Here is a 72,089-nt window from a genome sequence, read left to right as displayed (position 1 = left end):
TTGCGGATAGCAGCTAAGTCGATGATTCACCTTTAGGTTTAGCACATTACTAAACCGGAAAGGAAAGTTTCCAACAAACAAACCGGTATGCGGAAAAAATAAACACGTTGCATACGATTTCGGTAGAGGCAGTTCCCGAGATACATTCGAGGTGCCGGTATTTCATTGATAGCAAATAAGGTACAAAAAGGAACTCCTTACAGCACATCTTCAGGAATAGAAAGGGCGAAGTAAAGCTATGTTCCACAGGCGCTTGGTTTCCTCACCTGACCTGTCCTTCTTTCCGTTCTTCGGTTCCTGTGCGTCAATCAAGTAGTAGGCATCATTGTGTAGAGACTTGCTCACAATGAAAGACCCTTCCCACGGAGGTGAGAGTTTGTGCCGTCCCTCAGTGCGCTGCACTAGACGTAGCACCAGGTTTCCTTCCCGTAACACCCTCGGGTTTACATTCCGGCTATGATAGCGCCTGAGGTTTTGTTGGTATATGGCCGATCTTGCCAAAGCCAGCTCTCTTTGTTCCTCGAGCAAATCAACATCATTTTCTCGAGCCTCTTTTACCTGTTCTTCGGTATAAAGTTGAACTCGTGGTGAGTCATGGATGATGTCGGTTGGTATGACCGCTTCTGCTCCATATACCATAAAAATGGTGTGTATCCGGTTGACCGATTTGGTGAGGTTCTTATGCTCCACAACACTGATGGTAATTCATCAAGCCAACATCCTAGCGTTTTTTCGAGTGCCTAAATAAGCCTCGATTTGATACCGGAAAGCACAAGCGCATTTGTTCTTTCCACTTGCCCATTTGCTTGCGGGTGTGCCACTGAGGCTATATCCAACCGGATATTGTTATCGTCACAGAACCACTTGAACTCTCCTTGAGCAAAATTTGTTCCGTTGTCAGTAATGATGTTGTGCGGGTAACTATACCGCAAGATGACATCCTTCAAGAATTTCACGGTTGTGTGCCCATCGCACTTCCCGATTGGCTTTACCTCGAGCCACTTGGTAAACTTTTTGACAAGGGATTAACTTGTCAATGCCTACGGATTGTAGACTAGAGTTTAGTTGGAAGTAGAGGGCAAGTAGATCTCGAGGGTTTCAGCCGAAAAGTACTCAACGACTAGAAAATTAGGGTTGTGTTGACAATGAATCAATGCTTTCTTCGTCCCTCGACTCCCCCTTATATAGGAGGCGGAGCCGAGGGTTTTGTATTACACACGGTTACATATTCCGGGAGACTCTCTGAGTTCCACCCGTAGATTTTACAAGTCATTATTCCTATTACAACTCCATGTTTCCAAACTATTTCTTAACTGGGCTTCCGGGCTTCATAAATCTTCGGGTTGTGGGCCTTCGGTAAACCCCGGGTACCTTCTCTGGCAGGCCCATTGGGGATGCCTATGTTAGTAGCCCCCAAGATTTTACTTGAATCAGAGAATCAGGGAAAATCTCCAACTTTATAATTTCAATATAACTTCTTCGAATTGACACAACTTCTTCGAGTAGATCATATATTTTTAAACATCCAATCATATATTGTACAGGGATAACGGTAATTGGGGCTAGTTCATCTGACGGATCAGGTACTAGTTAACTGCTCTTGTGGCAATCCACCAACACATACTTCAAGATCACGTCCCTGGACATGATCTCGGGATACTGGTGTAATTCGACATGAGCCGCTTAAGGTCTTACCAAATGTCAAATTCCAGTCATAGTTTTATCGGGTACCTAACGCGTCCGTTAGGATTTTTTTCGCATCTATTGACACGGAAAAAAGTAGCTAAGAGCCGTCAGAGGCGGTGCCACGCCGCACAGGACGGATCCAGGGGTCTTACCTTCGCAAAGTATTGCGGCATTCAGAAATTGATTTGCGACTAAGGCACTCTGAGAATATATTGTCGAGTGCTTTTTCGGCTGTTGGAATAGCACATTTACTCGAGTCAACGGATGACTTGTACATTTTTATCGTGTCCTCCCAATGGGAGTATATGAAGAGTTATTTGTATAACTCGAAATATGCTCACCATAAATTTTATAATTTCATCGGGCACGCGAACAGCGTTCTCGATGGGAGTAGCCCCCGAGGCTACAACCAAGTGCTTGTGCTTGGTTGTAGGCTCACCGTTTTAACATCTTCTTTGTCGCTATATTAACAACCTTTCAAAATCTTTCATATTTATCGGGTGCGCGACCAGCGCTCCCGATGGGAGTAGCCCCCGAGCCTATGGACAAATGCTTGCATTTGATCATAGGCTCTCGCCTTTTCTTTCTTGCCAAACTCGAGGTTTTCCTTTTTTCCAAAGTAGCCCCCGAGCATGTGATCAAAAACTTGTATTTGATCAAAGGCTCTCGAAATTATCATCACTTCTATTTTGTCACCAGTTTTCATATCACCGTCGTCGAGATTTTCCTTTGTCAAAGTGACATCAGTGCTGACGATAGCCACGACCCCTGTATCGGGAAAACACGAGTTTTGTCTTGTCACTGACTGGTGGACCCAAAATCTGCGGCAGTTTGACACGTTACGCAAGTGGGGGCACACGTCCTCCACTTTTTCTGGCACACGCGTTGTAGCGCCTGTCCAGTTCCATCCCAGTGAAAATACGTTTTTACCCTTGTGAGCCACGTGTAGAACATCTAGTCCATTACTTTTGTATCCAATGGTGCGTCGATTCGCAAGCGTTCTATAAAGGATCGTCTTCCTCCTCCGTTCTCCCCTTCGCTGCGCCGCATCTCTGCTCTCTCTCCAAAAATCGTCCATTGCAAACAAAATCTCCTGAGCTCAACCACACTTCCACTCTCGCCTACGCCATTGTTGATACCACCACGGTCGAAGCTCACCAAGCACACCTCCCCCGAAGCTAGCATGGCGTCGCAAGATCTGGTAGCTGCGGAGTGGGAGAGGTCCAAGATCTCCAACCAGGACATCAACTTGATGAAGAAGCTGGGCCTGATGAAGAAGAATGACGCGCTGATCTTCCCCAGCGAGGAGAGCTTTCCATCGCCTCCTATCCAATACCGGGTCAGTTTCGTCGACCACCGCATCCGCGGTCTTTCTACTCCAATCCACGAATTCCTTCGTGGATTGCTCTTTGTTTATGGGCTGCAGCTGCACCAGCTGACACCCAATTCCATTCTCCACATCTCCATCTTTATCACCCTTTGCGAGTGCTTTCTCGGGACCCAACCAAATTGGGTCCTGTGGAAACGCATCTTCTGCCTTCGCTGCAATGGCTCCCACAACATCGCCTATAACATAGGTGGTGTTGTTATCTGTGTTTGTCCTGACATCGAGTATTTCGATGTTAAATTCCCCGACTCCGTTCAAGGATGGCGCAGAAAATGGCTCTACGTCCGCGAGGAGTGTGCCGACTCGCAGGAATACAACATCGCTCCTTTTGACGGCAGTGCCGAAATTCTTCGCCGCCGCTCCTGGGATGCATAAGTGACCGAAGAAGAAAAAATGGCGACAGAGGCGCTGATGAAGCGCATCCATGAACTACAAAATACCCGAGGCAAGGAATTGTCGGGTATCCAAATAACTGCCTATTTTCTGAGGATTAGGGTGCAGCCATTACAGGCTCGCAAGAACCCTATGTGGATGTATGCTGGTGAGAAAGATGTCGACCGCCTCTCCAAAGATCTTTCTGTGAAGGATTTGGAAAAGCTTGTTCGGCTTGTTTCATCGCTTAGCAAGAAGGACATCATTCCATCCTCTTGGCGTGTGGAGTCGTATAGCGGCACCAACGCCCTCCCCAAGGTAAACTTTTTGTCCTTCCGAATTTTTAGCATTTGTCGAATGTTATTTTGCTGACTTCTTTTGCCTTCATTTCTTACTGGTGAATTGCTGACTTATTTGTCGATATATCTTTGCTCCTTGTAGAAACATCAAGTTCTATCTTCTCTTCCTCCCCTTCCTGAAGGCGGGGAAATCGAAGAACGAACCGTCGTCACCGACGAGAACCAGGGCACTTCTCGCCCTGAGAGTGAAGTTGTGGGTTCTCACAAATCCGCGGCTTCCTCTGAAAGAGAAGTTGAATTTGAAGCTTCCGAGTCGACGCATTCTCTCCCTTCGTCTGTTGCTTCCCCGAAAAACAAGAGGAAGAGGGATGAGGTCGCGGACTCTGGCACCTCTAAAGCGGGGAAATCCCCTGTCAAGGAGACTGCACCCAAAGAAGAGGGGATAGCCTTCAACCCGTACGACGATGCACTCGTTAGCTCGTAAGTCCCTGTCTTTATTTTGCACCCGATATATTGCTTGTTGATCGTTTCTTATACTATTTCTTGATGCATAGTGGCGACGAGGAAGAAGATCCTCCTGTTAATGTGGCTGCTCTAACGAGCACGTCTCGTACTTTAGTTCTTTCCGAGACTCGCCCTATTACGGACGAAACCTCGCCTCCTCAACAAGATATACGGCATCCGACTCCTGTCGCGAGCCCCCGTGCCCTGTCACCAAAGTGAGCAAGGATTGAGCCGGGCAAAGAGTCGAGTATTTTGACTGGTAGCTCTGCGACTCCTCCTACGGACGATGTAAGTGCTCTGCTCATTCTCCCTTTTTGTCCCTGTCAAATTTTTTCCCTATGTTGGTTTTCTCATCCCTGTTACTTTCCAGCCTTTGATGAAAGAATTTATTCGTCTTGGTACCCAATTTATCAGGTACCGTGATCATGTTGACAAATTGAAAGGTATTCCTCTCTTGCCTCTTTTCATCGAGTAGATTTTCCCCTGCTTTTTTGCCCTAACATTGTCACCTTTTTTTTTGATAGAGGCCCTTTCTGAGACTAACAAGCGCGCCGATGACCTTGCCCTCAAGCTGGAGCGAAGCGAAAAAGCTCGCGAGAAGGCTGAGGCAAACGCTTCCGTTGTCGAGGATCTTCGAAAAAGACTCCATGACACGGAAAATGCCTTGAGCGAGAATATAACTCGACAATCTGCTTGCGAGGAAGACATCATCGCCCGCTTGGAGTCGCAAAATCGGCGCTTCGTGAGTAAGTGCCCTAACCACTTTACTTCTATCGTGAACCTTTTGCTCTTTCGTACACTTGTTGACAACCCGATGTTCTGTTTCAGCAGGGAGGATGCACCAGGACTTTGAACTCGAAAAGCCCGAAGATGATTGCCTTCTTGATGCCCTTTCTCTTCTTGAAATTCATGGAGATGAAGTGCGCCAGAGCATCTGTGATGCTAAGTTGGCGTTTTCTCAGCTTTTTCCTTACTTCTTCGCGAAGAAAGAGCAGCCCAAGACCTTTGTTGCCTTGGCCAGGAAATTCATTCCCGAAGAGGATCTTGGGCTGGGCCTCCAGCAAGAGGGCTTGAAGATAGGCGTTGAAGGCACCATTGCTTTGGTTGCCGAAAGCCAACAAAGCGTTGACTGGGCGAAGGTTGGTAACGTCAAGAAGATGGAGACGAAGAGGTGGCAATCTTTGATTAAGGCAGCTAAGCCGAACTCGAAGAAGATCCTCTCCTTACTCAGATGCAAACCAACTCCTTCCCCTAGTTCGACAAAGCCGGAGGTCAAGTAGACCGTCTTGTCTCTGTCTTTTGTTTTGTTCTTTCTCTTTTGTTGCTGTCGCCGTAGTAGCTTTGACGACAGCTGACCATTGGTTCACTAGGGACCCCCTTTTGTAATACTCATGTAAATATCGAAATGAATCAATGGAAAGCTATTTTGCCAAGTTATTGATATCGGGATTTTTCCTCTCCAGTTGGTTTTTGACAACTATACCGTGGTGCCTCGTCCTTCGGATGCGTTACCGGCCACATCCTATTCGAGAAAAACTTCCGTTGACGAGTTTATCGAAAGTTCTTCGAGTGCTGGTCAGATGGAAGATTTGAACGAACTTCGACAACAACTCCAGTCAATGAAAAAACGGGCTCTCGTGATAATGGAGCAATCTCGAAGATCTTCCGAGAAGGAAAAACTTGCTCTTCAACAGGCTCAGGAGGCCCTGGCGTTGAAGGAAGCCGCGGTTACTAAGGCTGCAAAAGCTACTTCGTGGGAAGAATATATGCTTCAACTGATGAACGACTCTAGCTTGGATATGGCAGGTATACTTCCTGAGTTTGATCTCTTTCAATTTTTCGTCCTGCTTGTTTTCCACCTGTAGCTGATGCTTCCATTGGGTAGGTTCTTTTCTGGATACGGCTTCCGAAGATCAACGCGTTGAAGCTAGGTCCAATGTGCTTATCAAACTTGCCTTGGAACATGGTTCAAATTTCTGGGCTACGCCTGATCGTACCCGACAAATCGTCAGATTCCAAGATAGCGCTGGTCAGGTCCGTGATTTTCTTGATTTATGCGCCAAGACGCTGGCCTTGGTTTTCAATGCCATGTTTCCTCGTAACTCCCCGCAAAGACTCTTCCTGATCTGATTAACAAATTTCGGGATGCTCCTCGAATCCATGAGTTCGTGAGGGCTCAACTGACTGCCGGAGCAAGGTTTGCCATGATTATGTTACAGATCTGCTACCCGAAGTTAGACATGACCAAGATTGTCGCAAAATGCCAAGCCAAACTGACTAGGAGGAGGAGGAATATCGACAAGATCAACAACGCTGTAACTCCAATAGTCGAAGAAATGATGGATGAATTGCTTCGGCTAGACGCTGAATTCTTCGTGAGAGGTAGCTATGATGAACATAGGAGCGGTACGGCAGATAATGAGAGGATAAATATAGACGATATAAAGGGTGATAACTGAAGAATTTCTTGTCGATTTTTCCTGTCAATGAAGATCTGTATATTGTAGATACTATGTATATTGTAAAGTATCTTAAATTATTTTTCTTTCAACAAGCCCACGAGCTTTTTTGTTGACCGTTGTTTTGTATCTTTATTGGTTTGCGAGGTGTTTTGCACCAGGGCAAATATCTTTGCAGATTGTATTTTTCGGCAGTGTATATATATATACTGTTACTGCGGGGCGCGAGCCCCTGAGCCTGTCGATAAAGAAGATGTATATCACCAATATCTTTATTATATTGCAGCACCGCGAGTCCGCCTCATTAAAAACCTTCCAGCCCCACTCGGTGCTCTGAAAGGAAAAGAGTGCGTCTGAAAACTCGCGGGCGTTTCAGTACATTGTATGTTTACAAAGAGGACTATATTTCGAGTTTAAGCGTAGAAACGCCTAAGTTGCGCCACGTTCCAAGGATTTGGCTCGGCAATCCCTGTCTTCTTGTCCTTTATCATGTACACTCCTCCTTCGATTACTTCCGTGACGATGTAAGGGCCAATCCATGGCGATTCGAGTTTCTCATGGCTAGTTTGTGTGAGCCGAAGAACCAAATCGCCTACTTGGAAAGATCTTGGTCGCAAACTGATAGGTCTCCGACGTATCGATAATTTCTTATGTTCCATGCCACATTATTGATGATATCTACATGTTTTATGCATACTTTATGTCATATTTATGCATTTTCCGGCACTAACCTATTAACGAGATGCCGAAGAGCCGATTCTTTGTTTTCTGCTGTTTTTGGTTTCAGAAATCCTAGTAAGGAAATATTCTCGGAATTGGACGAAATCAACGCCCAGGGGCCTATTTTGCCACAAAGCTTCCAGAAGACCGAAGGGAAGACGAAGTGGGGCCACGGGGCGCCGCCACACTAGGGCGGCGCGGCCCAGGGGGGCCCGCGCGGCCCTAGCGTGTGGGGCCCCCGTGTGGCCCCCTGACCTGCCCTTCCGCCTACATATAGTCTTCGTCGCGAAACCCCCAGTACCGAGAGCCACGATACGGAAAACCTTCCAGAGACGCCGCCGCCGCCAATCCCATCTCGGGGGATTCAGGAGATCGCCTCTGGCACCCTGCCGGAGAGGGGAATCATCTCCCAGAGGACTCTTCACCGCCATGGTCGCCTCCGGAGTGATGAGTGAGTAGTTCACCCCTGGACTATGGGTCCATTGCAGTAGCTAGATGGTTGTCTTCTCCTCATTATGCTTCATTGTCGGGTCTTGTGAGCTGCCTAACATGATCAAGATCATCTATCTGTTATGCTATATGTTGTGTTTGTTGGGATCCGATGGATAGAGAATACTATGTTATGTTGATTATCAATCTATTATCTATGTGTTGTTTATGATCTTGCATGCTCTCCGTTATTAGTAGAGGCTCTGGCCAAGTTTTTACTCTTAACTCCAAGAGGGAGTATTTATGCTCGATAGTGGGTTCATGCCTCCATTAAATCTGGGACAGTGACAGAAAGTTCTAAGGTTGTGGATGTGCTGTTGCCACTAGGGATAAAACATTGATGCTATGTCCGAGGATGTAGTTATTGATTACATTATGCACCATACTTAATGCAATTTTCTGTTGTTTTCAACTTAATACTGGAAGGGGTTCGGATGATAACCTGAAGGTGGACTTTTTAGGCATAGATGCATGCTGGATAGCGGTCTATGTACTTTGTCGTAATGCCCAATTAAATCTCACAATATTCATCATATCATGTATGTGCATTGTCATGCCCTCTCTATTTGTCAATTGCCCAACTGTAATTTGTTCACCCAACATGCTATTTATCTTATGGGAGAGACACCTCTAGTGAACTGTGGACCCCGGTCCCATTCTTTTACATCGATACAATCTACTGCAATACTTGTTCTACTGTTCTCTGCAAACAATCATCATCCACACTATACATCTAATCCTTTGTTACAGCAAGCCGGTGAGATTGACAACCTCACTGTTTCGTTGGGGCAAAGTACTTTGGTTGTGTTGTGCAGGTTCCACGTTGGCGCCGGAATCCCTGGTGTTGCACCGCACTACATCTCGCAGCCATCAACCTTCAACGTGCTTCTTGGCTCCTACTGGTTCGATAAACCTTGGTTTCTTACTGAGGGAAAACTTACTGCTGTACGCATCACACCTTCCTCTTGGGGTTCCCAACGGTCGCGTGCTGTACGCGTATCACAAACGTCGACTGTGTTAGTTTTTCATATCTTGCTGGTACTTGGTAACCCTTGATAGTGCCTCGTCTCGAGCTTCGTCGAGTGCATCGACGTCATCTTCCAATGCTTTTCTCGAAGTTTCTTCATTGAATTCCACCACTCTCGGGGAGTTGTGTTCTATCTCTATCGGCAACACTGCCTCGGCTCCATGGACTAGAAAGAACGGGGTTTCCTGTGTCGTTGTATTTGGTGTTGTTCGAATACTCCATAATACACTGGGCAATTCTTCTGGCCACGTGTGTCGGGCTTTTTCCAATGGTGTCAACAGGAGCTTCTTGATGCCATTGCAGATGATGCCGTTTGCTTTCTCGACTTGACCGTTGGTTTGCGGATGCGCCACTCAGGAAAATTGTAGTTTGATGCCTACTTCTTCGCAATATGCCTTGAACTCCTTGGATGTGAAATTACTGCCATTGTCTGTGACGATGCTATGAGGGAGTCCAAATCGAAAAATGATACTCTTGACAAACTTGACTGCAGATGCTCCATCTGGTGAATTTATCGGCTTCGCTTCTATCCACTTTGTGAACTTGTCAATAGCTACGAGCATATACTCGTATCCTCCTGGCCAAGCCTTGTGCAACTTTCCCACCATATCAAGACCCCATTGAGCAAAGGGCCATGACAGTGGTATTGGCATCAACTCCGCTGCCGAAGAATGAGGTTTCGCGACAAATCTTTGGCACGCATCACAAGTACGCACTATGTCCTTTGCATCCTCGATTGCTGTCAACCAATAGAATCCTGCTCTAAAAACTTTGGCTGCTATTGCTCGACTACTTGCGTGATGTCCACACACTCCTTCGTGTACATCCTTCAGAATAAGCCTTCCTTCTTCGGGTGTGACTGATACGTCTCCGACGTATCGATAATTTCTTATGTTCCATGCCACATTATTGATGATATCTACATGTTTTATGCATACTTTATGTCATATTTATGCATTTTCCGGCACTAACCTATTAACGAGATGCCGAAGAGCCAGTTGCTGTTTTCTGCTGTTTTTGGTTTCAGAAATCCTAGTAAGGAAATATTTTCGGAATTGGACGAAATCAACGCCCAGGGGCCTATTTTGCCACGAAGCTTCCAAAAGACCGAAGGGAAGACGAAGTGGGGCCATGGGGCGCCGCCACACTAGGGCGGCGCGGCCCAGGGGGGGCCCGCGCGGCCCTAGCGTGTAGGGCCCCCCGTGTGGCCCCCTGACCTGCCCTTCCGCCTACATATAGTCTTCGTCGCGAAACCCCCAGTACCGAGAGCCATGATACGGAAAACCTTCCAGAGACGCCGCCGCCGCCAATCCCATCTCGGGGGATTCAGGAGATCGCCTCCGGCACCCTGCCGGAGAGGGGAATCATCTCCCGGAGGACTCTTCACCGCCATGGTCGCCTCCGGAGTGATGAGTAAGTAGTTCACCCCTGGACTATGGGTCCATAGCAGTAGATAGATGGTCGTCTTCTCCTTATGTGCTTCATTGTCGGGTCTTGTGAGCTGCCTAACATGATCAAGATCATCTATCTGTAATGCTATATGTTGTGTTTGTTGGGATCCGATGGATAGAGAATACTATGTTATGTTGATTATCAATCTATTACCTATGTGTTGTTTATGATCTTGCATGCTCTCCGTTATTAGTAGAGGTGATACGTCTCCGACGTATCGATAATTTCTTATGTTCCATGCCACATTATTGATGTTATCTACATGTTTTATGCACACTTTATGTCACATTCGTGCATTTTCTGGAACTAACCTATTAACAAGATGCCGAAGTGCCAGTTCCTGTTTTCTGCTGTTTTTGGTTTCAGAAATCCTAGTAACGAAATATTCTCGGAATCGGACGAAATCAACGCCCAAGTTCCTATTTTCACCGGAAGCATCCAGAACACCCGGGAAGGACCAGAGGGGGGGCACTGGGCCCCCAGACCATAGGCCGGCGCGGCCCAGGCCCTGGCCGCGCCGCCCTATGGTGTCGTCGCCCCTTCGACCCTCCTGCGCCGCCTCTTCGCCTATATAATGCCCCTGGATCGAAAACCCTGAGACGTTCGACGAAAACCACAGAAACCTTCCAGAGCCGCCGCCATCGCGAGGCCAAGATCTGGGGGACAGGAGTCTCTGTTCCGGCACGCTGCCGGAGCGGGGAAGTGCCCCCGGAAGGCTTCTCCATCGACACCGCTGCCATCTCCACCGCCATCTTCATCACCGCTGCTGCTCCCATGAGGAGGGAGTAGTTCTCCATCGAGGCTCGGGGCTGTACCGGTAGCTATGTGGTTCATCTCTCCCATGTACCTCAATACAATAATCTCATGAGCTGCTTTACATGATTGAGATTCATATGAGTTTTGTATCACTATTCATCTATGTGCTACTCTAGCAATGTTATTAAAGTAGTTTTATTCCTCCTGCACGTGTGTAAAGGTGACAGTGTGTGCACCGTGTTAGTACTTGGTTTATGCTATGATCATGATCTCTTGTAGATTGCGAAGTTAACTATTGCTATGATAATATTGATGTGATCTATTCCTCCTACATATGCATGAAGGTGACAGTGTGCATGCTATGTTAGTACTTGGTTTAGTTGTATTGATCTATCTTACACTATAAGGTTACTTAAATATGAACAAATTGTGGAGCTTGTTAACTCCGGCATTGAGGGTTCGTGTAATCCTACGCAATGCGTTCATCATCCAACAAGAGTGTAGAGTATGCATTTATCTGTTCTGTTATGTGATCAATGTTGAGAGTGTCCACTAGTGAAAGTGTAATCCCTAGGCCTTGTTCCTAAATACTGCTGCGTTACTACTTTGCTTGTTTCTTTGTTTCAGCTGCGTTACTACTACTGCAATACTACCACCATCAACTACACGCCAGCAAGCTATTTTCTGGCACCGTTGCTACTGCTCATATATATTCATACCACCTGTATTTCACTATCTCTTCGCCGAACTAGTGCACCTATTAGGTGTGTTGGGGACACAAGAGACTTCTTGCTTTGTGGTTGCAGGGTTGCATGAGAGGGATATCTTTGACCTCTTCCTCCCTGAGTTCAATAAACCTTGGGTGATCCACTTAAGGGAAAACTTGCTGCTGTTCTACAAACCTCTGCTTTTGGAGGCCCAACACTGTCTACAGGAAAGGAGGGGGAACGTAGACATCAAGCTATTTTCTGGCGCCGTTGCCGGGGAGGAAAGGTAAAAGGTACTCACACTCCGGACCTCGGCTACTAAGCTATTTTCCGGCACTGTAAGTACTCGAAGCTATTTCCTTTAGATCCTGCAATTGCATCTTTTTGTTTCTTGTTTACACTAGTTTGGCATAATGGACAACAATGAGCTTTTTACTCTATTTCCTGATTTAAGACATGGATGGTTTGATCCGAAAATTAAAAAACCCATGGAACATGTTAGTATGAACACTTTGAATACCATTGTTGCTAATGATATGGAAAATTCTAAGCTTGGGGAAGCTGGTTTTGATGAGCATGATCTTTTTAGTCCACCAAGCATTGAGGAGAAAATTTTCTTTGATGATACTTTGCCTCCCATATATGATGATTATAATGATAGTGGTCTTTTGGTGCCACCTACTATGGAGAGTAAATTTTGTTGTGATTATACTATGCCTCCAACACTTGATGAGAATAATAATGATAGCTACTTTGATGAATTTGCTCCCACTATTACTAATAAAATTGATTATGCTTATGTGGAGAGTAATAATTTTATGCATGAGACTCATGATAAGAATGCTTTGTGTGATAGTTACATTGTTGAGTTTGCTCATGATGCTACTGAAAGTTATTATGAGAGAGGAAAATATGGTTGTAGAAATTTTCATGTTACTAAAATGCCTCTCTATGTGCTGAAATTTTTCAAGCTATACTTGTTTTATCTTCCTATGCTTGTTACTTTGCTCTTCATGAACTTGTTTATTTACAAGATTCCTATGCATAGGAAGCATGTTAGACTTAAATGTGTTTTGAATTTGCCTCTTAATGCTCTCTTTTGCTTCAAATACTATTTCTTGCGAGTGCATCATTAAAACTGCTGAGCCCATCTTAATGGCTATAAAGAAAGAACTTCTTGGAAGATAACCCATGTGTTATTTTGCTACAGTACTTTATTTTATTTTGTGTCTTGGAAGTTGTTTACTACTGTAGCAACCTCTCCTTATCTTAGTTTAGTGTTTTATTGTGCCAAGTTAAGCCGTTGATAGAAAAGTAAGTACTAGATTTGGATTACTGCGCAGTTCCAGATTTCTTTGCTGTCACGAATCTGGGTCCACCTCCCTGTAGATAGCTCAGAAAATTAAGCCAATTTACGTGCATGATCCTCAGATATGTACGCAACTTTCATTCAATTTGAGAATTTTCATTTGAGCAAGTCTGGTGCCATTTTAAAATTCGTCAATACGAACTGTTCTGTTTTGACAGATTCTGCCTTTTATTTCGCATTGCCTCTTTTGCTATGTTGGATGAATTTCTTTGATCCACTAATGTCCAGTAGCATTATGCAATGTCCAGAAGTGTTAAGAATGATTGTGTCACCTCTGAATATGTTAATTTTTATTGTGCACTAACCCTCTAATGAGTTGTTTCGAGTTTGGTGTGGAGGAAGTTTTCAAGGATCAAGAGAGGAGGATGATATACTATGATCAAGAAGAGTGAAAGCTCTAAGCTTGGGGATGCCCCGGTGGTTCACCCCTGCATATATCAAGAAGACTCAAGCGTCTAAGCTTGGGGATGCCCAAGGCATCCCCTTCTTCATCGACAACATTATCAGGTTCCTCCCCTGAAACTATATTTTTATTCCGTCACATCTTATGCACTTTACTTGGAGCGTCTGTATGTTTCTTGTTTTTGTTTTTGTTTGAATAAATGCTTGTGTGGGAGAGAGACACGCTCCGCTGGTTCGTATGAACACATGTGTTCTTAGCTTTTAATTTTCATGGCGAAGGTTGAAACTGCTTCGTTAATTATTATGGTTGGAAACGGAAAATGCTACATGTAGTAATTGGTATGATGTCTTGAATAACTTGATATTTGGCAATTGTTGTGCTCTTGTTTAAGCTCTTGCATCATATACCTTGCACCTATTAGTGAAGAAATACATAGAGCTTGTTAAAATTTGGTTTGCATGAGTGGTTTCTCTAGAGTCTAGATATTTTCTAGTAAGATGTTTGAACAACAAGGAAGACGATGTATAGTTTTATAATGCTTGTAATATGTCTTTTATGTGAGTTTTGCTGTACTAGTTCGTGCTTGTGTTTGCTTCAAACAACCTTGCTAGCCTAAACCTTGTATCGAGAGGGAATACTTCTCATGCATCCAAATCCTTGAGCCAAACAACACTATGCCATTTGTGTCCACCATACCTACCTACTACATGGTATTTCTCCGCCATTCCAAAGTAAATTGCTTGAGTGCTACCTTTAAAATTCCATCATTCACCTTTGCAATATATAGCTCATGGGACAAATAGCTTAAAAACTATTGTGGTATTGAATATGTAATTATGTACTTTATCTCTTATTAAGTTGCTTGTTGCGCGATAACCATGTTTACTGGGGACGCCATTAACTACTCTTTGTTGAATTTCATGTGAGTTGCTATGCATGTCCGTCTTGTCTGAAGTAAGAGAGATCTACCACCTTATGGTTAAGCATGCATATTGTTAGAGAAGAACATTGGGCCGCTAACTAAAGCCATGATCCATGGTGGAAGTTTCAGTTTTGGACATACATCCTCAATCTCATATGAGAAAATTATTAATTGTTGTTACATGCTTATGCATAAAAGAGGAGTCCACTATCTGTTGTCTATGTTGTCCCGGTATGGATGTCTAAGTTGAGAATAATCAATAGCGAGAAATCCAATGCGAGCTTTCTCCTTAGACCTTTGTACAGGCAGCATAGAGGTACCCTTTGTGACACTTGGTTAAAACATGTGCATTGTGATGATCCGGTAGTCCAAGCTAATTAGGACAAGGTGCGGGCACTATTAGTATACTATGCATGAGGCTTGCAACTTGTAAGATATAATTTACATGATACATATGCTTTATTACTACCGTTGACAAAATTGTTTCATGTTTTCAAAATCAAAGCTCTAGCACAAATATAGCAATCGATGCTTTTCCTCTATGAAAGACCATTCTTTTACTTTCATTGTTGAGTCAGTTCACCTATTTCTCTCCATCTCAAGAAGCAAACACTTGTGTGAACTGTGCATTGATTCCTACATATTTGCATATTGCACTTGTTATATTACTCTATGTTGACAATATCCATGAGATACACATGTTATAAGATGAAAGCAACCGCTGAAACTTCATCTTCCTTTGTGTTGCTTCAATACCTCTACTTTGAATTATTGCTTTATGAGTTAACTCTTATGCAAGACTTATTGATGCCTGTCTTGAAGTGCTATTCATGAAAAGTCTTTGCTATATGATTCACTTGTTTACTCATGTCATATACATTGTTTTGATCGCTGCATTCACTACATATGCTTTACAAATAGTATGATCAAGGTTATGATGGCATGTTACTCCAGAAATTATCCGTGTTATCGTTTTACCTGCTCGGGACGAGCAGAACTAAGCTTGGGGATGCTGATACGTCTCCGACGTATCGATAATTTCTTATGTTCCATGCCACATTATTGATGTTATCTACATGTTTTATGCACACTTTATGTCACATTCGTGCATTTTCTGGAACTAACCTATTAACAAGATGCCGAAGTGCCAGTTCCTGTTTTCTGCTGTTTTTGGTTTCAGAAATCCTAGTAACGAAATATTCTCGGAATCGGACGAAATCAACGCCCAAGTTCCTATTTTCACCGGAAGCATCCAGAACACCCGGGAAGGACCAGAGGGGGGGCACTGGGCCCCCAGACCATAGGCCGGCGCGGCCCAGGCCCTGGCCGCGCCGCCCTATGGTGTCGTCGCCCCTTCGACCCTCCTGCGCCGCCTCTTCGCCTATATAATGCCCCTGGATCGAAAACCCTGAGACGTTCGACGAAAACCACAGAAACCTTCCAGAGCCGCCGCCATCGCGAGGCCAAGATCTGGGGGACAGGAGTCTCTGTTCCGGCACGCTGCCGGAGCGGGGAAGTGCCCCCGGAAGGCTTCTCCATCGACACCGCTGCCATCTCCACCGCCATCTTCATCACCGCTGCTGCTCCCATGAGGAGGGAGTAGTTCTCCATCGAGGCTCGGGGCTGTACCGGTAGCTATGTGGTTCATCTCTCCCATGTACCTCAATACAATAATCTCATGAGCTGCTTTACATGATTGAGATTCATATGAGTTTTGTATCACTATTCATCTATGTGCTACTCTAGCAATGTTATTAAAGTAGTTTTATTCCTCCTGCACGTGTGTAAAGGTGACAGTGTGTGCACCGTGTTAGTACTTGGTTTATGCTATGATCATGATCTCTTGTAGATTGCGAAGTTAACTATTGCTATGATAATATTGATGTGATCTATTCCTCCTACATATGCATGAAGGTGACAGTGTGCATGCTATGTTAGTACTTGGTTTAGTTGTATTGATCTATCTTACACTATAAGGTTACTTAAATATGAACAAATTGTGGAGCTTGTTAACTCCGGCATTGAGGGTTCGTGTAATCCTACGCAATGCGTTCATCATCCAACAAGAGTGTAGAGTATGCATTTATCTGTTCTGTTATGTGATCAATGTTGAGAGTGTCCACTAGTGAAAGTGTAATCCCTAGGCCTTGTTCCTAAATACTGCTGCGTTACTACTGCTTGTTTACTGTTTCACTGCGTTACTACTACTGCAATACTACCACCATCAACTACACGCCAGCAAGCTATTTTCTGGCACCGTTGCTACTGCTCATATATATTCATACCACCTGTATTTCACTATCTCTTCGCCGAACTAGTGCACCTATTAGGTGTGTTGGGGACACAAGAGACTTCTTGCTTTGTGGTTGCAGGGTTGCATGAGAGGGATATCTTTGACCTCTTCCTCCCTGAGTTCGATAAACCTTGGGTGATCCACTTAAGGGAAAACTTGCTGCTGTTCTACAAACCTCTGCTCTTGGAGGCCCAACACTGTCTACAGGAAAGGAGGGGGAACGTAGACATCAAGAGGCTCTGGCCAAGTTTTTACTCTTAACTCCAAGAGGGAGTATTTATGCTCGATAGTGGGTTCATGCCTCCATTAAATCTGGGACAGTGACAGAAAGTTCTAAGGTTGTGGATGTGCTGTTGCCACTAGGGATAAAACATCGATGCTATGTCCGAGGATGTAGTTATTGATTACATTACGCACCATACTTAATGCAATTGTCTGTTGTTTGCAACTTAATACTGGAAGGGGTTCGGATGATAACCTGAAGGTGGACTTTTTAGGCATAGATGCATGCTGGATAGCGGTCTATGTACTTTGTCGTAATGCCCAATTAAATCTCACAATATTCATCATATCATGTATGTGCATTGTCATGCCCTCTCTATTTGTCAATTGCCCAACTGTAATTTGTTCACCCAACATGCTATTTATCTTATGGGAGAGACACCACTAGTGAACTGTGGACCCCGGTCCATTCTTTTACATCGATACAATCTACTGCAATACTTGTTCTACCGTTTTCTGCAAACAATCATCATCCACACTATACATCTAATCCTTTGTTACAGCAAGCCGGTGAGATTGACAACCTCACTGTTTCGTTGGGGCAAAGTACTTTGGTTGTGTTGTGCAGGTTCCACGTTGGCGCCGGAATCCCTGGTGTTGCGCCGCACTACATCTCGCCGCCTTCAACCTTCGACGTGCTTCTTGGCTCCTACTGGTTCGATAAACCTTGGTTTCATACTGAGGGAAAACTTGCCGCTGTACGCATCACACCTTCCTCTTGGGGTTCCCAACGGCCGCGTGCTGTACGCGTATCAAGACTATTTTCTGGCGCCGTTGCCGGGGATCGAAGAAAAGTTACACCACAGAGATCTCTAATTCCCACGTCAACTGTACGCCAGCAACTGTTTTCTGGCGCCGTTACCGGGGAGATCAAGACACGCTGCAAGGGGAGTCTCCATAACCCAATCTCTTTACTTTGTTTTTGTCTTGCTTTATTTTATTTACTACTTTGTTTGCTGCACTATATCAAAATACAAAAAAATTAGTTGCTAGTTTTACTTTATTTTACTATCTTGTTTGCTATATTAAAAACACAAAAAAATTAGATACTTGCATTTACTTTATCTAGTTTACTTTATTTACTATTGCTAAAATGGGTACTCCTGAAAATACTAAGTTGTGTGACTTCACAACCACAAATAATAATGATTTCTTATGCACACCTATTGCTCCACCTGCTACTACAGCAGAATTCTTTGAAATTAAACCTGCTTTACTGAATCTTGTTATGCGAGAGCAATTTTCTGGTGTTAGTTCTGATGATGCTGCTGCCCATCTCAATAATTTTGTTGAATTGTGTGAAATGCAAAAATATAAGGATGTAGATGGTGACATTATAAAATTAAAATTGTTTCCTTTCTCATTAAGAGGAAGAGCTAAAGATTGGTTGCTATCTCTCCCTAAGAATAGTATTGATTCATGGACTAAATGCAAGGATGCTTTTATTGGTAGATATTATCCCCCTGCTAAAATTATATCTTTGAGGAGTAGCATAATGAATTTTAAACAATTGGATAATGAGCATGTTGCACAAGCTTGGGAAAGAATGAAATCTTTGGTTAAAAATTGCCCAACCCATGGACTGACTACTTGGATGATCATCCAAACCTTTTATGCAGGACTGAATTTTTCTTCACGGAACCTATTGGATTCAGCTGCTGGAGGTACCTTTATGTCCATCACTCTTGGCGAAGCAACAAAGCTTCTTGATAATATGATGATTAATTACTCTGAATGGCACACGGAAAGAGCTCCACAAGGTAAGAAGGTAAATTCTGTCGAAGAAACCTCTTCCTTGAGTGATAAGATTGATGCTATTATGTCTATGCTTGTGAATGATAGGACTAATGTTGATCCTAATAATGTTCCGTTAGCTTCATTGGTAGCTCAAAAAGAACATGTTGATGTGAACTTCATTAAAAATAATAATTTCAACAACAATGCTTACCGGAACAATTCTAGTAACAACTATAGGCCATATCCTTATAATAATGGCAACGGCTATGGTAATTCTTATGGGAATTCTTACAACAATAATAGGAACACACCCCCTGGACTTGAAGCCATGCTTAAAGAATTTATTAGTACACAAACTGCTTTTAACAAATCTATTGAAGAAAAGCTTGGGAAAATTGATATACTTGCTTCTAAAGTCGATAGTCTTGCTGCTGATGTTGATCTTTTGAAATCGAAAGTTATGCCTAATTAAAATCATAATAATAAAATTGTTACTACAGCAAATGCCATCCAAGTTAGAATTAATGAGAATATAAGATTGATGGCCGAATTGCGTGCTAGGTGGGAAAGAGAAGAAAATGAAAAAGAAGATAAAATAGCTAAAGTTTGGACTATTACCACCACTAGTAATGCTAATGCTCCACATGTTGCTGCACCTCCTACTATTAATGATAAAAGAATTGGTGTTGGCAATGTTTCCACTTCTAATGCAAAGCGCGAAAAACTGCCTGAAACTGCTAAAACTGCTGAAACTGCCTGTGATAAAACTGCTGAAATTTTTTCCAACATTGGGGATGATGATCCCATTGCTTTAGATCATAATGGTTTGGATTTTGATGATTGCCATATCTCTGAAGTTATAAAGTTCTTACAAAAACTTGCTAAGAGTCCTAATGCTAGTGCTATAAATTTGGCTTTCACGAAACATATTACAAATGCTCTCATAAAAGCTAGAGAAGAGAAACTAAATCGCGAAACGTCTATTCCTAGGAAGCTAGAGGATGGTTGGGAGCCCATCATTAAGATGAAGGTCAATGACTTTGATTGTAATGCTTTATGTGATCTTGGTGCAAGTATTTCCGTTATGCCTAAGAAAATCTATAACATGCTTGACTTGCCACCATTGAAAAATTGTTATTTGGATGTTAATCTTGCTGATAACTCTACAAAGAAACCTTTGGGGAGAGTTGATAATTTTCGCATTACCGTTAACAATAACCTTGTCCCCGTTGATTTTGCTGTCTTGGATATTGAATGCAATGCATCTTGTCCCATCATATTGGGAAGACCTTTTCTTCGAACTGTTGGTGCTATCATTGATATGAAGGAAGGTAATATTAAATATCAATTTCCTCTCAAGAAAGGTATGGAACACTTCCCTAGAAAGAGAATGAAGTTACCTTTTGATTCTATCATTAGAACAAATTATGATGTTGATGCTTCGTCTCTTCATAATACTTGATACACACTTTCTGCGCCTAGCTGAAAGGCGTTAAAGAAAAGCGCTTACGGGAGACAACCCATGTTTTTACTACTGCACTTTTATTTTATATTTGAGTCTTGGAAGTTGTTACTACTGTAGCAACCTCTATTTATCTTAGTTTTGTGCATTGTTGTGCCAAGTAAAGTCGTTGATAGTAAGGTTCATACTAGATTTGGATTATTGCGCAGAAATAGATTTCTTTGCTGTCACAAATCTAGGCAAAATTCTTTGTAGGTAACTCAGAAAATTATGCAAATTTACGTGAGTGATCCTCAGATATGTACGCAACTTTCATTAAATTTGAGAATTTTCATTTGAGCAAGTCTGGTGCCTCAATAAAATTCGTCTTTACGAACTGTTCTGTTTTGACAGATTCTGCCTTTTATTTCGCATTGCCTGTTTTGCTATGCTTGATGGATTTTTCGATACCATTGACTTTCAGTAGATTTGTGCAATGTCCAGAAGTGTTAAGAATGATTATATCACCTCTGAACATGTAAATTTTGAGTGTGCACTAACCCTCTAATGAGTTGTTTTGAGTTTGGTGTGGAGGAAGTTTTCAAGGATCAAGAGAGGGAGATGATACAACATGATCAAGGAGAGTGAAAGCTCTAAGTTTGGGGATGCCCCGGTGGTTCACCCCTGCATATTTCAAGAAGACTCAAGCGTCTAAGCTTGGGGATGCCCAAGGCATCCCCTTCTTCATCGACAACATTATCAGGTTCCTCTAGTGAAACTATATTTTTATTCCATCACATCTTATGTACTTTGCTTGGAGCGTCGGTTTGTTTTTGTTTTTGTTTTGTTTGAATAAAATGGATCCTAGCATTCTTTGTGTGGGAGAGAGACACGCTCCGCTGTTGCATATGGACAAATATGTCCTTAGGCTTTACTCATAATATTCATGGCGAAAGTTTCTTCTTCGTTAAATTGTTATATGGTTGGAATCGGAAAATGATACATGTAGTAATTGCTATAATGTCTTGGATAATGTGATACTTGGCAATTGTTGTGCTCATGTTTAAGCTCTTGCATCATATACTTTGTACCTATTAATGAAGAAATACATAGAGCTTGCTAAAATTTGGTTTGCATAATTGGTCTCTCTAAGGTCTAGATAATTTCTAGTATTGGGTTGAACAACAAGGAAGACGGTGTAGAGTCTTATAATGTTTACAATATGTCTTTTATGTGAGTTTTGCTGCACCGGTTCATCCTTGTGTTTGTTTCAAATATCCTTGCTAGCCTAAACCTTGTATCGAGAGGGAATACTTCTCATGCATCCAAAATCCTTGAGCCAACCACTATGCCATTTGTGTCCACCATACCTACCTACTACATGGTATTTCTCCGCCATTCCAAAGTAAATTGCTTGAATGCTACCTTTAAAATTTCTATCCTCTACCTTTACAATATATAGCTCATGGGACAAATAGCCTAAAAACTATTGTGGTATTGAATATGTACTTATGCACTTTATCTCTTATTAAGTTGCTTGTTGTGCGATAACCATGTTCCTTGGGACGCCATCAACTACTCTTTGTTTAATATCATGTGAGTTGCTATGCATGTCCGTCTTGTCTGAAGTAAGGGAGATTTACCACTCATTTAATGGTTAGAGCATGCATAATGTTAGAGAAGAACATTGGGCCGCTAACTAAAGCCATAATCCATGGTGGAAGTTTCAGTTTTGGACAAATATCCTCAATCTCATATGAGAAAATTAACTGTTGTTGAATGCTTATGCATAAAAGAGGAGTCCATTATCTGTTGTCTATGTTGTCCCGGTATGGATGTCTAAGTTGAGAATAATCAATAGCGAGAAATCCAATGCGAGCTTTCTCCTTAGACCTTTGTACAGGCGGCATAGAGGTACCCCTTTGTGACACTTGGTTAAAACATATGCATTGCAATGATAATCCAGGTAATCCGAGCTAATTAGGACAAGGTGCGGGCACTATTAGTATGCTATGCATGAGGCTTGCAACTTGTAGGATATAATTTACATAACACATATGCTTTATTACTACCGTTGACAAAATTGTTTCTTGTTTTCAAAACCAAAGCTCTAGCACAAATATAGCAATCGATGCTTTCCTCTTTGAAGGACCTTTCTTTTACTTTTATGTTGAGTCAGTTCACCTATTTATCTCCATCTGAAGAAGCAAACACTTGTGTGAACTGTGCATTGATTCCTACATACTTTCATATTGCACTTGTTATATTACTTTGCATTGACAATTATCCATGAGATATACATGTTACAAGTTGAAAGCAACCGCTGAAACTTAATCTTCCTTTGTGTTGCTTTAATACCTTTACTTTGAATTATTGCTTTATGAGTTAACTCTTATGCAAGACTTATTGGTGCTTGTCTTGAAGTACTATTCATGAAAAGTCTTTGCTTTATGATTCATTTGTTTACTCATGTCATTTACATTGTTTTGATCGCTGCATTCATTACATATGCTTACAATAGTATGATCAATGCTATGATGGCATGTCACTCCAGAAATTATCTTTGTTATCGTTTACCTGCTCGGGACGAGCAGAAACTAAGCTTGGGGATGCTGATACGTCTCCGACGTATCGATAATTTCTTATGTTCCATGCCACATTATTGATGATATCTACATGTTTTATGCATACTTTATGTCATATTTATGCATTTTCCGGCACTAACCTATTAACGAGATGCCGAAGAGCCAGTTGCTGTTTTCTGCTGTTTTTGGTTTCAGAAATCCTAGTAAGGAAATATTCTCGGAATTGGACGAAATCAACGCCCAGGGGCCTATTTTGCCACGAAGCTTCCAGAAGACCGAAGGGAAGACGAAGTGGGGCCACGGGGCGCCGCCACACTAGGGTGGCGCGGCCCTAGCGTGTGGGGCCCCCCGTGTGGCCCCCTGACCCGCCCTTTCGCCTACATATAGTCTTCGTCGCGAAACCCCCAGTACCGAGAGCCACGATACGGAAAACCTTCCAGAGACGCCGCCGCCGCCAATCCCATCTCGGGGGATTCAGGAGATCGCCTCCGGCACCCTGCTGGAGAGGGGAATCATCTCCCGGAGGACTCTTCACCGCCATGGTCGCCTCCGGAGTGATGAGTGAGTAGTTCACCCCTGGACTATGGGTCCATAGCAGTAGATAGATGGTCGTCTTCTCCTTATGTGCTTCTTTGTCGGGTCTTGTGAGCTGCCTAACATGATCAAGATCATCTATCTGTAATGCTATATGTTGTGTTTGTTGGGATCCGATGGATAGAGAATACTATGTTATGTTGATTATCAATCTATTACCTATGTGTTGTTTATGATCTTGCATGCTCTCCGTTATTAGTAGAGGCTCTGGCCAAGTTTTTACTCTTAACTCCAAGAGGGAGTATTTATGCTCGATAGTGGGTTCATGCCTCCATTAAATCTGGGACAGTGACAGAAAGTTCTAAGGTTGTGGATGTGCTGTTGCCACTAGGGATAAAACATCGATGCTATGTCCGAGGATGTAGTTATTGATTACATTACGCACCATACTTAATGCAATTGTCTGTTGTTTGCAACTTAATACTGGAAGGGGTTCGGATGATAACCTGAAGGTGGACTTTTTAGGCATAGATGCATGCTGGATAGCGGTCTATGTACTTTGTCGTAATGCCCAATTAAATCTCACAATATTCATCATATCATGTATGTGCATTGTCATGCCCTCTCTATTTGTCAATTGCCCAACTGTAATTTGTTCACCCAACATGCTATTTATCTTATGGGAGAGACACCACTAGTGAACTGTGGACCCCGGTCCATTCTTTTACATCGATACAATCTACTGCAATACTTGTTCTACCATTTTCTGCAAACAATCATCATCCACATTATACATCTAATCCTTTGTTACAGCAAGCCGGTGAGATTGACAACCTCACTTTTTCGTTGGGGCAAAGTACTTTGGTTGTGTTGTGCAGGTTCCATGTTGGCGCCGGAATCCCTGGTGTTGCGCCGCACTACATCTCGCCGCCTTCAACCTTCGACGTGCTTCTTGGCTCCTACTGGTTCGATAAACCTTGGTTTCATACTGAGGGAAAACTTGCCGCTGTACGCATCACACCTTCCTCTTGGGGTTCCCAACGGTCGCGTGCTGTACGCGTATCAGTGACGCATCTCTGTAGTAATCCTGAAATACTTCGTTTGTATAGCTCTCCTTTGACCACAGTAAAGGCTTTCGATCACCTGATAACTCGCCTTGCTTCAACTGGATCGTCGGGTAGTTCTTTCCTTAGGATATATGCTGTGTAGGACTGATACGTCTCCGACGTATCTATAATTTCTGATGTTCCATGCTTGTTTTATGACAATACCTACATGTTTTGTTCACACTTTATATCATTTTTATGCGTTTTCCAGAACTAACCTATTGACGAGATGCCGAAGTGCCAGTTCCTGTTTTCTGCTGTTTTTGGTTTCAGAAATCCTAGTGAGGAAATATTCTCGGAATTGGACGAAATCAACGCCCAGCATCTTAGAATCCCACGAAGCTTCCAGAACACCCGAGAGCCACCAGAGGAGGGCCCTGTGGGCCCCAGATGACAGGCCGGCGCGGCCAGGGGGTGGACCTCGCCCCCCTGTTGTGTCACCGCCTCGTGGCCCCTCCGACTTCGCCTCTTCGCTTATTTAGGCCTCCCTGACCTAAATCCTTGACACCGATTGACGAAACCCGAGAAAACCTTCCAGAGCCGCCGCCATCGCGAAACTCCAATTCGGGGGACAGAAGTCTCTGTTCCGGCACGCCGCCGGGACGGGGAATTGCCCCCGGAGTCATCTCCACCACCGTCTCCACCGCCATTGCTGTCTCCATGATGAGGAGGGAGTAATTCACCCCCGGGGCTAAGGGCTCCGCTGTAGCTATGTGGTTCATCTCTCTCTTTATGTGATCTAGTTGAATATCATCTATGTGCTACTCTAGTGATGTTATTAAAGTAGTCTATTCCTCCTCCACGGTGTAATGGTGACAGTGTGTGCATCGTGTAGTACTTGGCGTAGGTTATGATTGTAATCTCTTGTAGATTATGAAGTTAATTATTGCTATGATAGTATTGATGTGATCTATGCCTCCTTCATAGTGTGATGGTGACAGTGTGCATGCTATGTTAGTACTTGGTGTAATTGCAATGATCTATCATGCACTCTAAGGTTATTAAACATGAATATCAAATATTGTGGAGCTTGTTAACTCCGGCATTGAGGGTTCGTGTAATCCTACACAATTAGTGGTGTTCATCATCCAACAAGAGAGTGTAGAGTGGTTCTATTATGTGATCATTGTTGAGAGTGTCCACTAGTGAAAGCAGGATCCCTAGGCCTTGCTTCCAAGCATCGAATCTCCGTTTGTTTACTGTTTTGTTGCATGTTTACTCGCTGCCATATTTTATTCAGATTGCTATTACTACTCATATTCATTCATACCACTTGTATTTCACTATCTCTTCGCCGAACTAGTGCACCTATACATCTGACAAGTGTATTGGGTGTGTTGGGGACACAAGAGACTTCTTGTATTGTGGTTGCAGGGTTGCTTGAGAGGGATATCTTTGACCTCTTCCTCCCTGAGTTCGATAAACCTTGGGTGATCCACTTAAGGGAAAACTTGCTGCTGTTCTACAAACCTTTGCTCTTGGAGGCCCAACACTGTCTACAGGAAAAGAAGCGTGAGTAGACATCAAGCTATTTTCTGGCGCCGTTGCCGGGGAGGAAAGGTAAAAGGTACTCACTCTCCGGATCTCGGCTACTAAGCTATTTTCCGGCGCCGTTGTAAGTGCTTGAAGCTATTTCCTTTAGATCCTGCAATTGCATCTTTTTGTTTCTTGTTTTACACTAGTAAGGCATAATGGAAAACAACTATGAGCTTTTTAATTTATTCCCTAAGTTAAGACATGAATTGTGTGATGCGAAAATTAAAGAACCTATGGAACCTCATTTGCATGCTAGTAGCAATGTTATTAGTATGAACGCAATCACTACTAATGATATGGAGAAGTCTAAGCTTGGGGAAGCTAGTTTTTATGATCTTTTTAGCTTCCCATCTTTAGGGGAGAAAATTTGATCTGATAATATTTTATCTCCCATATGCGATAACTTTAATGATGCTTGTGATATTTTAAATCCACCTACTGCTTTCGAGATACCCATGAAAATTATTGAACGTGTTATAGATAACCGTTATGAAGGGGATGGAACTGTCCATCCTGGAGATCATTTACTGTTTTTGCATGAATTATGCGGGTTATTCAAGTGTGCAGGTATCTCTATGGATGAAGTGAGGAAGAAGCTATTCTCTATTTCGTTGTCAAGTAAAGTGGCGCATTGGTATAAATTGCTGAAGAATAGTCATTCTCTTGGTTGGGAGGAAATTGTATCTCTCTTTTATTCTAAATTTTATCCTCCTCATGAAGTGCATATTGATAGGAATTACATTTATAACTTTTATCCTCGTGATGGAGAGAGTATTTCCCAAGCATGGGGGAGATTAAAGTCACTAATGCTCAAATGTCCCATTCATGAGCTTCCCCGTAATGTTATTATTAATAATTTTTATGCGAGGCTTTCAGGACATCACAAGGACTATCTAGATGCCTGTTCGGAGGGATATTTCACAAGCAAGGAGATTGAAGCTAGGTGGGATCTTCTTGACCGGGTTGAGGAGAATGCTGAAAATTGGGAGAACAACAAAGGTAAAGAGTCAGGTATAAATAATGATTATGAATGCATTGAAGCTTTTATGGATACTGGTAAATTCCGAAATATGAGTGCTACCTATGGTCTTGACCCTCAAGTTGCTGCAAATCTTTATAAAGCCTTTGCTTCTCATTTTGAATTGCCTAAGAAGAATTTCGATAAGTATCATGAACCTTTTAAAGAGGCTTGCATGAAGAATGAAATTGTTGTTAATGATTGCAATAAGCATGCTCAAACTCCTAAGAATGCTATTTCCTATAAGCATGTTAATTTTTGTGGAATGCATAGACCTTGTGGAATTAATCAAATCAGAGATGAATATTGTATCCATCATATTAATGAAAAAACTAGAAAGTGGTTTAGGGCTCTAGATGATCTTGGTAAAAAAGTTTGTGCCCTCTATCCTTTTATTTGTGAACTTTGCCATAGAGTGGGTCATTTTAATTTTCAATGCTCCTCCAATGATAATTTGAACCCCATGAGTGCTGCAAATTTGTATTGTGATGATGAAATTACTCCTAATCAGCATGATGAACTTACTTTATTTTTGTGGTGTGAAGAGTTATCAAGAAAAATCTCTTTGTTACATATGAGTGATCTTGATATTGATGATGTCCTGCATGGGTGTTTTTCTTATTGCATTAATAATAGCCATACAAATACTTACATACAAAATATTTTAGAAGATGACACTTTGCCAAAATATGATAGGACCGATGTGTGTTTCGAACTTATTAATGAAAAGGAGGAATCCTCCCAAGTTTCTTCTATTGTTTCTGAAAGTAAATCAGGTTATGTGGAGAAGCCTCCCTTCAAGCCTCTTCCTCCTAAAGAAGGGAACGAGGAGAAGGAAGAGAAGAAGAAGAAGAAGAAGAAGAAGGGAACGAAGAAGAAGAAGAAGGAGAATAAAGAGAAAGAGGTAACGGCATATCTCCGCGTGAATGAGATAACGCTAGGTAACCGTAAGTATGTTGCTCCTAATGATTATTATGATAATGAATCTGAGTACAATGATCTTCCTATGCCCTTTACCTACATTAGTGATCATGATTTGAAAGAGCACACTACTTTTGATATTGCAAATCTCTGGGAAACTAATTCTGAAAATGATGATGTTAATAATTGCCATAGTATCAGTACTATCCATGCTTTCTCCCATAATGATATAGAAAGCTCTAAGCTTGGGGATGAGGTGTTTGAAAATCCTTTTGCTACTGATCATTACATGTTTGATACATCTTCTTCTTGCAACAATGATGGTATGGTCACGGATGAACCTACTGTGAAAGATAACTATTCTATTTCTTATGATGACATTATGCCTCCGACCTTTGATGATTATTATAAAGAATGCTATGATATAGGTTATAACTATCCTTATGAAACTTGTCATAGTTATGATTGGATTGCCAAAAACAATTCCCTTAATATGCAACTTGTTTACCATGTTCAAATTCTTGATAATAATCTTGCTCCAATTACTATTAATGAGAAGAACTCTTCTTATGCCAAAATTAATGATACTTTTATGCATATGAACCATGATAAGAATGTTTTAAGTGATGGGTATATTGTGGATTTCATCAATGATTGTACTGAAAGTTATTATGAGAGAGGAAAGCATGGTTATATGCATCTTAATAATATTAAGTTTCCCCTCTTTATGTTGAGAATCTTGAAGTTGCGCTTGTGCTGTCTTTCTATGCTTGTCACTTTGTTCTTCATGAATTCATTTGTGTACAAGATTCCTTTGCATAGGAAGCATGTTAGACTTAAATGTGTTTTGAATTTGCATCTTGATGCTCTCTTTGGCTTCAACTCTTATTTCTTGGGAGTGCATCATTGAAATTATTGAGCCCATCTTAATGGCTATAAAGAAAGAACTTCTTGGGAGATAACCCATGTGTTTATTTTGCTACAGTAACTTTGTTTTATATTTGAGTCTTGGAAGTTTTTACTACTGTAGAAACCTATCCTTATCTTTATTTTATTGCATTTTTGTGCCAAGTAAAGTCTTTGATAGCAAGGTTGATACTAGATTTGGATTACTGCGTAGAAACAGATTTCTTGCTGTCACGAATCTGGGTTGAATTCTATGTAGGTAACTCAGAAAATTCTGCCAATTTACGTGAGTGATCCTCAGATATGTACGCAACTTTCATTCAATTTGAGCATTTTCAATTGAGCGAGTCTGGTGCCTCTATAAAATTCGTCTTTACGGACTGTTCTGTTTTGACAGATTCTGCCTTTTATTTCGCATTGCCTCTTTTGCTATGTTGGATGGATTTCTTTATTCCATTAACTTCCAGTAGCTTTGAGCAGTGTCTAGAAGTGTTAAGAATGATTGTGTCACCTCTGAACATGTGAATTTTTGATTATGCACTAACCCTCTAATGAGTTTGTTTTGAGTTTGGTGTGGAGGAAGTTTTCAAGGGCCAAGAGAGGAGGATGATACAATATGATCAAGAAGAGTGAAAGCTCTAAGCTTGGGGATGCCCCGGTGGTTCATCCCTGCATATTTCAAGAAGACTCAAGCATCTAAGCTTGGGGATGCCCAAGGCATCCCCTTCTTCATCGACAAAATTATCAGGTCACTTCTCTTGAAACTATATTTTTTTTTTGACTATTTACTGTAGGGCAAAAGCCCCACAGCCTCCCTTTATTAAAGAAAAGCCAAACAGGCTAAAAAAGTTTACAGAGAACAAAAAGAGCTATGAGATATAGCAAAACCTAAAAAACTAAAAAGATCAAACTATGGAAAAAACTAGTGTAAACTGGAGATCCATTGTATAATCTGAGCTTGCTTACTTTCCTTAAACCTGTGAGCATGTAAGGACAAGTCTTCAACAAAGTTTCGACGCCAAACAGCAAATCTGGGTTGCACATTGTCAAAAACCCTTGCATTCCTAACCTTCCATATATGCCAACATGCCAAAGCCACCACCTCTATGAAGAAAAAATGCCCAAACCTCTTTCTAGCCACTTCAGCCGTTTGAGCCATATTTCCAGAAGTACCCCACTGAATTTGCAGATAAATCCAAACTCTGCTGCTAAAAACACAGTTAAAGAACAAATGATTGATACGTCTCCGACGTATCGATAATTTCTTATGTTCCATGCCACATTATTGATGATATCTACATGTTTTATGCACACTTCATGTCATATTCGTGCATTTTCTGGAACTAACCTATTAACAAGATGCCGAAGTGCCAGTTGCTGTTTTCTGCTGTTTTTGGTTTCAGAAATCCTAGTAACGAAATATTCTCGGAATTGGACGAAATCAACGCCCAGGGTCCTATTTTGCCACGAAGCTTCCAGAAGACTGAAGAGGAGACGAAGTGGGGCCACGAGGCGGCCAAACTCTAGGGCGGCGCGGCCTGGCCCTTGGCCGCGCCGACCTGTGGTGTGGGGCCCTCGTGTGGCCCCCTGACCTGCCCTTCCGCCTACTTAAAGCCTCCGTCGCGAAACCCCCGGTACCGAGAGCCACGATACGGAAAACCTTCCAGAGACGCCGCCGCCGCCAATCCCATCTCGGGGGATTCAGGAGATCGCCTCCGGCACCCTGCCGGAGAGGGGAATCATCTCCCGGAGGACTCTACGCCGCCATGGTCGCCTCCGGAGTGATGTGTGAGTAGTCTACCCTTGGACTATGGGTCCATAGCAGTAGCTAGATGGTTGTCTTCTCCCCATTGTGCTTAATTGTCGGGTCTTGTGAGCTGCCGAACATGATCAAGATCATCTATCTGTAATTCTATATGTTGCGTTTGTTGGGATCCGATGAATATAGAATACTTGTTATGTTGATTATCAATTTATATCTATGTGTTGTTTATGATCTTGCATGCTCTCCGTTACTAGTAGATGCTCTGGCCAAGTAGATGCTTGTAACTCCAAGAGGGAGTATTTATGCTCGATAGTGGGTTCATGTCTCCCGTGAATGCAGGGAAGTGATGAAATCTCTAAGATTATGGATGTGCTGTTGCCACTAGGGATAAAACATTGGTGCTATATTCAAGGATATAGTTACTGATTACATTACGCGCAATACTTAATGCAATTGTCTGTTGTTAGCAACTTAATACTGGAGGGGGTTCGGATGATAACCTGAAGGTGGACTTTTTAGGCATAGATGCATGCTGGATAGCGGTCTATGTACTTTGTCGTAATGCCCAATTAAATCTCACTATACTCATCATAATATGTATGTGCATGGTCATGCCCTCTCTATTTGTCAATTGCCCAACTGTAATTTGTTCACCCAACATGCTGTTTATCTTATGGGAGAGACACCTCTAGTGAACTGTGGACCCCGGTCCAATTCTCTATACTGAAATACAATCTACTGCAATACTTGTTCTACTGTTTTCTGCAAACAATCATCATCCACACTATACATCTAATCCTTTGTTACAGCAAGCCGGTGAGATTGACAACCTCGCTGTTTCGTTGGGGCAAAGTACTTGGTTTGTGTTGTGCAGGTTCCATGTTGGCGCCGGAATCTCTGGTGTTGCGCCGCACTACATCCCGCCGCCATCAACCTTCAACGTGCTTCTTGGCTCCTACTGGTTCGATAAACCTTGGTTTCATACTGAGGGAAAACTTGCCGCTGTACGCATCACACCTTCCTCTTGGGGTTCCCAACGGACGCGTGTTGTACGCGTATCAAGCTCTTTTTCTGGCGCCGTTGCCGGGGAGATCAAGACACGCTGCAAGGGGAGTCTCCACTTCCCAATCTCTTTACTTTGGTTTTGTCTTGCTTTATTTTATTTACTACTTTGTTTGCTGCACTATATCAAAATACAAAAAAATTAGTTGCTAGTTTTACTTTATTTGCTATCTTGTTTGCTATATCAAAAACACAAAAAAATTAGTTACTTGCATTTACTTTATCTAGTTTGCTTTATTTACTGTTGCTAAAATGGGTACTCCCTCCATCCCAGTTCATAGGGCTTACGCGTGTTTCTAGGTCGTAAATTTGACAATGATAATACAACATACATATTATAAAATATATATCATTGGAAACCTTAGATGTTCTAATTTCTAATGATATAATTTTTATATTATACAAATGATATTATGTTTGCCAAATTGACAATCTAGAGATACGCACAAGCCCTGTGAACTGGGACGGAGGTAGTACTCCTGAAAATACTAAGTTGTGTGACTTCACAACCACAAATAATAATGATTTCTTATGCACACCTATTGCTCCACCTGCTACTACAGCAGAATTCTTTGAAATTAAACCTGCTTTACTAAATCTTGTTATGCGAGAGCAATTTTCTGGTGTTAGTTCTGATGATGCTGCTGCCCATCTTAATAATTTTGTTGAACTATGTGAAATGCAAAAGTATAAGGATGTAGATGGTGACATTATAAAATTAAAATTGTTCCCTTTCTCATTAAGAGGAAGAGCTAAAGATTGGTTGCTATCTCTGCCTAAGAATAGTATTGATTCCTGGACTAAATGCAAGGATGCTTTTATTGGTAGATATTATCCCCCTGCTAAAATTATATCTTTGAGGAGTAGCATAATGAATTTTAAACAATTAGATACTGAACATGTTGCACAAGCATGGGAAAGAATGAAATCTTTGGTTAAAAATTGCCCAACCCATGGACTGACTACTTGGATGATCATCCAAACCTTCTATGCAGGACTAAATTTTTCTTCGCGGAATTTATTGGATTCAGCTGCTGGAGGTACCTTTATGTCCATCACTCTTGGTGAAGCAACAAAGCTTCTTGATAATATGATGATCAACTACTCTGAATGGCACACGGAAAGAGCTCCACAAGGTAAGAAGGTAAATTTTGTCGAAGAAACCTCTTCCTTGAGTGATAAGATTGATGCTATTATGTCTATGCTTGTGAATGGTAGGACTAATGTTGATCCTAATAATGTTCCGTTAGCTTCATTGGTTGCCCAAGAAGAACATGTTGATGTAAACTTCATTAAAAATAATAATTTCAACAACAATGCTTATCGGAACAATTCTAGTAATAACTATAGGCCATATCCTTATAATAATGGTAACGGTTATGCTAATTCTTATGGGAATTCTTACAATAATAATAGGAACACACCCCCTGGACTTGAAGCCATGCTTAAAGAATTTATTAGTACACAAACTGCTTTTAACAAATCTGTTGAAGAAAAGCTTGGGAAAATTGATATACTTGCTTCTAAAGTCGATAGTCTTGCTGCTGATGTTGATCTTTTGAAATCGAAAGTTATGCCTAGTAGGGATATTGAAAATAAAATTGTTACTACAGCAAATGCCATCCAAGTTAGAATTAATGAGAATATAAGATTAATGGCTGAATTGCGTGCTAGGTGGGATAGAGAAGAAAATGAAAAACTAGCTAAAGAGAAGAATGTAGCTAAAGTTTGGACTATTACCACGACTAGTAATGCTAATGCTACACATGTTGCTGCACCTCCTACTATTAATAATAAAAGAATTGGTGTTAGCAATGTTTCCACTTCTAATGCAAAGCGCGAGAAACTGCCTGAAACTGCTAAAACTGCTGAAACTGCCTGTGATAAAACTGCTGAAATTTTTTCCAACATTGGGGATGATGATCCCATTGCTTTAGATTATAATGGTTTGAATTTTGATGATTGCCACATCTCTGAAGTTATAAAGTTCTTACAAAAACTTGCTAAAAGTCCTAATGCTAGTGCTATAAATTTGGCTTTCACGCAACATATTACAAATGCTCTCATAAAAGCTAGAGAAGAGAAACTAGAGCGCGAAGCCTCTATTCCTAGAAAGCTAGAGGATGGTTGGGAGCCCATCATTAAGATGAAGGTTAAAGATTTTGATTGTAATGCCTTATGTGATCTTGGTGCAAGTATTTCTGTTATGCCTAACAAAATTTATAATATGCTTGACTTGCCACCGCTGAAAAATTATTATTTGGATGTTAATCTTGTAGATCATTCTACAAAGAAACCTTTGGGGAAAGTTGATAATGTTCGCATTACCATTAACAATAACCTTGTCCCCGTTGATTTTGTTGTCTTGGATATTGAATGCAATGCATCTTGTCCCATTATATTGGGAAGACCTTTTCTTCGAACTGTTGGTGCTATCATTGATATGAAGGAAGGTAATATAAAATATCAATTTCCTCTCAAGAAAGGTATGGAACACTTCCCTAGAAAGAGAATGAAGTTACCTTTTGATTCTATTATTAGAACAAATTATGATGTTGACACTTCGTCTCTTGATAATACTTGATACACACTTTCTGCGCCTAGCTGAAAGGCGTTAAAGAAAAGCGCTTATGGGAGACAACCCATGGTTTTTACTACAGTACTTTGTTTTTATTTTGTGTCTTGGAAGTTGTTTACTACTGTAGCAACCTCTCCTTATCTTAGTTTAGTGTTTTATTGTGCCAAGTAAAGTCGTTGATAGTAAAGTTCATACTAGATTTGGATTACTGCGCAGAAACAGATTTCTTTGCTGTCACGAATCTAGGCTGTTTTCTCTGTAGGTAACTCAGAAAATTATGCCAATTTATGTGAGTGATCCTCAGATATGTACGCAACTTTCATTCAATTTGAGCATTTTCATTTGAGCAAGTCTGGTGCCTCGATAAAATTCATCAATACGAACTGTTCTGTTTTGACAGATTCTGCCTTTTTATTTCGCATTGCCTCTTTTGCTATGTTGGATGAATTTCTTTGATCCATTAATGTCCAGTAGCTTTATGCAATGTCCAGAAGTGTTAAGAATGATTGTGTCACCTCTGAACATGTTAATTTTTATTGTCCACTAACCCTCTAATGAGTTGTTCTAAGTTTGGTGTGGAGGAAGTTTTCAAGGATCAAGAGAGGAGTATGATGCAACATGATCAAGGAGAGTGAAAGCTCTAAGCTTGGGGATGCCCCGGTGGTTCACCCCTGCATATTCTAAGAAGACTCAAGCGTCTAAGCTTGGGGATGCCCAAGGCATCCCCTTCTTCATCGACAACATTATCAGGTTCCTCCCCTGAAACTATATTTTTATTCCATCACATCTTATGTGCTTTTCTTGGAGCGTCGGTTTGTTTTTGTTTTTTGTTTTGTTTGAATAAATGGATCCTAGCATTCATTGTATGGGAGAGAGACACGCTCCGCTGTAGCATATGGACAAGTATGTCCTTAGGCTCTACTCATAGTATTCATGGCGAAGTTTCTTCTTCGTTAAATTGTTATATGGTTGGAATTGGAAAATGATACATGTAGTAAATTGCTAAAATGTCTTGGATAATGTGATACTTGGCAATTGTTGTGCTCATGTTTAAGCTCTTGCATCATATACTTTGCACCCATTAATGAAGAAATACATAAAGCATGCTAAAATTTGGTCTGCATATTTGGTCTCTCTAAGGTCTAGATAATTTCTAGTATTGAGTTTGAACAACAAGGAAGACGGTGTAGATTCTTATAATGTTTACAATATGTCTTTTATGTGAGTTTTTCTGCACCGGTTCACCCTTGTGTTTGTTTCAAATAACCTTGCTAGCCTAAACCTTGTATCGAGAGGGAATACTTCTCATGCATCCAAAATCCTTGAGCCAACCACTATGCCATTTGTGTCCACCATACCCACCTACTACATGGTATTTCTCCGCCATTCCAAAGTAAATTGCTTGAGTGCTACCTTTAAATTTCCATTCTTCACCTTTACAATATATAGCTCATGGGACAAATAGCTTAAAAACTATTGTGGTATTGAATATGTATTTATGCACTTTATCTCTTATTAAGTTGCTCGTTGTGCGATAACCATGTTTCTGGGGACGCCATCAACTATTCTTTGTTGAATATCATGTGAGTTGCTATGCATGTTCGTCTTGTCTGAAGTAAGGGAGATCTACCACCTTATGATTAAGCATGCATATTGTTAGAGAAGAACATTGGGCCGCTAACTAAAGCCATGATCCATGGTGGAAGTTTCAGTTTTGGACAATATCCTCAATCTCATATGAGAATAATAATTGTTGCCACATGCTTATGCATAAAAGAGGAGTCCATTATCTGTTGTCTATGTTGTCCCGGTATGGATGTCTAAGTTGAGAATAATCAATAGCGAGAAATCCAATGCGAGCTTTCTCCTTAGACCTTTGTACAGGCGGCATGGAGGTACCCCATTGTGACACTTGGTTAAAACATGTGTATTGCGATGATCCGGTAGTCCAAGCTAATTAGGACAAGGTGCAGGCACTATTAGTATACTATGCATGAGGATTGCAACTTGTAAGATATAATTTACATGATACATATGCTTTATTACTACCGTTGACAAAATTGTTTCATGTTTTCAAAATCAAAGCTCTAGCACAAATATAGCAATCGATGCTTTTCCTCTATGGAGGACCATTCTTTTACTTTTATTGTTGAGTCAGTTCACCTATTCCTCTCCACCTCAAGAAGCAAACACTTGTGTGAACTGTGCATTGATTCCTACATACTTGCATATTGCACTTATTATATTACTCTATGTTGACAATATCCATGAGATATACATGTTACAAGTTGAAAGCAACCGCTGAAACTTAATCTTCCTTTGTGTTGCTTCAATGCTTTTACTATGAATTATTGCTTTATGAGTTAACTCTTATGCAAGACTTATTGATGCTTGTCTTGAAGTACTATTCATGAAAAGTCTTTGCTATATGATTCACTTGTTTACTCATGTCATATACATTGTTTTGATCGCTGCATTCACTACATATGCTTTACAAATAGTATGATCAAGGTTATGATGGCATGTCACTCCAGAAATTATCTTTGTTATCGTTTTACCTGCTCGGGACGAGCAGAACTAAGCTTGGGGATGCTGATACGTCTCCGACGTATCGATAATTTCTTATGTTCCATGCCACATTATTGATGATATCTACATGTTTTATGCACACTTCATGTCATATTCGTGCATTTTCTGGAACTAACCTATTAACAAGATGCCGAAGTGCCAGTTGCTGTTTTCTGCTGTTTTTGGTTTCAGAAATCCTAGTAACGAAATATTCTCGGAATTGGACGAAATCAACGCCCAGGGTCCTATTTTGCCACGAAGCTTCCAGAAGACCGAAGAGGAGACGAAGTGGGGCCACGATGCGGCCAAACCCTAGGGCGGCGCGGCCTGGCCCTTGGCCGCGCCGACCTGTGGTGTGGGGCCCTCGTGTGGCCCCCTGACCTGCCCTTCCGCCTACTTAAAGCCTCCGTCGCGAAACCCCCAGTACCGAGAGCCACGATATGGAAAACCGTCCAGAGACGCCGCCGCCGCCAATCCCATCTCGGGGGATTCAGGAGATCGCCTCCGGCACCCTGCCGGAGAGGGGAATCATCTCCCGGAGGACTCTACGCCGCCATGGTCGCCTCCGGAGTGATGTGTGAGTAGTCTACCCTTGGACTATGGGTCCATAGTAGTAGCTAGATGGTTGTCTTATCCCCATTGTGCTTAATTGTCGGGTCTTGTGAGCTGCCGAACATGATCAAGATCATCTATCTGTAATTCTATATGTTGCGTTTGTTGGGATCCGATGAATAGAGAATACTTGTTATGTTGATTATCAATTTATATCTATGTGTTGTTTATGATCTTGCATGCTCTCCGTTACTAGTAGATGCTCTGGCCAAGTAGATGCTTGTAACTCCAAGAGGGAGTATTTATGCTCGATAGTGGGTTCATGTCTCCGTGAATCTGGGGAAGTGACATAAATCTCTAAGATTATGGATGTGCTGTTGCCACTAGGGATAAAACATTGGTGCTATGTTCAAGGATATAGTTACTGATTACATTACGCGCAATACTTAATGCAATTGTCTGTTGTTAGCAACTTAATACTGGAGGGGGTTCGGATGATAACCTGAAGGTGGACTTTTTAGGCATAGATGCATGCTGGATAGCGGTCTATGTACTTTGTCGTAATGCCCAATTAAATCTCACTATACTCATCATAATATGTATGTGCATGGTCATGCCCTCTCTATTTGTCAATTGCCCAACTGTAATTTGTTCACCCAACATGCTGTTTATCTTATGGGAGAGACACCTCTAGTGAACTGTGGACCCCGGTCCAATTCTCTATACTGAAATACAATCTACTGCAATACTTGTTCTACTGTTTTCTGCAAACAATCATCATCCACACTATACATCTAATCCTTTGTTACAGCAAGCCGGTGAGATTGACAACCTCGCTGTTTCGTTGGGGCAAAGTACTTGGTTTGTGTTGTGCAGGTTCCACGTTGGCGCCGGAATCTCTGGTGTTGCGCCGCACTACATCCCGCCACCATCAACCTTCAACGTGCTTCTTGGCTCCTACTGGTTCGATAAACCTTGGTTTCATACTGAGGGAAAACTTGCCGCTGTACGCATCACACCTTCCTCTTGGGGTTCCCAACGGACGCGTGTTGTACGCGTATCAATGATCCCTGTCTTCATGATGATGACCAGGACACAACACACAACTATAATCATTAGTCACATTCCAATGCCTTCTTTGAAGAAGATCCTTTGTGTTTAACCGATCACTGAGCATAAGCCAGGAAAACATTTTGATCTTCATGATACACTTACTCTTCCAAATCCACTGAAACTGAGGATCAACCACCACATGCTTATATAGAGAGGCATAATAAACATTAGCTCTGTAATCCCCTCCTTCACAACTCCAAATATCAGCCCCTAATGGCTGAAGATGAACATTATCCAACCACCCCTGAAGTAGTAAAAACTCATCATAAGCCCTACTGGAAAGAGGAAGATGAAATTCCTCAGCTCTGTTCTGCAGCTGCACCATTTCCCTCACAGATACCTTACTGTCTTTAGCAAAAGAAAAGAGCCTGGGGAATCTATCCCTCAAAGGAACTCTAGAACCATCCAACTCCCAAGAATCTGACCAGAAAAGAACAGTCTCACCACTCTGCGCCTCTGGCTTTGTAAAACCTCTGTACTGATCCATCAGTTTAATTAAATCCTTCCACCAATATGAGCCACAAGCCTTGGCAGCATGAGGTACTTCATCCTCATAATAAGATTCCCAGATAAGTTTGACCCAGGGTATATCCAAATTCTTATTATAGAACTTATGTAAAAATTTCATGAGCAAAGCAGCATTCTTTTTCTGGAAATCAATAATACCCAATCCTCCCTTTGTTTTTGGCTTACAGATCATCTTCCAAGAAGCAAGAGATTGCTTTGGAGTATCATCCACATTATCCCTCCAAAGGCATTGCCTGATAATTCTGTCAAATTGCTTAGTTATCCCTGGTGGAAGATGTATTGTACATAACATATGAATGGGCATTGAACAAATAGCAAATGTGATAAGCTGCAATCTTGCTCCCTGAGAAAGGAAACTAGAAGTAGCCAGTAACCTCCTTTCCAACCTATGCACCACTGGAGTAAGATCTTGAATGGATGGCCTAGTGGTGCCCACTGCAAGACCTAAGTAAGGAAAAGGCAGAGAGCCAATCTGACAGCCAAAACCCCGAGCAAGAGCCTCCATCCTTTCATTCTCCACATTTATAGCCATCATGGAAGATTTATGATAATTAATATGCAGTCCAGTGGATAAAGTGAAAATCTGTAACACCTCCTTTAATGCCAAAACCTGATCCAACTCAGCAGGGAGAATTAGAAGAGTGTCATCTGCATATTGAATTATAGGAAAATCCTTATCTGCAGTATCTATTGGTAACTGAATTCCTCCCAAAAGCAACAAATTATTGACTGCAGATTGCAGCAAATCTCCACCCAACACATACAACAAGGGGGACAAAGGATCCCCTTGCCTTACTCCTCTCTTACAGTAAAACTGTTTACCTGGCACCCCATTCAAAAGCACAGAGGAAACTCCAGTGGAGAGAAAATCGTTCACCCATCTGATCCAGTCCTCCCCAAACCCTTTATACCTCATAATCATATACAGAGCCTCATGTTCAATAGAATCAAAAGCCTTCTCAAAATCTAATTTGAGGATGACAATTGGTTTTTTAGAAGCATGACACTGATGCAGATATTCCAAAGCCCAGGCTAAACAGTCATGAATGGTTCTAGATCTGATGAACCCATATTGATTCTTGTGCACACATTGCAAAATATGATCCTGTAGTCTGTTGGCTGCCATTTTAGTAAGAAACTTGAGACACACATTGGTGAGAGATATAGGCCTATAATCATTTATAGCCTCAGGCGAATTAGTCTTTGGGATCAGAGTAATATAAGAAGAATTTAAACTCTCCAAATTGACCAACCCCTTATGAAAATCAGAGGCCAAATTATAGAAATCTTGGGAAATAATAGCCCAGCATTTCTTCAAAAACAAACCATTGAACCCATCTGGTCCTGGGGATTTATCAGGAGCCATATGCTTAATCACTAAATCCATCTCCTCCTTCTCAAAAGGCCTAGTAAGAACATGCAAACCTTCCACCGGGGTGAGTAAAGTTGACAGATCAAACCCCATCACAATTCCCTTTGCCTATCCCATTCTCTCTTTAAATTTGTTTAAAGCAATCCCTGCCATCTGAGGATGATCTGAAACAATCTCTCCTGATTCTGATTTCAAACTAGCAATATTATTTTTCTTGTATCTCTGTGTAGCCATAGCATGGAAGAACTTAGTATTGTCTTCACCCACTTTAATCCATCTAATTGAGCATCTCTTTCTCCAATATTTGCACTGGGCCACCAGTAACTTATCAAGATGCAGCTTAACCATATTCCTAAAATTAAACTCAGGTGTAGTAAGCCTTCTCTGTTCCTCCAAATCATCCAAGAGCAATATCACCTTGTTGCAATTTTCAATGAGTGTTTTGATTGATGAGAGGCCAGTCTGCCACTTTTTCAAAACCTGCCTAAGAACCTTAAATTTATGTGCTAAAATTGCAGCAGAATTACTCTTATAAGACCTCTTTTTCCAAGAATTTCTCACACATTCTAGGAAAGTAGGACTATCCACCCAATAATTCTCAAAACGGAAAAGATTTGCCTTGGGAATAACAGTGTCAATGGTGACCATGCAGGGAACATGATTAGAGGAAGATTTGGCCATAGGAAGCACCACTGTATTGGGGAATTTTATTGTCCAGGAAGGGGTGGTAAAAAACCAGTCTAGTTGTTCAAGAAAAGGCTCATTTTGCATGTTTGACCAAGTATATAACCTTCCTTTAAGGGGTAATTCAATAAGCCCCAAATGTCCAATAATATCATTAAACAGAAACATCTCATTAATATCTCCCCCAGGCTTATTTCTATTTTCAGATGATCGAATAAAGTTAAAATCTCCTAGCAGCAGCCATAGGGAATCAACAGGGATAGCAAGATTATATAACCATTGCACAAAATCATCTCTTTCCAGACCCTTACACGGCCCATACACTGTAACCATTGTCCAACTATCAGAATTATGAGTGGAGGTGAAATTAATAACAATGGCAAATCTTTTGATCTCAATCAGTACCCCAGCAAATACAGCAGAATTCCACAACACAATGATACCTCCAGAAGCTCCCACAGAAGGAGAATAAACAAAATTATCAAATCTTTTAGGACAAAACTTCCTAATAATTCTCTGATCAAAATATTCCATTTTTGTTTCTTGCAGGCAAATTATAGAACAGTGGCTCTCCTCAATTTTTTCCCTAACATTAAGCTGCCTTTGTTCAGAATTAAGACCTCTAACATTCAAATCAAGCACACACCATTTCCTTGTACTGATATTATCCATTACAAACCACAAAATAGGATAGAATAAAGGAACCCACATCTAGGCAGGATACCATTACAAGCATGAAGGACAACATTCTCAATAGAGCAGCTCCAAGTACAGAGACATAGAGAATAAAAGATGACACTAAAATAGAAATAGGACACAGGACTTCCACACACCAAAAGGACCAATGACAAACTGCAGGACACTTATTCATTGGGAACATCTGTAGGAGCTTTATCATCAGGAGCAGTCATAAACTTCTCCTTAGTGAGGTCAGTAGCCTCCATACCAAGAGCCAAGCCCACCCTTTGCATGACAGAAATAGGGGTGGGAGGCAAATCACAAGAATTACTGTCTGGAACTGCAGAAAACTTCTCTTTCTGTGTTCTCTTGCTCCTCACAATCTTAACAGAGGGCACCTCTTCCTGCTCCTTATTCTTCTGAACTTTCCTCTTCTTGGCTGGTGTAGCTCTAGTGTCTGGTAGTACTTTATGCATGTAACCATCCTTCTGCGCCGAGCTTCTAGTGCTTCTTCTGACCATGGTATCCACTAAAGGGGTTTCTTGCTTTCTCGACCTTTTACCCCCTTTTTTCTTCAGCTGAACATCAGGGCTAGCAAAAGTAAAATCAGCCTCTGCATTGTTCTGCCCTAGAGGGGTTGACTGCTTCAGAAGACACCTATACTGTCTGCGACCTGGCTTCCCACACATTGTACCCCTGAGCCAATCCAAAGAAACCACATTGTGCATATGAAAATCTGTACTCCACTTCTTATCAGTGAGCAGCAGAGTATGAAACAAAGATGAAGCAACTAGTGCAGCAGGAATTGAGCAAAAGGCAACAGAAGGATCCTTCCACTGGAACAATTTCTTCAACAACAGTTGAACAGAAAGCTGAGGCCCACAGCCAGGTGAGAAAAGCTGACCAAGATGGTTCTCAATAATATCCAAACCATTGTAGCTAGACTGCATAGACTGATAGGAGCTCTGAAAAATAGTCAAGACAGAATTAACCTGCACATTCTGCTGTACCTCTGGCTCTCCTTCATCGTCATCACCAGAGCCACCTGACCCTTGAACAATGGAACTAACCACCTGCTCCTCTACCTGCTCCTGTACTTGCTCCTCCTCATGCTCATGAATCTGATCAACTTGCTCTGGCTGCATGTGTTGCTGTTCCATAACTATATGCTGCTGTTGCAAATTCTGCTGTTCCTGCCCCTCATGCTCTGGCTGGAAAAAATTATCATCATTCACTTGTGGGAGTGGTGGCACCTGCTCATTCCATCCCAGTTCTGGGAATTGAGGCAGCACAAAAATATTATTATCTTGCTGCATCTGTCCTGGCATTGGATGTGGGTTCCCATTAAAAGGCATTTGATCTTCATCAGGAGGCAGAACATCAGCAAAGTTAGCAGACAGCACATAACAAGGAGCAGTCCAGGACTCTCTCACTGGCCCTTGATCACCATATTTGCCAAAAACAACATCACGTGGCACCAGAGCCACAGAAGGAAAAGAAGCATATACCAGAGTTCTCTCCAGGACCTCATCCTCATGATGCCAATGATGATACTTGCCAAAGGTGGCGACTGCATTGGCAATATCATACTCATTACGATAATCCAGATGAACCCCCAAAAACATGAGCCAACCGCGTCTGTATCCTTGTACTGCCCTATGATTGTCCCTATCATCATGAGTAACAAAGCGAACAAAGATATCTGGGGCAATCTCGTAAGGGCCATGATCAACCAAAGCAAATCTAGCAGCAGGGCTGCGAAGCCGATAAAAACCAAGACCAAACAAACAGGGCTGCACATCATCCACTGCTCTCTGAAGATGTTGGTCAATAAAGAGGCGAACCTGCTCCCTCCAAACTGCCTCTTCTGCCGGAGGCGGTGGCGGCATCAGAATAGCAGTGCAGACGGTATCATGACGACGAGGCGGCGCCACCGAAGGCGAGTAGAAAGTGCGAGGAAGACGCGTCGGCCCTCCGTCGATGATCTGATGCCCCAATGGCACCCATCTTGTAGGATCAAGCTCAAAGTTCGCCATTGCCGGCTGAAGCAGTCGCAGCGGCGGTGGTGGAGGCGGCGGAGGAGGGTTTTCCGAAGCAGGGGAAGTTACTGTGTCTACAGGGGTTTGAGAAGACAGAACGGCAAACGAATCTAATGATGTCGATGCACAAGCCTCGAGGGGATTTTGTCCTGGAACCACCAGTTTAGGTACCCAAATTTGTTTATTTTTGGCAGCAAAACACTCCTTCCGAACGTGTCCATAACGGAAACAGAGACGGCATCGAATATCATTAATGCAATCAACCTGAAAATGAGACATTGAGAGGCATCGCCCACACTTCCAAACTCTATATGCCATATCATCAACCATCTCAGCGATACCAAAAGGATCATCATCGTTAACAGGCCCAATATCATCTGACGGCCCAGCAGAGCTTGAGGAGCAAGATTGATCTGGGCCCATCACATGAGAATTCAAAATCTGAGCTGGCGCCTCAGTCCCAGACTGCAAAACTTGATCAACAGTATTTTTATCCAAGGAACCAAAAGAGATTGACTGATCACTTTGCACAATCTTTGGAGAAAAAATCACTCCCGCTCTTCGTTGTAGTTGTGGACACTCATATCCTGCCTGGAGCAGATCAGCCGCTTGTTCCTCTGTCACAGGATATTCATATCCCTGACACACAGGGTACGCCTCAATAATAGCAAAAGAAAGCTTTCGAGAAACATCATGAGCACGTGATTTCAAAGCAGGTTTGACTGGTTTCTTTTTAAGAGAAAGAAGTGCAGAATCAGTTCGACGTTTGTTTGGACTAACCAGAGTCCATTCCTGCTGACACTCCTTTTGCCAATCTCTAAACTCCTTTTGCCAGTTAGCACCTCCATTTCCCCAAAGATGGAAAAAACATTTAAAAGCCGCACAGGAATATGAGAGAAGCTGATATACCAGAAAGCCAACATTTCTTGATGCTACAGAGAACCGAAAAGAACGTAGACCACATGCAATGACATTGAAATCCTCAGGGTTTCCTCCCAAATAAGAATGAAGAGCTTTACCAACTGAGACTTCATCCAGACGAAACTTTGATCTCCCAAAAGAAACTAGTAACAAGAAATGGTTTGATTTCCCCAAAGGATGGACTGTAGATCGAAACCTAGACCGGACCTTAGCCTTGAAAAGATGACCTGGCTCTAGATCTAGCCCTAGATCCAAACAACCATCTGCAGCCGGTTCCTCAGAAGGGATGGGATTAGGATCACGTACCTTAGGGGTAATTTCATAGACCCCAACCAAAACCTCATGCATGGGCAAAAAGATCATAGATCCAGGCAAAATATCATCACCAGGGTTTTGGATCCTCCTCCCGATCTGGAAACCTCTGGCATCAAGGAGCACGATCCAGTCCCTAGGAGCCCACAGAACAATTCTTCCATCATACTGCTTGATCCGCCCGCGGTCCTGATCCCTCCTGATGGAGTACTTTACCTTCCACTGACCCGCTAGGGTTGCCATTGACGAAGAGAAGTGGATGAGTGAAGAGAGGGGAGCGCCGGGAAGAAAGGTGAAGGTGTGAGGAAGGATGGATCACCGGAGATCGTAAGGATCGCCGGCGATGAGATCTAGGGTTTAGTGGAGAGGGAGTCGCCAGGGAGTCGCCAGAGAGACGCCATTACCAGTTCGTACTTTGAAACTATATTTTTATTCGGTCACATCCTATGTACTTTACTTCGAGCGTCTGTTTGTTTTTGTTTTTGTTTTTGTTTGAATAAATGCTTGTGTGGGAGAGAGACACGCTCCGCTGGTTCATATGAACACATGTGTTCTTAGCTTTTAATTTTCATGGCGAAGGTTGAAACTGCTTCGTTAATTGTTATATGGTTGGAAACGGGAAATGCTACATGTGGTAATTGGTATAATGTCTTGAACAATGTGATACTTGGCAATTGTTGTGCTCATGATTAAGCTCTTGCATCATATACTTTGCACCTATTAGTGAAGGAATACATAGAGCTTGCTAAAATTTGGTTTGCATGATTGGTCTCTCTAAGGTCTAGATATTTTCTAGTAAGGGTTTGAACAACAAGGAAGACAGTGTAGAGTCTTATAATGCTTGCAATATGTTTTTATGTGAGTTTTGCTGTACCGGTTCATACTTGTGTTTGCTTCAAATAACCTTGCTAGCCTAAGCCTTGTATTGAGAGGGAATACTTCTCATGCATCCAAAATCCTTGAGCCAATAACTATGCCATTTGTGTCCACCATACCTACCTACTACATGGTATTTCCTGCCATTCCAAAGTAAATTGCTTGAGTGCTATCTTTTAACACTTCAAAAGTTATTACCTCTTATTTGTGTCAATGTTTTATAGCTCACGAGGAAGTATGTGTTGTTTATCTTTCAATCTTGTTGGGCAACTTTCACCAATGGACTAGTGGCTTCATCCGCTTATCCAATAATTTTGCAAAAAGAGCTGGCAATGGGGTTCCCAGCCCCAATTAATTAACTTTCATGATTTTACAAAAAAATAGACACTCCTCCATGGTATGTGATTGTTGGACGGCACCCGAGGATTCGGTTAGCCATGGCTTGAGAAAGCAAAGGTGGGGAGGAGTGTCATCTAAATAAAACTAAAATAAAAAGGTACTCCTTCATGGTATGAGATTGTTGACAGGCACCCGAGGATTCGGTTAGCCATGGTTTTTGAAAGAAAGGTTGGAAGGAGTGCCACCCAAAAATAAAAAATGTTTCATGGGAGCCGCTCTTTGAAGGTTTGTTTGGCAAGGGGGTTAGAGTGCCCATTACCATTCGTTGACAACAACAAACACCTCTCAAAACTTTACTTTTATGCTCTCTTTATGTTTTCAAAATAAAAGCTCTAGCACAAATATAGCAATCAATGCTTCCCTCTGTGAAGGGCCATTCTTTTACTTTTATGATGAGTCAGTTTACCTATTTCCTCCCACCTCTAGAAGCAAACACTTGTGTTAACTGTTCATTGATTCTTACATACTTGCATATTTGCATTCATCATATAACTTTATGTTGACCACTATCCATGAGATATACATGTTACAAGTTGAAAGCAACCGCTGAAACTTAATCTTCCTTTGTGTTGCTTCAATGCCTTTACTATGAATTTATTGCTTTATGAGTTAACTCTTATGCAAGACTTATTGATGCTTGTCTTGAACGTACTATTCATGAAAAGTCTTTGCTATATGATTCAATTGTTTAACCATTGTCTTTACCATTGCTTTGGATCGCTGCATTCATTACATGTGCTTTACAATAGTATGATTAAGATCATGTTGGTGGCATGTCACTCCAGAAATTATCTTTGTTATCGTTTACCTACTCGGGATGAGTAGGAACTAAGCTTGGGGATGCTGATACGTCTCCAATGTATCTATAATTTCTGATGGTCCATGCTTGTTTTATGACAATACCTACATGTTTTGTTCACACTTTATATCATTTTTATGCGTTTTCCGGAACTAACCTATTGACGAGATGCCGAAGTGCCAGTTCCTGTTTTCTGCTGTTTTTGGTTTCAGAAATCCTAGTAAGGAAATATTCTTGGAATTGGACGAAATCAACGCCCAGCATCTTAGAATCCCACGAAGCTTCCAGAACACCCGAGAGCCACCAGAGGAGGGCCCTGTGGGCCCCAGATGACAGGCCGGCGCGGCCAGGGGGTGGGCCGCGCCCCCCTGTTGTGTCACCGCCTCGTGGCCCCTCCGACTTCGCCTCTTCGCCTATTTAGGCCTCCCTGACCTAAATCCTCGACACCGATTGACGAAACCCGAGAAAACCTTCCAGAGCCGCCGCCATCGCGAAACTCCAATTTGGGGGACAGAAGTCTCTGTTCCGGCACGCCGCCGGGACGGGGAATTGCCCCCGGAGTCATCTCCACCACCGTCTCCACCGCCATCTTCACCGCCATCGCTGTCTCCATGATGAGGAGGGAGTAATTCACCCCCGGGGCTGAGGGCTCCGCTGTAGCTATGTGGTTCATCTCTCTCTTTATGTGATCTAGTTGAATATCATCTATGTGCTACTCTAGTGATGTTATTAAAGTAGTCTATTCCTCCTCCACGGTGTAATGGTGACAGTGTGTGCATCGTGTAGTACTTGGCGTAGGTTATGATTGTAATCTCTTGTAGATTATGAAGTTACTTATTGCTATGATAGTATTGATGTGATCTATGCCTCCTTCATAGTGTGATGGTGACAGTGTGCATGCTATGTTAGTACTTGGTGTAATTGCAATGATCTATCATGCACTCTAAAGTTATTAAAACATGAATATCGAATATTGTGGAGCTTGTTAACTCCGGCATTGAGGGTTCGTGTAATCCTACACAATTAGTGGTGTTCATCATCCAACAAGAGAGTGTAGAGTGGTTCTATTATGTGATCATTGTTGAGAGTGTCCACTAGTGAAAGCAGGATCCCTAGGCCTTGCTTCCAAGCATCGAATCTCCGTTTGTTTACTGTTTTGTTGCATGTTTACTCGCTGCCATATTTTATTCAGATTGCTATTACTACTCATATTCATTCATACCACTTGTATTTCACTATCTCTTCGCCGAACTAGTGCACCTATACATCTGACAAGTGTATTGGGTGTGTTGGGGACACAAGAGACTTCTTGTATTGTGGTTGCAGGGTTGCTTGAGAGGGATATCTTTGACCTCTTCCTCCCTGAGTTCGATAAACCTTGGGTGATCCACTTAAGGGAAAACTTGCTGCTGTTCTACAAACCTCTGCTCTTGGAGGCCCAACACTGTCTACAGGAAAAGAAGCGTGAGTAGACATCAAGGACTGCATCCAAGGAATTTGTACCATCATTATCACGTGTGGTTTGTCCTCATCTTGCGATGATGATGCTGGAGCCCCCGAGGCTTTCTCATCCTTCTCCTTCCTCCGATGTTTCTTCGCCTTGGTTGATCTTTCAGCTATCTCTTCCCAGAACACACCAGGTGGTATTGCTAGACACTGCGACCCGATGTTTGCAAGAACACCGGCTTCATCGTTGCTAAGTCTTCTGATGTGATTTACTTCACAACCATCGAACAGCCTCTCGAGTTCATTATATACTTCCTTGTACGCTATCATACTGTCATTGACTGCGTCGCACTGGTTCATCACCTGTTGAGCCACCAGCTGTGAGTCACCGAAGATTTTTAATCGAGTTGCTCTGCAAGCTTTTGCCATCTTCATCCCGTGTATAAGTGCTTCGTATTCTGCCTCGTTATTGGATGCGTTTGGAAACATCATCCGTAGCACGTATTTCAACTTGTCGCCTTGAGGTGATACTAGTATGACACCAGCTCCAGCTCCTTCTAATCTCTTGGACCCATCAAAGTTCATAGTCCAAGTTCTCGACAAATCTAGTGGTCCCGTATTTTGTAGCTCCATCCACTCTGCGATGAAGTCTGGTAAGATCTGTGACTTTATTGCTTTTCTTTTTTCATATGTGATGTCCCGAGGGGAAAGCTCTAGCTATTCCCCAAAGGGAGACATGACCCGTAGCTTCTGGATTGTTTAATATATTGGATAAAGGCGCCTCATTGACCACTATTATCGGATGCACCGAAAAATAGTGTCGCAGTTTTCTTGCGGTTGTAAACACTTCATATGCTAACTTCTGTTAATGCAGGTACCGCTGTTTTGAGGGTGATAAAACTTCGCTGACGAAGTATACCGGCAGCTGCACTCCGTGGAGTTTGCCTTCTTCTTCTCTTTCGACCACAAGGACTGTACTGACCACCTGAGTCGTGGCTGCGATGTATAACAGGAGAGGCTCCTTCTCCTTAGGCGCCACCAAGATTGGTGATGTCGAGATTGTGCGCTTAAGATCCTCGAAAGCTATGTCTGCTTCTTCATTCCACTGGAATTTCTCTCCTTGTTTGATCAGAGCGTAAAACGGCAACGCCTTTTCTCCTAGCCTGGCGACGAATCTGCTCAAAGCTGCGACTCGCCCCGTCAGCTGTTGTATCTCCTTTAACTTTTTTGGCTTCCTCATTGTCACGATAGCTTGGATCTTCTCTGGATTCGCCTCGATTCCTCTTGCTGAAACCAGGAACCCGAGGAGTTCCCCTGCAGGAACGCCAAAAGAGCACTTTGTCGGGTTCAGCTTGAGGCAAAACTTGTCAAGGTTGTCGAAAGTTTCCTTCAGATCCTCGATCAAGGTTGACCCTTTCTTTGTTGTTATGACGACATCGTCGATATATACTTGGACGTTCTTGCCAATCTGCGTGGTTAGACACTTCTGCATCATCCGCTGGTATGTTGCTCCCGCGTTTTTCAGTCCAAAGGGCATTGTTCTATAGCAGAACACGCCATAAGGTGTTATAAAAGCTGTTTTGACTTCATCATCTTCTTTTAACCTGATCTGGTTATAACCAGAGTATGCGTCCAGGAAGGAAAGACGTTCACAACCTGCCGTGGAGTCGATAATTTGATCGATCCTCGGGAGGGGAAAGTGGTCCTTTGGACAATGTTTATTGAGACACGTGAAGTCGACGCACATGCGAAGGACTTTTGTTTTTTCTTCGGCACCAACACTGGGTTAGCTACCCATGTGGCCTCTGTATGTAACTCTTTGATAAAACCAGCTTCTCTGAGTTGATCGATTTCTGACAGCATAGCTTTGCGGTTTGGTTCCGAAAAACACTGCAAAGGTTGTTTAATTGGCCTCGCTACTGGATCCAAGTTGAGGTGGTGCTCGGCGAGTTCCCTGGGTACTCCTGGCATGTCACCTGGACACCATGCGAAGATTTCCCAGCGCTCACGGAGGAACTCGACGAGCACGCTTTCCTATGCGAGGTCCATGTTTGTTGCAATAGATGTCGTTTTCTTGGGATCTGTCGGGTGGATCTGCACCTCCTTGGAATCCTTAGTGGTGCCAAAGGTTGGCTCCCTGAGCGGCCTCCCTGTATCTGGCAACACATCATAGTCAGTTGTTAGCCTTGACGCCATATACTCTGCTTGCATCCCAAAAGTTTCTGACAGTCGATGAAAATCCTTGTCGCATTTATCAGCTAACGCAAAACTTCCCTTTACTGTGATCGGTCCCTTAGGTCCAGGGAGTCTCCATAGCAAATATGTATAGTGTGGCACTGCCATAAATCTGGCATAAGCTGGTCGTACCAACAAAGTGTGGTATTGCGATGGGAAATCCACGACCTCAAACTCCAACCTCTCTATCCTGTAATTTTTGCGGGTTCCAAACTGAACGTCGAGGTTGATCTTTCCCAGTGGGTAACTTGGCTTCTCCGGTGTGATACCATGGAAACGTGTGTCCGTTGGTAATAGATTTGCCAGAGATATATTCATCTTCCTCAATGTATCTGCATACATGAGGTTTAAACTGCTTCCACCATCAATGAATACTCGCGAAACGTCGAATCCTGCGATAACCGCGGGTAAGATCAAAGCAGACTGTCCTGGTCGTGGAACTTGTTGCGGGTGGTCAGCTATAGTGAAGCCGATATCTTGTCCTGACCAGTTTAGGTACTCTATTGTTGGTGGAGGCATCTTTTCTGCCATAAAAACTTGCCGCGATATTACTTTCTGAGCTCTATTGGATGGCCTGCCTTTCCGGATCATCGAGACCGCACCACTGGTGTCGATATAAGGTCCTGGTTTGGGAGCTGCCGCCAACTGCAACTGGTGCCGATTCGCATCTGTAATTGCGGGTGGAGGCGGAAGGTGGATCTCACTCCTTGGTCCCTGTGGATTTCTATTCATTGCTTGCGTGTTGGTGTGCCCTGCAAATCTCTACATTGCTTGAAAAGTTCGACAGTCCTTCTGCAGATGCCCTGACTGCCTCTTTCCATTGCTGTCGAGGTAAAAGTGCATTTGACATGGTCCGTTCAAGAGGTCCTCGGGTGATACATACGGTCTCTGGAACCTTGGTCCATTATTTTGTCTATTGGGACGGGAGCCATCCTTGTAATCGCTGCGCTGCTCACCACTTTGTTGATAATCATCTCGATTGTTTCCTCCGCTGCTTCCTCGAAATCCCGCCGATATTTGGTTGGGAGCATCGTAATCTGAAAACTGTTGAGGGAATCGTCGTCTATTTTGAAAGTTTCGGTTGCGGTCGTCCTCAGGCGACCTGTGCCGTTTATTGTGAACAACATCTTCTCCATCCGCCTACCGATTCGCTATTTTTCCATGAGTGCTGATATTGTTTTTGGGTTGGTTCTGCCCAAATCCTCGATAAAATCTCTCCTTCGAATACCAGCAACAAATGCATCTATTGCCCTCTCGTCAGATATGTTATCTGCCGAGTTTTTGATGATGTTCCATCTCTGGATATATGTCCTCATTGACTCGTCGTATTTCTATCTGCAAGCCCTCAACTGTTCCAATGATGCAGGTTTCTTACACGTGGATCGGAAATTCTTCACGAAGATCTCCTCGAAACTTTCCCAGCTGTCGACAGACCCAGGAGACAGTTTCTTTATCCACGATCGTGCAGCACCACTCACGTGTACTTGAATGCTTTGCATGGCTGTTGCTCTAGTTGCACCCATCAGTTTCACCGTCTCGAGATAATCAACTAACCAATCCTCAGGATCTTGCAGGCCGTCGAATTTTTTGTAATTATCGGGTAGTTTAAATCCTGATGGAACTCGAGTTTTGCGGACTCGTCTCGTAAAGCACGGGAGCCCACACATATCCTCATCATCCTCTGGTGAATGCCGACGTTCCCTTCTTTCCTGTCACGCTCTGTCCACCCTTGCTTGAGTTGCTGCGTCTCTTGCCCCACTCGTTCTCGCAGGATCTTGCACCACTGCAGTAGGTCGTGGACTATTTTGCCTTGCAGAACCTTCGGGAGGTGCGCTTGCGAATTTTGTTCCCATGGCTCCAACCCCTGCCATGGCCATGTTATACAGTGCTTCCCTTGGATCTCAGGGAGGTGGTCTGGACTCCAAGATGAAAGCTTGTGTCACCTTATATCCAGCCTCTGGTGTTTTGGGAATAATATTTCCCCTTGTATATATCGACATAAAGGACATGTCGAGTTGTTGAATTAGGTTCTCCCTCTCAGCCTCAGGTATATTTTGCAGTCGAGATCTTGCCCTGTTTCGAGCTTCTCTATGACTGCTTCCTGAAGTTCCTAATTGTCGGCTCAACTCTGCTCTTCGCCTGCTTGACGCAGAAGCCGCGGCTTGTCTCCTATCCAGCTCAATTTTCTGTTTTTCAAGTTGTCGTCTGGCACGGGCGAGTCTATATTGATATGCTTGTGACTCTTCAGCTGTCGTGGTTACAGTCATTCGCTCTGTGCCGTCGATGGCTCTTGCAACTCTGTCCCATACTGCCTGCGGAAATTGCACCATCTCTCGCGTTCCAGGCCCGACATATTTGGTTCCCAAACCTCGCGTAAGATCAGCGGGGTCGACATACGGATTTCCCGCGTTGTCGAAGTTCTCTGATGTCTCCTCCTGAGGTCGGCTTGTATCTCCGATTGCATAGATCTGATGGTATTTTGATTTTTGACCTTTGTCGAGATTGGTGACACCGTCATATAGATCGGTGAAGACCTCTCCAACAAACAGTGGATCTGTCGATGAAGCCGAAGCTGTCGATGCTGTCAGAGTCGCTGCTTATATTGGAGTCCGCAGACGACTCGAAGGACATGTCGCTGAAGATCTTGGTGAGCTTTTCACTTGCCATAGTGTTGATGAAGCGTGGCGGTGAAATTTCCTCATCACCTGTCTCGATCGATGACGAGGAATCCGAAAAATCGGAATCGACCGCCGACAATCCCGACGAAATCGGAACCTCGAGACGATACGATCCTTCTTTCTCGACACGGAAGTAGAACTTTCCGAACGTCATCTCCATAAGATCCTCCAGATACGCATCTGCATCCAAACGGGAGGGCGGGTGAGGAACAAAAGCGACTAGATCAGTTTCGATCCGTTTACCTCTATCCATCGCGTTGCTTGCCACCGAAGAAGTCGACGATCTTGAACGTGCCATCGAGATCAGCTCCTTGTCGCCTCTAATTCCCACAGATGGCGCCAATTGACAAGGGATTAACTTGTCAATGCCTACGGATTGTAGACTAGGGTTTAGTTGGAAGTAGAGGGCAAGTAGATCTCGAGGGTTTCAGCCGAAAAGTACTCGACGACTAGAAAATTAGGGTTGTGTTGACAATGAATCGATGCTTTCTTCGTCCCTCGACTCCCCCTTATATAGGAGGCGGAGCCGAGGTTTCGTATTACACACGGTTACATATTCCGGGAGACTCTCTGGGTTCCACCCGTAGATTTTACAAGTCATTATTCCTATTACAACTCTATGTTTCCAAACTATTTCTTAACTGGGCTTCCGGGCTTCATAAATCTTCGGGTCGTGGGCCTTCGGTAAACCCCGGGTATCTTCTCGGCAGGCCCATTGGGGATTCCTATGTCACTTATCGACCATCACCAAGATGTGAGTCATGTTTCCTCTTGATGTTTTGAATGGTCCAACCATGTCCAGGCACCACATAGGAAATGCCCTAGTTATCGGTATGGTTTTTAAACCAGATGCTGGGGTATGATTTTGTTTGGCGTAACTCTGGCACCCATTGCACTTCCGGACTAAGTCCTCAGCATCCTCCAGAGCCGTGGGCCAGTAAAATCCATGCCGGAATACCTTCGCCACCAGCGCCCTGGATGAGGCATGGTGCCCACATTCTCCTTGGTGGATTTCTAGGAGCATCTCTTTTCCTTCTTCCGGTTCCACACATCGTTGGAGGACACCGGTAACGCTTCTCTTGTACATCTCATCGTTGATGATGGTGTACGCCTTGGACCTTCTTTGGATCCTTCTCGATTCGGTTTCATCAGCTGGAAGACCGTCGTTGACTAGGAATTCCTTCATAGGTTTTACCCAGGTTGGTGCTTCCCGAACCACAAAAATTGGCACGTCAATCTCCATGTAATCCACCATCATAGTTTCTTCCGGTTTCGTTCCCGAAGTCCCCGGGTTAGACGGAGCAGTCCCCGGGTGACATAGGCATCCCCAATGGGCCTACCGGAGATAGTACCCTGGGTTTATTGAAGGCCCACGACCCGAAGAATATGAAGATTCGGAAGCCCAAGTTGATATTAAGGAAAGTTAGAATTGCAATAGAGATGATGTTTGTAATCTTGCGGGATGAGTTGTAAACCTTCCCGAACTCTGTAACTTGTACAATACGAATCCCTCGACTCCACCTCCTATATAAGAGGGAGTCGAGGGACAAAGAAATAATCGAATTATTGTCTCTCAAACCCTAGTTTTCATAATCGTCGAGTACTTTTCGGCTGAAACCTTCGAGATCTACTTGCCCTCTACTTCCAACTAAACCCTAGTCTACAATCCGTAGGCATTGACAAGTTAATACCTTGTCAATTGGCGCCGTCTGTGGGAATTAGAGGCGTCAAGGATCCAATCTCGATGGCACGTTCAAGATCGTCGACTTCATTAACCGCAAGCAACGCGATGGATCGAGGTAAACAGATCGCAACTGGTCCTGTAGATTTTGTTCCTCACCCGCCCTCCCGTTTGGATGCATATGCGTATCTGGAGGAGCCTATGGAGATGACGTTCGGAAGATTTCACTTTGGCGTCGAGAAAGAGGGATCGTATCGTGTCGAAATTCCGATTTCGTCGGGATTGTCGGCGGTCGATTCCGATTTTTCAAACTCTACATCGTCAATCGAGTCAGGAGAGGAAAAAACTTCGTCGTCACGCTTCATCAGCACCAGGGCAAGAGAAAAACTTGCCAAGATCTTCAACGACATGTCGTTTGAATCATCTGCGGACTCCTATATAAGCGATGATTCAAGCAGTGTCGACAGCTTCAACTTCATCGACAAATCCACTACAGTGGGCAAGGTCTTCGCCAATCTTCATGATGGTGTCACCAAACCCAACATAGATCCGAATACAAAGTATCATCATATTTATGTCATCGGAGAGCCAAGTCATGACCAGGAGGAAACATCTGAGGCTTTCGACGATTTGGGAAATCCATATGTCGATCCCTCTGATTTGCGACGAGGCTTAGGCAACAAATATATCGGGTCACAGCCGCGAGATAGAGTTCAGCTTCCACAAGCAGCATGGGATAGAGCTGCAAGAGCCATGGATGGCTCAGAACCAATGGCCACCACAGCCACGCCAGAAGAGTTACAAGCATATCAATATAGGCTCGCACGAGCTGCAAGGGAATTGGAAAAATAGACAATTGCTCTAAACAGAAGAAGGGAGGCAGCCTCCGCATCAAGTAGGCGAAGGGCAGAGCTGAGTCGACAATCTAGAACTTCGGGTGATAGCCACAGGGAAGCTCGGAACAGAGCAAGATCAAGGTTACAAAACATACCTGAAGGAGAAAGAGAGCACTTGGTTCAAAACCTCGACATGTCTTTTATGTCGATAGACACGAGGGGGAACATCATCCCCAAGACACCAGAAGCTGGGTATATGGCGACACAAGCTTTCATCCTTGCATCCAGGCCACCCCCAGGAGATCCAAGGGAGGCACTGTATAACATGGCAATGGCAGGAGTTGGAGCCATGGGAACGGCATTTGCGTCAACACCTCCCGAAGGAGCAGCAAGGCAAAATAGTCCACGACCTGCGGCAGCAACAGCAGCAGCTCCCGAAGGACCAAGTGGAGCAAGAGACACGGCAACACAAGCAAGGGTCGACAGAGCGCGATAAAGCAGAAGGGAACATCGGCAATCCCCAGAGTTAAACAACGAGGATATGTGTGGTTTGCCATGTTTCACAAGGAGAGTTCGAAAAACTCGAGTTCCTTCGGGATTCAAGTTACCTGATAACTTCAAGAAATTCGACGGCCTTCAAGATCCAGAGGATTGGCTAGTTGATTATCTCGAGACAGTGAAGCTCACAGGAGGAACCAGAGCGACAGCTATGCAAAGCATCCAGGTGCATTTGAGTGGAGCCGCACGATCTTGGATAAAGAAACTCCCTCCAGGATCTATCGACAGCTAGGATAGCTTCGAGGACGTGTTCGTCAAGAACTTCCGGTCCACATGTAAAAAACCTGCGTCATTAGAGGAACTGAGAGCGTACCGACAAAAGCCAGACGAGCCAATGAGAAAGTATATCCAAAGGTGGAATATCATCAAAAACTCGGCAGAAAATATATCTGACGAGAGAGCAATAGATGCGTTTGTCGCAGGAATCAGGCGTGGAGATTTTGTCGAGGATTTGGGGAGGACCAATCCAAAGACAGTATCCGCATTAATGGAAATAGCAAACAGATGGGCAGATGGAGAAGATGTTGTTCACAACAAACGGCACAGGTCGCCAGAGGAAGACCGCGGTCGAAATTATCAACCAAGGCGACGATTTCCTCGGCAGTACTCGAGCTATGATGCTCCAGGACAAATCTCGGCTGGCTTCCGAGCAAACGCTGGAGGAAACAACAGAGATGATTACCAGAGGAGCAATGAGCAACAAGGCGACAATAGAGATGACTCTCGAAACAATAGGCAAAATAGCGGGCCAAGGTTCCAGAGGCCTTTCGTGTCTCCCGAAGAGATGATGAACGGGCCGTGTCAGATGCATTTTTTCCTCGATAGCAACGGAAAAAGACAGTCAGGACATCTGCAGAAGGATTGTCGAAATTTCCAGGCAATGCTAAGGTGGGCAGGGCATGCTAATGCTCAGGCAGCACAGAGAAATCCTTGAGAACCAAGGAGTAAGATTCACTTGCCACCTCCTCCCGCGATTACGGACGAAAATCGACATCAGCTCAGAATAGCGGCAGCACCTGCACCACCGCCCTATGTTGATCCTAACTCTAACGGAGCGGTCTCGATGATTCAGAAGGGAAGGCCATCCAATAGAGCTCAGAAAGCAATCTCGCGACAAGTGTTCATGGCAGAAAAAATGCCTCCACCAACAGTCGAGTATCTTAATTGGTCAGGGCAAGACATTGGCTTCACCATAGCGGATCATCCACAGCAAGTTCCTCGACCAGGGAAGTCAGCACTCATACTACCAGCAGTCATCGCAGGGTTCGACGTATCTCGCGTGTTCATAGACGGCGGCAGCAGCTTAAACCTTATGTACGCAGATACATTAAGGAAGATGAACATATCCCTAGCAAACCTGAAGCCAACAGACACGAGATTCCATGGTATCACACCGGAGAAGCCAAGTTACCCGCTGGGGAAGATTAATCTCGACGTTCAGTTTGGAACCCGGGAAAATTACAGAATCGAGAAGCTGGAGTTTGAAGTCGTAGATTTCCCATCACAGTACCACGCTTTGTTGGGACGACCAGCATACGCTAGGTTCATGGCGGTACCACACTACACGTACCTGTTATGGAGGATGCCTGGACCTAAGGGACCAATCACGGTGAAAGGAAGCTTTGCCTTGGCTGATAAATGTGACAAGGATTTTCATCGACTATCGGAAACTTTCAGGATGCAAGCTGAGTATTTGGCGTCAAGGCTTATGACTGACTACGACGTGCTGCCAGATGTCGGAAGGCCAAATAAAGAATCAACTTTCAACACTGAGAAAAATTCTAAGGAGGTGCAGATTCACCCGACGGATCCAAAAAAGACGACATCCATCGCAAACGACATGGACCTCGCATAGGAAAGCGCGCTCGTCGAGTTCCTCCGTGAGAACTGGAAAATCTTCGCATGGTGTCCAGCTGACATGCCAGGAGTACCCAGGGAACTTGCCGAGCACTACCTAAACTTGGATCCATTAGCGAGACCAATCAAACAACCTTTGCGGCGTTTTTCGGAACCAAACCGCAAGGCTATGCTGTCAGAAATTGATCGACTAAGAGAAGCTGGTTTTATCAAGGAGTTGCACACAGAGGCCACATGGGTAGCAAATCCAGTGCTGGTGCCGAAGAAAAACACTAAAGTCCTTCGCATGTGCGTCGACTTTACGTGTCTCAACAAACATTATCCAAAGGATCACTTTCCCCTCCCGAGGATCGACCAAATTATCGACTCCACGGCAGGATGTGAACGTCTTTCCTTCTTGGACGCATATTCTGGTTATAACCAGATCAGATTGAAAGAAGAAGATGAAGTAAAAACAGCGTTCATCACACCTTAGGGCGTGTTTTGCTATAGAACAACGCCCTTTGGTCTGAAAAACGCGGGAGCAACTTACCAGAGGATGATGCAGAAATGTTTGGCGACACAGGTTGGAAAAAATGTACAAGTGTACATTGACGATGTCGTCATAACATCCAAAAAGGGGACAACACTCATCGAGGATCTGAAGGAAACTTTCGACAACCTTGACAAATTCTGCCTCAAGTTGAACCCGACGAAGTGTTCTTTTGGCGTCCCTGCAGGAGAACTTCTTGGTTTTCTAGTTTCAGCAAGAGGGATTGAGGAAAATCCCAAAAAAATCCAAGCAATCGTAACCATGAGGAAGCCAACAAAGTTAAAAGAAATACAACAGTTAACAAGGCGAGTCGCAGCTTTAAGCAGATTTGTCGCCAGGCTGGGAGAAAAAGCGCTACCGTTCTATGCTTTAATCAAGCAAGGGGAGAAATTCCAGTGGAACGAAGAGGCCGATAGAGCTTTCGAGGATCTGAAGCGCACAATTTCGACACCTCCAATCCTGGTAGCGCCGAAAGAGAAGGAACCTCTCCTGCTATACATCGCAGCCACACCCCAGGTGGTTAGTACGGTGCTAGTCATTGAAAGAGAAGAAGAAGGAAAACTCCATGGAGTGCAAAGGCCGGTATATTTTATAAGTGAAGTTTTATCTCCTTCAAAACAGCGGTACCCGCAGTACCAGAAGTTAGCATATGGAGTATTCACGACAGCAAGAAAATTGTGCCACTATTTTTCGGCACACCCGATCATAGTGGTCAATGAAGCACCTTTATCACATATACTAAACAATCTAGAAGCTACAGGACGTGTCTCCCTTTGGGGAATAGAACTCTCCCCTCGGGACATCACGTATGAAAAAAGAAAAGCAATCAAGTCGCAAATTCTGCCAGATTTCATTGCAGAGTGGATGGAGCTACAAAATACAGGACCCCCAGATTTATCGAGAACTTGGACCATGAACTTCGATGGATCCAAGAGAGTAGAAGGAGCTGGTGCAGGGGTGATACTCGTATCACCCGAAGGCGACAAATTAAAGTACGTCCTACGGATGACGTTCCCGAACGCATCCAACAATGAAGCAGAATATGAAGCCCTTATACACGGGATGAAGATGGCAAAAGCTTGTGGCGCAACTCGATTAAAAATCTTCGGCGACTCACAATTGGTAGCCTAGCAAGTTATGAATCAATGTGATGCAGTCAACGACAGTATGGTGGCGTACAAGGAGGTATACAATGAACTCGAGAAGTTGTTTGATGGATGCGAAGTAAATCACATTAGCAGGCTGAGCAACGACGAAGTCGATGTTCTTGCAAACATCAGGTCGCAGTGCCTTGCAATACCGCCAGGAGTGTTTTGGGAGGAAATAGCTGAGAGATCCACAAAGCCAAAGAAGGCGCAGAAGAAAACGAAGGAACAGAAAATTTCGACGCCTCTCAAAGAAGCTCTCGATGAAGAAGAGGACCATGAGCTAGTGATGATGGTAGAAGTTCCATGGATGCAAGCGTACATATCGTATATCCTAAGGAAAGAAATACCCGAAGATCCAGTTGAAGCAAGGCGAGTTATTCGACGATCCAAAGCCTTCACAGTGGTCAAAGGGGAGTTGTACAAACGAAGTATTTCGGGCGTGCTGTAGAGGTGTGTCACACCTGAAGAAGGAAGAATCATTCTAAAGGACGTACACGAAGGAATATGTGGTCACCACGCAAGCAGTCGAGCTATTGCAGCCAAGGTCTTTCGGGCCGGATTTTACTGGTTGTCAATGATTGAGGACGCAAAAGAGATAGTACGAACCTGCGACGCGTGCCAAAGATTTGCCGCAAGACCCCACTCTCCGGCGGCAGAGCTGATGCCAATACCATTGTCTTGGCCATTTGCTCAATGGGGACTCGATATGGTGGGAAAGTTGCACAAGGCTTCGCCAGGAGGATACGAGTACATGTTGGTTGTTGTCGATAAATTCACCAAGTGGATAGAAGCAAAGCCGATAAATTCACCAGATGGAGAATCAGCAGTCAAATTCGTAAAGGGCATAGTTTTTCGATTTGGAGTACCCCATAGCATCGTCACAGACAATGGTAGTAACTTTACGTCCAAGGAATTCAATGAATACTGCGCGGAAGTGGGCATCAAATTGCACTTTGCGTCAGTTGGGCACCCGCAAACCAATGGCCAAGTCGAGAAAGCCAATGGTATCATCACCAATGGTATTAAAAAGCGTCTGCTGGGACCACTTGAAAAGGCTCGACATACTTGGCCAGAAGAATTGCCAAGTGTTTTGTGGAGTATCCGAACAACACCAAATACGGCAACACAAGAAACTCCGTTCTTCCTCGTCCACGGAGCTGAGGCAGTACTGCCAATTGAGATAGAGCATGATTCTCCAAGAGTGACAGAGTATGACGAGGAAACTTCAAGAAAGGCTTTGGAGGACGACGTAGATGCACTCGACGAAGCTCGAGATGAAGTACTTTCACGAGTTACCAAGTACCAGCAGGACCTCAAAAACTACCACAGTCGACGGTTGAGGCCAAGATCTTTCCAGGTTGGAGATTTGGTCCTACGGCTAAATCAAAAAAGTACTGAAAAGCTCGAGTCGCCATGGCTAGGCCCTTACATCGTCACAGAAGTAATCGAAGGAGGTGCATACAGGATCAAGGACAAGAAGACAGGGGTTCCCGAGAAAAACCCCTGGAACGTGGCGCAGCTCAGGCGATTCTACGCCTAGAGTCGAAATATAGTCCTACTCTGTAAAAATACAATGTACTGAAACGCCCGCGAGTTTTCAGACGCACTCTTTTCCTTTTCAGGGCACCGAGTGGGGCTGGAAAGGTTTTTAATGAGGCGGGCTCGCGGTGCTGCAATATAATAAAGATAGTGGAGATATACTTCTCGTTTTTCGACATGCTCGGGGGCTAAATGCCTTCAAGGTTACAAGATATACACAATATAGATGAACTAGACATACAAAAATATTTCGCCTTGGTACAGAATACCTCGCCAAATAGACAACCAGGGGCTAACACCCATAAAAATAGTTTACTCATCAAAATTCTATTGCTTTGGCCTGAAAACCTCGCAACAAAAATATAGAACGTCGCCACCAAGACACTCGGGGGCTTGACGATCAAAACCAGAAAAATATAAATATATATAGTTGGCAGCTTTACAATATAGATCATGTTTACAAATACACAAAGACGCATCAATGGAGAAAATACAGCAAGAAAAAGGAAAAAACCCTCAGCGGATACCTAGCACATGGTCTATGGTTATTCACTCATTGGAAGGACGAGTACTATGCTCGGCATAGCTACCCTTCACAAAGAACTCAGCATCCATCCGAAGAAGTTCATCCATCATATCTTCGGCTACAGGAGTCACAAGATCATCAATCTTGCCCATGTTTCTCTTCCTTTTTGACATCTTAGCCAGGCACTTGGAAACAATTTGATTCATGGGCAATTTTGGATAGCAAATCTTTATCATCATCATAGCAAATCTTGCGCCAGCAGAGAGTTGAGCTCGCACGAAGCCATGGATTCGAGGAGCATCTCAAAATTTCTTCATCAAAGCAGGAAGAGTTTCTGGCATCTTGTTGCGCGGGAACATAGTTCCATACACTAAAAACAAGGTCTTTGTACAGAAGTCGAGGAAATCACGGACCTGAGCCGCACGATCTTGGAACCTGACAATTTGGCGGGTACGCTCAGGGGTAACCCAAAAGTTAGAACCATGTTGTGCAGCAAGTCTGAGTAGAACACTGGCTCGAGCTTCAATGCGTTGATCTTCGGCAGCAGTATCCAAAAAAGAACCTGGTTCAGCAGAGGAAATATTAAGGGAAAATAGCAGGAATTACATCAAGTATGGTTATGCATAGGAAGCATACCTGTCATGTCCAGACTGGCGTCACTCATTAGTTGAAGCATATAATTTTCTCGAGAAGAAGCTTCGGTAGCCTCAGCAACCGCGGCATCCTTTGCAGCAATGGCATCTTGAGCCTGTTGAAGAGCAATTTTTTCCCTCTCCGAAGATCTTCGAGACTGTTCCATTAGTACAAGCATTTGTTTTTTCATGGATTGAAGTTGTTGCCGAAGTTCTTGCAAATCTTGCGACAAGTGTTTACTTGAAGAACCATCGATAAGGCTATTGTCGACAAGGGTTTTCTTCGAGAAGGAAGAAGCAGGCGAAGTATCGGCAGAACAAGGACTGGCGGAGTAGTTATCAAATATCAACTGGAAAAGAAAGTCTCGGTATCAATGATAAGGCAAAATAGAATTTCATTAAGCTTCAGGAAATTTACAAGGATATTACAGGAGGAGTTCTTCAAAAGGATTACTACGACTATTGTCGCCAAAACTGCTGTGGCGACAAGATCTAAAGAAACAGAAAATAAAAAAAAGAAGGGGCATTCAACTAGACCTCCGGCTTCGACGAGCTAGGAGTCGAAGTTGGCTTGATCCCGAGATAGGCCAAGATCTTCTTCGTGTTGGGCTTTGCCGCCCTGATCAGTGCTCGCCACTTCGTGGTCTCCATCTGTTCTGTGTCGCCTACTTTCGTCCAGTCGATAGTTTGCTGGCTGTCAGCGACCAAGGCGACAGTGCTTTCGATAGCAATCTTCATATTTTCTTGGCGCATCTTCAGTCCAAGATCTTCTGGTGGATTGAAGTCCTTGGCAAGCACAAGAAAAGTATTGGGTTCCATTTTCTTTGGGAAGAAGTAAGGGAACAGCCGTGACAATCCTGCGTCAGCCTGTTCAATGCCTTCGCAAGCTTCGGTTCCATGAAACTCAAGGACAGAGAGTGCGTCGAGAAGAGGATCGTTGTCGGGATCTTCAAGCTCAAATTCTTGGTTTGTTTTACCTGTCGCAGAAAATATATGTTGGTCGATAAGCAAGTCAAGAAAAGCAAGTCTAAAAAAGATAGAATGGATCGACAAACTTACCGATAAAGCGTCGATTCTGCGAGTTCAAGCGCTTGATGATCGCCTTTTCACGAGTAGCCTGCGCGGCTTTATGCTCGTTCAAAGAAGTTTCGGCATCATGAAGCCTTTTCCGCAGATCTTCGACACCAGCGGCTTCTGCCTTGGCCTTATCAGCCTCCGCTTTAGCTTGGCCAGCATCAAGTTCAGCCTTCTTGCGAGCTGCTTCACTTTGCTCTAATTTCTAAGCAAGCGTCTCGGCAAGTTTGTTGGCCTCCGCAAGTTTTTCTGTCAAAATAGTTAAAAATAGTTAAAATTGCGGTACAACAAGAGCAAGAAGTTATGAACAAGGACAAGCAAAGAGTTATTACCTTCAGTCTTGCTGGCATACTCGCGGTACCCAATGAATTGGGCACCGATGCGAATAAGTTCTTTGATCATAGGCTGTCAAAGAAGGATAAAGAAAGAAAGTGTCGGTACGGGAAACATATGATGGCACAAAGAAGCAAACAAAGGAAATATAGACAATGACAGCAAGAAATTAAAGACTTACATCATCCAGAAGACGACTCGAGGAGCTGCCCAATTGTAGGGCAGGCTCCGTGATTGTTTCAACCCTTGTCCTTTTTGGTGAAGGGACAAGGGGGCTTGAAGGAGGAGTAGGAGCGTCGAGGTTTTGTTGAGGAGGCGAAGATTCCTCTCCTTCAACTGGCGTCTCAGAAACAACTAGAGTATGCGACGTACTCATTCGAGCAGCCACATCAAAAGTTGGTACTTCTTCCTCATCACCACTACGATTAAATGTTGGCAGCATAAAAAGCAAGATAGACAAAAAATTTCGAGTACAAAAATAAAGGGAAATAAAAGGTGACTGATGGCGTGTGCAGCACACGTCTGTTGGGAACCCCAAGAGGAAGGTGTGATGCGTACAGCGGCAAGTTTTCCCTCAGTATGAAACCAAGGTTTATCGAACCAGTAGGAGCCAAGAAGCACGTTGAAGGTTGATGGCGGCGAGATGTAGTGCGGCGCAACACCGGGGATTCCGGCGCCAACGTGAAACCTGTACAACACAAACCAAGTACTTTGCCCCAACGAAACAGCGAGGTTGTTAATCTCACCGGCTTGTTGTAACAAAGGATTAGATGTATAGCGTGGAAGATGATTGTTTGCAGAAAACAGTAGAACAAGTATTGCAGTAGATTGTATTTCAGTATAGAGAATTGGACCGGGGTCCACAGTTCACTAGAGGTGTCTCTCCCATAAGATAAACAGCATGTTGGGTGAACAAATTACAGTTGGGCAATTGACAAATAGAGAGGGCATGACCATCCACATACATATTATGATGAGTATAGTGAGATTTAATTGGGCATTACGACAAAGTACATAGACCGCTATCCAGCATGCATCTATGCCTAAAAAGTCCACCTTCAGGTTATCATCTGAACCCCTTCCAGTATTAAGTTGCTAACAACAGACAATTGCATTAAGTATTGCGCGTAATGTAATCAATAACTACATCCTCGGACATAGCATCAATGTTTTATCCCTAGTGGCAACAGCACATCCATAATCTTAGAGGTTTCTGTCACTCCCCCAGATTCACGGAGACATGAACCCACTATCGAGCATAAATACTCCCTCTTGGAGTTACAAGCATCTACTTGGCCAGAGCATCTACTAGTAACAGAGAGCATGCAAGATCATAAACAACACATCTTCTTTACTATTAAATTGCAATAGGTGGCTGCCTGGTGTCACAAACGGGCCAAAGTTTTTCTCTCTAGGCCCGACATCTCCTGAAAATCCTAGGCCCAATATCTCCGGCCAGGCGGCGAAACGTTTTGTTTATTTCGTCCGTCATGATTCCTTCCTATGTCGCATTGTGGATCTCCAGAAGGCTCCTCTCGAAGGAAACTAACTCCACCTCGATCCCGTTTAGGATAACCCCGTCCGAACCAATGAGAAATCCACCATACTCACGACTTCTTCCGAAAGAAGATACCACGGGAACATCGAGAGATCAAAGATCCTAATTTTGGAATCCTATATAAAACTACACGACTCCGATAACACATCACATCGTCGAACGGCAGGAGGCAATAAGGAATCGAAACACAAGTTTTACGGCCAATCAAGTCGTATACTCGTACCTCAACGCGATCTTCGTGAAGACTCACGCGCGATCGATCCAGCAGCCGGCCAGCGGCGCCAGCTCGCCATGGCCAACCACAACAAGTGCTGCGACTACTACAAGGGCGGGGTGGGATTATTGGAGCTGCACGAGGACGACGATGGGTTGCTCGAGGAGGCCACCCCGGCGGCAGCTCAACATGACCAGTGACAACTGAGTTCTATAACTACTACTTGACCCGTTCAAAGTGGGGCTGGAGCCGACGCAAGTCGACGAGGAACGCGCTCGATCTAACACCAACCAGGGAGTCCGTTGCAAGAGTTTCCTGGCCGGCTGTGGCTGTTCTTCCATCGTGATCCACTTGAATTTTTATCGAAAGTGAACGAGCTCTTTCGTGTGACTGGTTCTTGATTGCATCCTGCCAACGTACCTACGAGGATGATGTGCTAAGACAGCAAACTGGGAGCTCGACCTGTGCATGGATTCCGTGCGCGCGCCTTAGAAGGCGTGAACTCAGCGTGGGCTGCTGGAAGATGGCACACAACGACACACGGGACTTGAGGCGGCGGCGTGATCTAGAAGGGCGGAGGTGTTCCAGCTTTGGCCCGGAACGAGACCTCGATGTGGTCTGGTAGACGAAGGATGCCCACGCCGAGGATGGCCTTCTTGGCGCGCATTGCCTCAGTTGTTGTGCCGCTGTCCAGCTGCACCATGTTGTTGCGGCCCTGTTCTTTAACCTGCTTCTACTCCGAGAAGATATGTTGTGCCGCTCTGAATCTCCCGCTGGAGGCCACGGGTGGAGATTGGAGTTCAGCGTGTCCGGGTGTTGCGACCTGGTACCGGCGAGATGCGAGCTAGAGGCGAATTTCAAGTGGAAGCGAGCCACTCATCTTCCCTGTTCCCCAGTGATCCCCGCCAAGCAAATAAAGTCAAGAAAAGTATTAGGGCCAAGCGTAGCTTAACTTTCTAAATTTTTGGAGGATGGCAACATAAATTGCAGAAAAAAGTCAGGTCAAAACATAAACTTTATCAACATAGTGTCTTTCAATTCGGGTTAAGGATATGAAAGATACCTTTAAATTTAGAGTGCAGATTATGAATACCAGGTCAGGATACAAATAATATCTTAGTTGCTTTTGCCATGGAAATCCACGGTTGGAATAAAGCCACTGATTATTTGGAATCTACAATGACAGTTCAGACATGATACATGGAAGTAAGGTAAGAGTTTTCCATATATCAGCTCAGCAATCCATAACCTTTCAGAAAAGCCATAATATTGTTTCATGTGACTATTATTTTAAAAAAATCAGTATGATTATTCTATTAGGAACTTGATGTCATGTGATTTTCACCACTACACGAGCCTCATCTAAATTTCACCATTACTGTGATTTTCACTATCCATGACGGTTCAATTCAATTGACTTAAAAATTTAATCATACAAAATGTGGTTCATTTGATTAATTTTGGTAATGTTGTCCAATTTATTTAGTGTGGCGCTGTAGCAATGCAAGAACTATATGGATGTTTTCAGAAACTTTTTTTCTTCAAAATAGCATTACAACTATCTGCTTATTTCATTCAAGGAAATACATAGGGAAATTGAAAAGGAACAGTTCACATGTCAAAAAAATTCTAAAAGCTGAAAACTATCAAGTAGGCACGGGCCAGGCTTTGATATGAATAAATCATCGTAACTATCTACCTAATATTAAAAAGAGTAGACAAACCAAATTAACATATAAAAATGACTCGATTTCCTCGACCAAAACCCCGGCTCAATTACAAGTCATTGTGCTCTAGATGATGTGTTGAAGCGTCCTGGTAGCCATGCAATCATATTTCTGATGTGGTTTAAACAATTTTCGTTCTTCCGCAGCAACGCGCGGGCATAGTTCTAGTATATATAAATTGATAATCAACATAACATAGTATTCTCTATTCATCGGATCCCAACAAACAGAACATATAGAATTACAGATAGATGATCTTGATCATGTTCGGCAGCTCACAAGACCCGACAATTAAGCACAATGAGGAGAAGACAACCATCTAGCTACTGCTATGGACCCATAGTCCAGGGGTAGACTACTCACACATCACTCCGGAGGCGACCATGGCGGCGTAGAGTCCTCCGGGAGATGATTCCCCTCTCCGGCAGGGTGCCGGAGGCGATCTCCTGAATCCCCCGAGATGGGATTGGCGGCAGCGGCGTCTCTGGAAGGTTTTCCGTATCGTGGCTCTCGGTATCGAAGTTTTAGGTCGAGGGGGCTTAAATAGGCGAAGAGGCGGCGTCAGAAGGTCAACGAGGCGACGACACCATAGGGCGGCGCGGCCAGGGCCTGGGCCGCGCCGGCCTATCATCTGGGGCCCCTGTGGCCCCCCTCTGGCGACTCTCGGGTGTTCTGGATGCTTCCGGGGATTCTAAGATCTTCGGCGTTGATTTCGTCTGATTCCGAGAATATTTCCTTACTAGGATTTCTGAAACCAAAAACAGCAGAAAACAGGAACTGACCCTTCGGCATCTCGTCAATAGGTTAGTTCCGGAAAACGCATAAATATGACATAAAGTATGCATAAAACATGTAGATATCATCAATAATGTGGCATGGAACATAAGAAATTATTGATACGTCGGAGACGTATCAGCATCCCCAAGCTTAGTTTCTGCTCGTCCCGAGCAGGTAAACGATAACAAAGATAATTTCTGGAGTGACATGCCATCATAACCTTGATCATACTATTGTAAGCACATGTAATGAATGCAGCAATCAAAACAATGGTAAATGACATGAGTAAACAACTGAATTATAAAGCAAAGACTTTTCATGAATAGTACTTTCAAGACAAGCATCAATAAGTCTTGCATAAGAGTTAACTCATAAAGCAATAAATTCATAGTAAAGGCATTGAAGCAACACAAAGGAAGATTAAGTTTCAGCGGTTGCTTTCAACTTGTAACATGTATATCTCATGGATAGTTGTCAACATAGAGTAATATAACAAGTGCAATATGCAAATATGTAGGAATCAATGCACAGTTCACACAAGTGTTTGCTTCTTGAGGTAGAGAGAAATAGGTGAACTGACTCAACATAAAAGTAAAAGAAAGGTCCTTCAAAGAGGAAATCATCGATTGCTATATTTGTGCTAGAGCTTTGATTTTGAAAACAAGAAACAATTTTGTCAACGGTAGTAATAAAGTATATGTGTTATGTAAATTATATCCTACAAGTTGCAAGCCTCATGCATAGTATACTAATAGTGCCCGCACCTTGTCCTAATTAGCTCGGATTACCTGGATTATCATCGCAATGCACATGTTTTAACCAAGTGTCACAAAGGGGTACCTCTATGCCGCCTGTACAAAGGTCTAAGGAGAAAGCTCGCATCGGATTTCTCGCTATTGATTATTCTCAACTTAGACATCCATACCGGGACAACATAGACAACAGATAATGGACTCCTCTTTTATGCATAAGCATTCAACAACAATTAATTTTCTCATATGAGATTGAGGATATTTGTCCAAAACTGAAACTTCCACCATGGATCATGGCTTTAGTTAGCGGCCCAATGTTCTTCTCTAACATTATGCATGCTCTAACCATTTTAGTGGTAGATCTCCCTTACTTCAGACAAGACAAACATGCATAGCAACTCACATGATATTCAACAAAGAGTAGTTGATGGCGTCCCCAGGAACATTGTTATCACACAACAAGCAACTTAATAAGAGATAAAGTGCATAAGTACATATTCAATACCACAATAGTTTTTAGGCTATTTGTCCCATGAGCTATATATTGTAAAGGTGAAGAATGGAAATTTAAAGGTAGCACTCAAGCAATTTACTTTGGAATGGCAGAGAAATACCATGTAGTAGGTAGGTATGGTGGACACAAATGGCATAGTGGTTGGCTCAAGTATTTTGGATGCATGAGAAGTATTCCCTCTCGATACAAGGTTTAGGCTAGCAAGGCTATTTGAAACAAACACAAGGATGAACCGGTGCAGCAAAACTCACATAAAAGACATATTGTAAACATTATAAGACTCTACACCGTCTTCCTTGTTGTTCAAACTCAATACTAGAAATTATCTAGACTTTAGAGAGACCAAATATGCAAACCAAATTTTAGCATGCTCTATGTATTTATTCATTAATAGGTGCAAAGTATATGATGCAAGAGCTTAAACATGAGCACAACAATTGCCAAGTATCACATTATCCAAGACATTTTAGCAATTACTACATGTATCATTTTCTAATTCCAACCATATAACAATTTAACGAAGAAGAAACTTCGCCATGAATACTATGAGTAAAGCCTAAGGACATACTTGTCCATATGCTACAGCGGAGCGTGTCTCTCTCCCACACAAAGAATGCTAGGATCCATTTTATTCAAACAAGACAAAAACAAAAACAACCCGACGCTCCAAGCAAAGCACATAAGATGTGATGGAATAAAAATATAGTTTCAGGGGAGGAACCTGATAGTGTTGTCGATGAAGAAGGGGATTCCTTGGGCATCCCCAAGCTTAGAAGCTTGAGTCTTCTTGATATATGCAGGGTTGAACCACCGGGGCATCCCCAAGCTTAGAGCTTTCACTCTCCTTGATCATGTTGTATCATCTCCCTCTCTTGATCCTTGAAAACTTCCTCCACACCAAACTTAGAACAACTCATTAGAGGGTTAGTGCACAATCAAAATATACATGTTCAGAGGTGACATAATCATTCTTAACACTTCTGGACATTGCACAAAGCTACTGAAAGTCAATGGAATCAAAATATCCATCGAACATAACAAAACAGGCAATGCGAAATAAAAGGCAGAATCTGTCAAAACAGAACAGTTCGTATTGACGAATTTTATTGAGGCACCAGACTTGCTCAAATGAAAATGCTCAAATTGAATGAAAGTTGCGTACATATCTGTGGATCACTCACGTAAATTGGCATAATTTTATGAGTTACCTACAGAGAATTTTGCCCAGATTCGTGACAGCAAAGAAATATGTTTCTGCGCAGTAATCCAAATCTAGTATGAACTTTACTATCAACGACTTTACTTGGCACAACAAAACACTAAACTAAGATAAGGAGAGGTTGCTACAGTAGTAAACAACTTCCAAGACACAAATATAAAACAAAATACTGTAGTAGAATAAACACATGGGTTATCTCCCAAGAAGTTTTTTCTTTATAGCCATTAAGATGGGCTCAGCAGTTTTAATGATGCACTCGCAAGAAATAGTATTTGAAGCAAAAGAGAGCATCAAGAGGCAAATTCAAAACACATTTAAGTCTAAAATGCTTCCTATGCATAGGAATCTTGTAAATAAACAAGTTCATGAAGAGCAAAGTAACAAGCATAGGAAGATAAAACAAGTGTAGCTTCAAAAATTTCAGCACATAGAGAGGTGTTTTAGTAACATGAAAATTTCTACAACCATATTTTCCTCTCTCATAATTTTCAGTAGCATCATGAGCAAACTCAACAATGTAACTATCACATAAAGCATTCTTATCATGTGTCTCATGCATAAAATTATTACTCTCCACGTAAGCATAATCAATTTTATTAGGTGTAGTGGGAGCAAATTCAACAAAGTGGCTATCATCATATATAGGAGGCATATTGTAATCATAAAAGAAAATTTTCTCCTCAATGCTTGGGGGACTAAAAAGATCATGCTCATCAGAGCCAGCTTCCCCAAGCTTAGAATTTTCCATAGCATTAGCAACAATGGTGTTCAAAGCATCCATAGTAATAACATTCCCATTAGCATGCATATAAAGTTCCATGGGTTTTTTAATTCTCTCTTCAAACACATCATGTCCTAATTCAAGATAAAGTTCATAAATATCTCTCATATTTTTGTTGTTTTCCATTATGCTTAACTAGTGAAATAAAAACATGCATGATATTAAGTAAAGTAAAACAAGTAACTAATTTTTTTGTGTTTTTGATATAGCAAACAAGATAGCAAATAAAGTAAAACTAGCAACTATTTTTTTTTTGTATTTTGATTTAGTGCAGCAAACAAAGTAGTAAATAAAACTAAGCAAGACAAAAACAAA

General features: G+C 43.1%; 1 protein-coding gene across 1 annotated transcript; it reads right to left on the bottom strand.

The window, feature by feature from the left end:
- Positions 1–38,551: 38,551 nt before the first annotated feature.
- LOC139831751 (uncharacterized) lies at positions 38,552–40,542 on the bottom strand. The gene is made up of 4 exons (XM_071821074.1): positions 40,404–40,542; positions 39,900–40,043; positions 38,652–39,782; positions 38,552–38,586 (listed from the first exon to the last, which is right to left on the bottom strand). The coding sequence occupies exons 1-4, from the start codon at positions 40,540–40,542 to the stop codon at positions 38,552–38,554; spliced, it is 1,449 nt and encodes a 482-aa protein (XP_071677175.1).
- Positions 40,543–72,089: the final 31,547 nt, after the last annotated feature.

This window comes from Lolium perenne, chromosome 5 (genome assembly GCF_019359855.2).
Source record: "Lolium perenne isolate Kyuss_39 chromosome 5, Kyuss_2.0, whole genome shotgun sequence".
NCBI classification, from domain to species: Eukaryota; Viridiplantae; Streptophyta; class Magnoliopsida; order Poales; family Poaceae; genus Lolium; species Lolium perenne.
Note: the sequence above shows the minus strand (reverse complement) of the source record. Positions and strands in the feature narration are given on the sequence as shown.

Bases quoted from the DNA above. Each gene is read 5' to 3' on its own strand.
- LOC139831751 (XM_071821074.1), bottom strand. From the start codon at position 40,542: ATGGGGTTTGATCTGTCAACTTTACTCACCCCGGTGGAAGGTTTGCAT. The intron at 39,783-39,899 runs GTAAACAGTTTT...TGCTTTTGGGAG, and splicing joins GCTTTTGAATGGGGTGCCAG to GAATTCAGTTACCAATAGAT. The intron at 38,587-38,651 runs GTAAGTGTATCA...TTAAACACAAAG, and splicing joins GTTTCAGTGGATTTGGAAGA to GATCTTCTTCAAAGAAGGCA.